This window comes from Oryza glaberrima, chromosome 6, assembly GCF_000147395.1.
Source record: "Oryza glaberrima chromosome 6, OglaRS2, whole genome shotgun sequence".
Classification (NCBI taxonomy): domain Eukaryota; kingdom Viridiplantae; phylum Streptophyta; class Magnoliopsida; order Poales; family Poaceae; genus Oryza; species Oryza glaberrima.
In genome coordinates, this window is record NC_068331.1 from 12862649 (window position 1) to 12934737 (window position 72089).

Sequence of the window (72089 nt, forward strand, 5' to 3'; positions counted from 1 at the left end):
CGGGAAAACACAAAAAAAAACTAGGGAGGAACACTTATAAATGGTGGACTAGATTAGGAAAAGGAGGAGTCCTAGAGGGAGTAGGACTAGGAGGGAGGGAGTCCGACTCAAAAGGGGGAGAACGGAGGCGCGCGTGGCAAGGGGAAGGGGCGCAGCCGGCTAGGGAGAGGGGGAGGGAAAAAAAGGAAAAGTAGGGGACTAGGACTTTCCCAAAAAGGAAAAACAATGCGGTGCCATTTTAGGAAAGGAAAGAAAACGGCCCCGCGAACTGACACGGATACGGTTCGTCATGCAAAACGAAACTGCGAACTGAGAGGGGAGTGAATTGGGCACAATTCACGACCAAAGGCAAAGGAAGAAGTTTAACTTGACACTTTTAACTTTGCAACATTGCCTTCGGTGATCTGGTATTTACTCTTTACGTCCTATTAGTGATTTTCAGAGCAAAGAGAATTCGAAAAAAAATCTCCCTGACAATTCTGATTGTTAAATGCATTGTTAACTGGGGTTTTCTCCAGGTTAACCAAATTAAATTCTTGAAGCCATTTATTAGTAATTTGAAACCTAATGGAGGGGAAAACTCTGGGTGTGACAACAACTTCCATTTAGAAACTAATTTTTGAAAAACTTCACATCAATTTATACTTGCCCAAATTTCTCTTGATTTGGAATGGATTTATCTTTTAGATACCTAGAGGTTTTATCTGCAAATTTTCACACAATCTATAATTTGATTAACTTTCACTAAATTTGAACTCATTTGGATGGGACGAACGATGTTGTTGCTCCCCTGCTGCTTGCCAAAGTCTTGTCGTGCATGTACGAGCGTCAAGACCATCATGCAGTGGAGAATAGACAAGCATTGCCCTCGTCATGGTGTGGGATAACCATGAAAAGATAGGGGGACGTTCCAGACAACTAAGGAACACGTTCCAACTAACGTTCCATGTTTTAGGAAGAGGTATACCCATATCAGTCCATGTATTTAGAAAATGGCGTCCCACATTCCTCGTTCCTGTTCCTCGATCCATCGATCCGGGAACTTTTGTGACTTAGCTATTAACTGTCAACCTCTATTATTATTTAAACCTACTTTCACCCATTCCACCCCATCGCTAATTCATCGACATTAGTTCCAATGCCTTTGTGCATTTCACCTATCTTCAGAACCTAGCTACATAATCTCTTCTAATATATTATAGTTCTTATTTTACCACTGATCTATATAATGTATCTTTACCTTTAGATACAATCTATAAAGAATAACACAACCACTTTTACAGGTGCAGCCACTTAGCATGCTCATTTTCTATAATATGGGTCACTGATTTCTTTGATAGACATTGAAAATATTTATAGAATACTTTTCTGCAGAGAACAACAAACACAAATTTGCAGATCTTTGCTTTTGCGCCAAGAATGTCGACTTATCAACTCACATAAAGAAGCACATCAAAAACCTTGCACATTTTTTTAAAGGAATACTACCAAGGGTCACCCATTAGTTTTTGTTATATTAATATGTACAAAATAATACAAAATGTCAAATATTACAAAGTTTGTAACCAATTAAAAACTGAAGATAAAAGAGGTTCCTTCATCCTACACCCATGCAGGCCCGGCTCTGGTGCAGGGTAAAGAGGGTGACGGCCTAGGGCCCGTCCTGGCTAGGGGCCCATGTCTAAATATGTATGAATACTGTATGAGCCAAAGTGGTATTTAAGATTAGTGAATAATTCCATACTAGTATCTACTACTCTTGGTTATCAACATAATACTGATTAGTGAATTAATAAAGATTCTAGATTCAACAATCAAAATTGTATGTATAGATAGATTCTTGTTGATAACCTTTATAATTTTAGGTGCTGAAAAGTTGTAATTTTAGTCGAGAAGCATTTTTATGGTGCTAAGTAAATGGGAAAAATAAACAAGATCAGTTTAAGTGTTGATATTTTTCTATTTCTAAGAACATATATATGAATTGTTATCAATGGTCATTTCTCTCTATGATTAGATTTGAAAACACACTTTGAAAATGAAGGGGTTGTTTAGATTGTAGCCAAAATAAATCTTACTAAATTTTGGCAATGCCAAAATTTTGACAATTTAGCAATATTGTCAAGTTTTGGTAGGATTTGGTAAAAAAACTAAATAAATGTATATTTTTGACAACTTTACCAAAAATTGATATGGTTTAAAATGATATCAATCTGAACAACCCAAAAAATTGTGAATATACATATAACACGTCTCACTGTAGGGGAGAGAGGGTTAAGGGTCATCTTGTCAAGTTTGCGCTAGGGCCCTCAAAACTTAAAGCCGGCCCTGCACCCATGCAGGAGAACTAATCCGAAGGATGGGGATTCACATTTTGAAAGATTAAAGCATTTCTCTGCTTCCAAATATGCCAACATTCAATAGAAAAAATTTCCAAGAAGATTTTTCCTCTAAAGCGCAACCTTGCCAAAACCACCATCTGAAAAAAAAAATTCCATGTTAAGATTCCAACTAAAACCAATCTTCCTCCAACAAGTATCACTGAATGGGCAAGAAAAGAATAGATGTTCTCTAGTTTCCCTCACACCCAGAGAACAGAGAGCACAAGTTAGATCTGCATCCTCATGAGCACAATTTCTCCTGTCCAACATGTCCCTAGTGTTAAGACGGTCACAAAAGAGAAGCCACATAAAGACTTTGATCTTGTTCACACAGTTCGTTTTCCGATTCCAAACAAATGGTCTAGGTGGAGAGCGACCAATGAAATTCAGGCCATAAAACCTTTGCGAAGAATATGTACTGTTATCCCAAATGAAAGACATGCATCTCCTGAAGCATTAGACAGAAGCAGCCTTTGCAATAATTCCTGTAAAACCGAAAACTCTTCATATGACTGTGATGAGAGGGGCAGTTGGAAACAATCTTCAAACTCCCTTTGAGCAAAGCTTTTCACAGAGTCAGTTTTATAAAGGCACTTATTGTAAAGGCTCTCAAAATGCTGACATCTGACTATTCCATTCCACATGTCCTCCCAAAGAGTGACTGAATTATCATTAACAACTGTGCATTGTGCCCCTGCTCTGTAAATATCAATCAAGCTTATGATATCTTTCCACCATAAAGAACCCCTATTAACTGCCACATTGCCTGCACCATCCAAGTAAATTCTATGTTGTCACTATGAATGAGACCTTCATGAAGCAAGACAGAGTGGTTAGCTCTTTTATCTACTTCTCATCCTTTTATACCTTAAATTAACAACTAACACTCAATTTCCATTACAGTACTTTTCAAAAGTGTTCTCTGTGAATCACTTAGAACCACTCATGGACGACGCAACAGTGCAGATTCAGGTCCAGGCATTGGAAGGCCCTTCAACCAACATGATTCTTCACAGATCAACAGACCATTGTTGCAACTTAAAGAAAGGATGGGCAGATTTCGCAGTGAACAATAACATCAAGTTGCAAACAGTATGCATTTTGCACTTCTACAAAACAAGCCATCTGGGAGCAACCATAGATATCTTCTGAAGTCCATATCAATGTTGTATGATATGGTCCTTTCAGTGCCAGCAAACTTCCCTGTATTCATTGAACGTGCCGTTTATGTCCTATAGTACCAGTATTATAGTACTTAGCCTTGCGCCTTATGGGTGTGTGTTTGGTTGCTCGTATGGATCTAGCCCGGCTTATCTCCCTTATCCAGGCTAAGCTTAGCTAGGCTAGAGACATAAAGATGCAGTTGTTTGGTTGCCTGTATTGAATGAGCCAGGATGTGGTTAGATGTGCATCCATGATCCATCCAAACAAAGAAATCAAAGAAAGAGTGGACAAGAAATTGAAGGTGGGAAAGGGAAGAGGAATACCATCCTTGCACTTACCTTAGATCTTGACGGAGAGAGCCGAAGATGAGAGGGTGTGAGGAAGACGAGCAGCCACGACAGAGGGAGACGAGCAGCCGCCGGCAAAGGGAGATGAGCAGCCGCGGCGGAGGGAGACGGGCTGGTGGCGACGGAGGGAGACGAGCTGGTGGCGACGGACGGAGACGAGCTGCCGGCGACGGAGGGAGACGAGCAGCCGCGGCAGAGGGAGATGAGCTGGTGGCGGCTGAGGGAGCCGGCGCTCACGCCCGGCGACGGAGGGAGCCGGCCCTCACGCCTGGCGACGGAGAGAGCGCTCGAGGCGGGAGATGCGCTCCAAACCCTAGCTTGTCTTTCGGTTGGAAGAAATGAGGAGGGGAGAAGTGCTTGAGGCAAGCTGCGGTGACCCCATCTCCTGTTGGTTGCACGCGCGGATGCAGCGCGTGCACGCGTGGGTGCAGCCTCGCTGCACGCCACGAGCCAGGCCGCCCTGCAAAGCTCGAATCGGCCGTATCCCCTCAGCCTGGCTCGACGGGCTTTTTTGCATCTCCTAGGTCTAGCTGAGACCCCCATCCAACCAACCAAACATGTGGTAGGCTGCACGCCAGATGCGGGCCAAGTGCAGTCCATGCAACCAAACACGCCTTATAAGGTCGCTGTGAACACTGCACTTATGAATCTATTAGGTCACTTACATATGTATGCACTGTTAGAGAGACCAAACAACCACCATGCTCATCTATGAGCAGTTCAGGTGCTTACCTATAAACACCTGCTATTCTATATTTAATTCCTTTTCTTCTGTTGGATGATTAAGCACGGTTGTATAGCTGCACGTTACTACTGTTCCCATCACTTTTGGGCAGGCGGCGCGCCAATGGCGCGCCCCACCCTCTAGTATAGTTTTACTCTAAACATTATGTCCAATCTATCACCTCGGCCAGTGTGGTTCAATCCACAACACGAATAGACAGTTATTATGCTTCTATCTGAATTAATATTGTACCTCCGTGGTTCTTAAGAAGGAAGAACGGTCCAAGAACTGATAGCAGTGATGCTGCAAATTCATTGACAGGAAATGTGTTGCGATGTTGTTCGTTAATTACGTAGATAGGTGGCGTTGATGTGAGCCCACCAAAGTTCAAATCCAACCTATATGAAATGATCAGTATACTACAGCCCCCATGTTAACTAACAAGTTTTAATTCAACCCACCAAAAGAAAGGACAAAACCTAAAGTTATGATTCTCTAGAATGAATTGTTCAAATTGCCCTCGATCCGCACTCTTTCATACATGTGTTCTCTAAGAAAACATTTAAAACTCTTACTAAACCAATTACTTTTTGATGATCAATTGCCAACAGGGACAATACCACTCAATGTAGATACATACTATCATGTAGGAGTAGTGTGGTAGGCTGGTACCCCTGCAACTGTAATTTAGCCACTTTCTGAGCCATTGAAGCAGAACAGACCACAGTCAAGCAAAAGATGACAATTGTCAACTCGGGCATTGTTAGTCATGCGTTCAAGCTCAAACTCCATCAGTAGTGTAGCTTTCAGTCCAGATGCCTTCCATCTCTATCTGAATACATGACGGAATGCCTCTCAACATGCACATAGCCATCACTCTCCTAGTTTTTTTGCCTTTGTGTCCCCAATTTATATGTGCTACTATGCGCAAAGAAGAATATAATAGTACTAATTAAAAACTTAGCTTTTATTTGACAAGTGATTTCTCCGCCATTGTACATCACGGTTTCAGCAGTGCCCAGTTGCCTATTATATATTGCACACCAATGATACTATGCATTCAATGGCATTAGCGTGCAATACACTGTGGGGCACTACGTTTATTGCCAATGTAAAAAATATAAATGTTACTACGATAACTATTACTTACTATGACAATGTGAAAAAGGTCTAATTAAACTAATTTTTATTATATGACATTGCAGTTGAAATTCTTTTATTATTTGAATATATAAAATTGTATTAGTACCGGTATTTTAACTTAGATTTAAAATATTGTCATATTTGCTTGTATATAGATTTTTCATGAAGAAATTGTGCACATTATAATTCGAATTTACAAAGATGTAGCATGCACCCATTTATAAACTATCTAAATGTTGCTATGAATAGCACTTGTCACTACTAGAAAAACGATTTTTCATAGCGGCAACGAGAAAAAACCGCCATCGTAGAAAATCGGGCGGGGGTGGAGGGTCACGGACCACCAGCGAAAACTGATTTTCACTAGCGGCCACATTAAGAGGTCCGCCATAAAAAATACTATATTTTTCAAGGCGGAGCTCTTAAATGTTCGCCAGCGAAAATTAGCGTTTTCACTAGCAGCTACTAAAGAGATTCGCTTCGCCAGCAAAAAAAAAAAAACAGATCCGGCAGCGAAAAGCAAAGCCTCGCTAAAACATTTTGGCGGCATTTTAAACCATGCGCGCAAGATTCCTTCACCCACCCACGCATTTAAAACCGATTTTCACCTACCCACCCACTGCCAGAGGCCACCACCCACCCACCCATGCATTCATCTCTCCTCTATCTCTTTCTCCTCTCCACCCACCGCATCCCTCTCCTCCTCCCCCACCTCTCTCCCCTCCTCCTCCTCCTCCTGTCAGCGACGTCGACAATGGTGTCCACGGCGGGTGCGGGCGGCGAGGCCCTCACCTCTCTCCCCTCCCTCTCCCTCTCCCAGATCTAGCCAGAGGGAGGGGGTGGCCGCCACCGTGGCAGCGACGGCAGGCGGGTTGTGGCGGAGCTGACGCTGACGACGAAGTGCCGGACCTGTCAGGCATGGGCCGCCAGCGAAAAAAAATTCGCTGGCAGCCGTCTTAAGCCAACCACCAGTGAAAATGGATCTTTGCTGGCAGCTAGCTTAAGACGACAGCCAGCGAAGATGAATTATCGCTGGCGGTTGATAACCGCTAGCGAAGATCTTGATCTTCACTGGCCTTTACTTTATGGCTGCTCTAAATTCCACTAGCGAAAACCCAAAATGGCCGCCATGAAAAATGGTTTTCGTAGTAGTGTGTATTTATTTGAGGGCACTACACTACTAGAAAAATAATTTTTACCCTTGTGGACAAAAATACCCTCTTATAACCATTTGCAAAAAATTTTATGGGTGGAAGCTTAAAGAGGCCCGCCTGTGAAAATAAAGCGAATTTCCCAGGCGGACATCTTAAGGCTCCGCCTAGAAAAATAAGATTTTCGCAGGTGAGACGTTAAGTGGTCCGCCTACAAAAATATGGAGGCCCTATTAAAGTTGGTTCAGTCCCCCATCTCCTCCTCCATATCCTCTTGTCCCCCACCTCCATCCCTATTCCCCCACCAACTCCTCTAGCCTACCCCCCCTCCTCTCCCTCAGGCCACAATGACGGCGCCTAGATCCGCTTTGGCCGCAACGACGCCAGCGTGCCGCCTGCGAGATGATGATGAGGACGACAATGATGGCCGTGACTGGATCTGCCACCGGTTGCGACGACGCCTTGATCCGCCATCGGGTGGCCTCAGGCATGCGGATCCATTGCCGTGCGGCATCGAGCGCATGGATCCGCCGCCGATCGTCCTCGGGTGCTTGGATCTGCCGTGGGTTTGCTCACAAGCGGCGACGGCTTTGATCGATAGGTGCGTTGGTAGGTCATGGTGGGGGCTCTCAGGTTGTGGCGGTGGCTTCGACTGACGATGAATTTTTCGCTTTGTGTTGATATGTGATGCATTTCTTGAATGGATTTCATGATTCGATAAATTTATTAAATGGATTGGGGGCTTTTGAATGTGCTCCTATGCGGGGAATCTTGAGTTCTCTAGGGTTTTTTTGTGCTATGTAAAAATTTTCGAAGGCGGACCTCTTTAGGAGTCCGCCCTGTTAAAATCGGTTTTCGCAGGTGGCCGTCTACACGTCTATGAAATACACTATTTTAATAGGTCTTTGCCTGCAGGCAGTTGGACTGGTTGCCAGAAAAAAAAACTGATTTGTCTAACTGTAAAAATGATTTTTTAGTAGTGATACACAGATTAAAAAAAAACTTTTACAAATAAGGAAATACATATCCATCTAAACAGATGTCACATGGCATATAAATAGGGGGTTTTCTAATCCGTGCGTACGCGCCGGCGAGGGAACTTGCGTGCGCGCGCACGGTTTCCGATTTGACCTAGACACACATGGCTCCTTTTTTTTTCTGGTAGCTTCGCTGGAATACCTAATAGAATTTGTTTTGGATAATTACCGTAATTAACAGAATTTGTTTTGAATAATTATCATGTTTAAGGTCAGCTTTTCTCTTTTTCGGAAGGTTGTTTTGTTTTTTACTAAAAATTTGAAAATATCTATACATAAAAATGAAACTTTCCAATTAAATTTAAAACTTTCTATAAAAAATTTGAAAGCCTTATCCCATATTTTCAAACTTTCTACTTGAAAGTTTCAAACTTTGTACTAAAAAAATTTAAACTCTAATCTCAAATTTTGAACTCTAAATTTTAACTTTTCAGTTAAATTTCAAAAACTTTCAACTCGAAATTTGAAATCTTTCAACTCAATTTTAAAAAAGTTTCAACTCAAAATTTAAACTTTTAGGTCAAAATTTGAAAACTTTCAATTCAATATTTGAAAACTTTGAACTTAGATTTGAAAACATGTGTAGTGAAGATTAATGAAAATATGAAAAAAAAACGCATAAAAAGAAAAAGGAAAATGTGAAAGGGAAGGGGCGCCAAATCGGAAAGAAAATCAGAAAAAAAAAAGAAAGCGCGCTAGGAGGCGAGCGCCAGCTGACGCGCACGCGCAAAATAGCAATGTTGTATAAATAGTGACGCTTTTACAAGTATAATCTTTATTCCATTGACCTCAAATGAATAAGGTAACAACAACACCAAATATTAGGTGAAAAAACAACGGCCATGAAAATTCCGTGGAATTCTTAATTTATTTGGTGCGGCACTGCTTTGGTTAAGAAGCTATAAAATACATACTCCATCCATTTCAGATTGTATGACTTTTCTAGCATTGCTCATATTCATTTAGAAGTTAATGAATTTAAACACATATATATACCTAAATTCATTAACATCTATATGAATGTGGGCAATGCTAGAAAGTACAACGTTTAAATTAATCCAATCACCGGAATTAATACTAGAACTGAGACGGCAATCTCTAGTCCCGCTCCAGCATTTTCATGTTAACCTAATCATTGAATTAACATTTTTAGTTAGTAAAATGTCACCATCACAGGGGTAAGTGATCCAGGTTGTTGAACATCAAGCAGTAGACGATGTATTTAACAGCAGTAGGATCCCTCCAAATTTCACCACGAGAGCAACGAATCAACCCGGGAGAGGATCCCGATATGCAGGAACAAGAAAGTGTTGACGCCTTCCATGCCTAAGTTCATAGATACAAATCGCATTAGCACTACTACTAACTGCTGGATTGCGGAACGAGATCCTCTGACCTATAGCAATCTACGTCAGAGGGACGTCCGATGCTGCTACGCCGCTCGATCGGCATCAAACGGATCAGAGGTGAACAAGCACGGCAGATAAACTGGCTTCTTTTATGCCCACGCTGACAAAATCAACCCATGAGTTCTACGCCGATAGTGCCGCAGCGCAGCATCCCGCGGCGGCGCCATCCGTGTTGGGTGCCGCTTTGAGTGCCTTCGCCGACCCCTTGCCGCCGGGGCCAGCACTTCTGGCCGGGATTTATTTCGCATCCCCGAGGCATCCACGCAGTACTCCAGATGGCGCAGGCGGTGGCGGTGCGCTCCAGGGCGGCGTACAGTCGTACACACTGATGTTCCCGGCCACACGCACCTGCGTGCGACGACGACCTGCACGTCGCTGTGACGCCATCGTTCTCCGCGTCGGCCGACGTCTCTGTGAGCGAGTAAACTGTTCGATTTTGTCAGCGTGAGCAGTAAAAGAAGCCAGTAAGTCTATCGTGCTTGTTCCCCTCCGTCTGATGCCGATCGAGCGGGTGTAGCAGCATTGGACGTCTGTCTGACGTAGAGAGGATCCCGTTCCATTTATGAGTAATTTCACCATTTAATATTTTGTACCTCGAGGTACCATAAAATTTTAATACCTCAGATACTTTCTATTGTAAAATTTGGTACCTCAAGATATCTAATATCTCGAGGTACCAAAATTTAATATGCAAAATATGGTACCTTGACATACCAAATATTGGATGGTAAAATTACACAAATATTTTTTAATATATTTTTAAAGAATTGTTACTAAATAATTTTTATCAACTTGTATGATCATTTAATATCTGAAACTAAAACGTAACATGACACATATATTGATCTATTCAGTTGTAGTTTGAAGTGAACTGCATACATCTTTTGCTTTTATCGTTTGAATTAAAATATTCTATCAGCTGGATTCTAACGTAGATTTGAAATATTTTTCAAAATTTCTGATGAAAATATATTAAATGAACGAATTCCACATGTTATATTCCAATTTCGTAAAGATATAATCCAATTTTTCTGGTTGCGAAAAGCATCACTACTAATTATGGTGCTTGTGTCACCTTTCTCATCAAGAGCCTGGTATTCATTTCACTTGACAATTACTTCTAGCTTCGCAATTCCTTCTCCTATAACATGCGATAGGAGAAAGAATAGAGAAACAATCTGCAGAGTTACTCCATGAATGCCAATTGGGGAATAGAGGAACATGACATCACCGGGGCATTGCCCAGTCACGAGCTTGTGTCGTCCAGACCTCATCAGCGCTACTGCAGCATGCAGTCTTGATGCCTTCCATGTCTACTGGATATATGATGAAATGCCTCTCAATATGCTCCATCATATAGTAGCCATGCAAGTGTTAGTGTGTTGGTCTATTCGACCACTGTCTTTCTTTCTTTTTAGTTTTCCTTTGGCTGCCCAGCTAGCTATATTTGTAGGTGGAAGATTGCATTATACGAGTTAAAACTTCACGTCATATAGTTTCAGCAGTTCCTAGTTGCCTACTGCCTCCGTTTAACATGTTTTGACTTTAGTCAAAATCAAACTGTTTTAAATTTGACTAAGTTTATAGACAAATATAATAATATTTATATTACCAAATTAGTTTTATTAAATTAATAATTAAATATATTTTTATAATAAATTTATCTTGGGTCAAAAATATTATTATTTTTCCTATAAACTTAGTTTTGACCAACAATCAGTCTATTGGTAATGTTAGTACAATAATTATAATATTTTTTGCGGCCCTATAATTTGCTATTATCATTTGAATAAAATTACATTACTCGGATTTAAACTTATCTTTTTTAAAATAAATATATATGCTTGTATGTAGATTATACTTCAAATTTGCAATGATATAGCAGGTGGGGTCTGTTAAAAGCATAATTTTTCTTTTGCTATTAGAATATTACCTCGAATGAATAGGGTGAGAGGAGAAACAACAGTTATTGAGTCTAAAACCACAATTATTAGAAAAAAAAGTGTAACTTTTATTAGTTGCACTTCCCAAGAAGACACTGATTAAATCCAATCACCAGAATGATTTCTATAATTAACTCAACCATATCTATTCTCCTTCTCCCTCATTGTCATGCTAATTAACTGAATTGGTTAACATTTTCTGTTTGTCTTTTTAAGAAAAAGAGAACGAGTCCTCCCCCATTTCCATTAAAGAAATGAGCACTGAGTTTCTACAAGGTTTCCAGAAAGATAAGAGCTAAAACAGAGAGAATTCAGGAGTACGCATGCTCAAAGAACTACTAACATGCATCCTCTTCCAGTTGCAAACTGGGACAAGAAGACGCCATCCCATCCTTTCTTCCATCTGCACCTGCTTCCAGACGATCGACCACAAAGCTCGAAAAGGACAACAAATAAACGAACCATCGTTAACATTCTCAAAAATCACCATCGCAGGGGTAAGCGATGCATGTTAATAGACAGCACTCTGCCAACTATATATTTGACAGGTGTTGGAACCCTGCAATTTTCACCACAGAACTAAAGGATCAACCCGGGAGAGGATGCCAGTGCACAGGCACAAGAATAGTCTCGATGTCTTCCATGCCCAAGTTCATGGATACAGATGTGACTGTGCCATGCAATTTCGCTTAAGCTAGCTTTACTACTAGCTACCTGCTGAGTATTATTGCTAGCTTTCTATCTCACATATATTTGACCATCCAATTTATAGATCAGGAAGATCGAGATCCCCCAATGGTTTCGCTGGCCCTTCTGTATGTCACCCGGTGACCTCCTAGCCAAGGTAATAAATAGTGTTCATAACGCCCGTAATAGCGGCCGCTATAGCAGTAGTGGACCTCTACCGCTACCGTTACAAGGTAGCGGACTGAAGATAGCATGTTGTAACTTAGCATCCGCTATAGCGTTTCGCTACTACTATAGTAGCCTGTTATATACCGCTTCGCGACCGCTATAACAACCCGCTATTGACTTTGTTGGACCGTTATAACGCTTAAATGCTGTTCTTCATATATGAATTGTAGAACTTTACATTGTTTATCTTATTTATCTTATCCATCTATATGTTATTTCATATTTTTTATGTTATGAAATATAGGAATGTATTATTAATTCTAATTTTTACGTGAAATTGATGTTAATATTGATATATTTATGGTTATTTTTATATATTTGCTATTGGAACTTAGCGTCCGCAATAGCGCCCGCTATCCGTAATTCGCTACATAGACACTAATTCGCTAACAACCCGCTATACGCTATTTATTAGCTTGCTCCTAGCGTTGGTTAATACACCCTCCACCGGACCACTTTCTGTCTAGAGGTTACAACCAATCTAACCAAGACATACGTATTTAATTGGAGCCTACGAAATACAACCAAGAGCATTAAGACTTTTATAGTTATATCTTCACCACTAATCATTTATCTAAGAATTGAAAGAAATAAAGTGTCAGTGGGACTAAGGGAGTACTATAGCTAGTATATAAAATATTACCACTACTATAAAACATTACGTAAGGACTGATCTTATATGTGCTGATTTACCTAAAAATGATATCTATGAGGCATTTATTGTGTAAACGAGTCTTTTAACAAGATAGAAATAAAGAACCGGCACCTATAACCACTCATTGGTGCTGGTTTATAATAAAAAGGGTTAAGTCCGATTTAGCCCCCTCAACTATCACAAAAGTTCAATTTAGCTCTCCCAACTCTAATACTAGATGTTTTACACCTATTAACTTTTTACACCAGACCCAATACCCTGACCGAACCAATAGTAGTTTAGTCATATGTATTATGTAACATATGGATGTTCATATGGGACGCACTGTCAGCCCCCTATTCATTGTCTTCTTCTCCCTAATTAACACCCCCCCCCCCCCCTCCAACACACACACGCGAGCCGCAGATCTCCCAAACATCCGCTTCTCAAAATGTTTCCTACTCGGCGAGCTGCGCTTGATTATGTGATGCATGCATCGTTTGGTTCATCCAGGTTGCACTGATCTTCAATTTGTAATAAAAATCATAGATCGAACAGACCAACAAATTAAATAACGAGGAAACAATTTCAAATGGGCAATTAAGTGACAAGAAACTAAAGAATTAAAGATTTTGTTGTATCTAGGAACCAACAAATATGTAGATTATCATATACCCGCATGGATGGTTCATCCGATTGAAGATAGGAGGTTGGGCCAATTCTGCATATTATGTAAATAGACTATACTTTAGAATATTCCATAAGTCTTAGTTGTATACGATTATGTCAATAAATGAGGAAACCAAGTCGTGTCTGAGAGGGTCCTCTCCCTGGTAACCCTGCCCCCTAACCTACATAAGGTGGGCATGGTCAGATCGTCAGATCAATACAACACCCCCGGTAGATTAAATCCCCAAAACATAACTAAGGTATTACTTTTCATCGAGAAAATCTAAATCTGTATAAACCTTTCTCCCCTTACTCATCCACTTTAGATCTCCTATACAACCCCGTTTTTTTATTGCCGATTTTTAGAATCAACCCTTAGCGCACTTAGTGCATTACTCAGATACGAGGCAAAACCTACTCTTTTTTTTTTTTTTTTTTGCGTCGAGTTTTCAACTGACAAGTGCTACTGGATCAACTTTGGGAGCCAGCGACTTTGCTTTTCCTCCGAGCCAGCATACGCGGATCTACAGGTGGTCCCGTCAGGGAAGGACCCCACGTCCTCGGTTCCATTCGGACTCCCGAACACCGCCCAAACCTACTCAATGATATTCTCTGAGTGTGCTACATGTATGAGTTTTATTGATTAATTGAGTTTTTCAGATGAGAGTTTTTTTTTGGGGGGGTTTGAGACTAGTTCCAGCTGGCATGTATGGAGAAACATGTACATCTGCATTGAAATTTTGTAACATACTCAAAAATCTTGAATTTTTGGAGAAAATTTTTCGCGACAAGTTTTCCTTTTGGTTCTTATTGCATTTGTCTAAATTGGAGCATTTCCTATTTTTATCCTTTTTAAATTTATATTTCTAATTAATTAGGTTGTGTTTCTATTTCAAAAACATTCAAATCCGTTTGTAATCTAAAAGTTTATTTTAAAATTTCTTTGTCAAGTTCAAAAAGTCCTCAAATTTATCTCCTCAAGTTTCATCTCCTTTAAATCCTATTTCAAATCTATTTATAAATTGCAAAAGGCTCCTATTTAGTTTGGGCCGAAGTCCCTTCATTCGGCCCAATTGGCAAAAGTCTATATGGCCTCCCTCCTCCTTCCTGTGAGCCGCCGCCGCCACCACTGCAACCAGCCGCCGCCGCCGCCACCTCACCCAACCAATCTGCCGCAGCCACCTCACCGCGTCAATCCGCCGCCGCCACGCGTCGCCGAAAGCCGTCGCCGACCAACGAAACCGCCATCGTCGGCCAATCCGACGAGGCCACCCGGCGCCGCTTCTCTGCATTTAAATCGAAGCACGATGTGCCGTCGCCGGTTTCTCTTCTATCCACCGCCTCTCGCCGCCTATAAAAGGACGACGAGGTTCCCTCTTCCTCCCCACACAAACCGAGCTCCTCAAGCTCTCTCTCTTTCTCTCCCATGTCCGGCCATTAGTGCCACCGGCAGATCTCCCTCACCGAAGTTTCGCAAGCCAAGCCCTTGCGCCACCAACTCTGCCTGGCCGAGGTGATTCTATTTTTCCCCTTTCCCTCCACCTTGAGATAAGCCGCCACCACCACCTTCTCTTATCGCCGGAGCTGAGCTCTTGTCGCCGCTGTTCCGGCCACCCCTCTCTCTCCCTCCGCCTTCCACCACCCTCCCCGGGTGCGCGTTGCTCGGGAACACCATCTCCAACCGGCGTTCTCACCTCCAGGCCACCGGAGAGCCGGCGCCTTGCTTGCCCTCCTCTCTGTTACCTCTCAGCTGCCAAACAGAAGAAAAAAAAAAAGAAGAACGAGAGGAAGAAGAGGAAGGAGAAGGCATTGACAAGTAGGCCCCACTGAATAATAACTCCCTTTTTCTTTTATTTGTTTTTCAATCTTTAAGAGCTCATATCTCTTCAACCACAAATCCAATTCCAAGAATTCTTTGATCTAAATTCATCCAATTTCAAATCCTTTATTTTGATACCAAATTTCCTATTTTTAAAATTTTATTTAAAATTCTTTATTTAAAAACCTTTTCCTTATTTATTTATTTACTTTCTAATTCTAAATTTATTTTAATTAACCTTTAAAAAAATATATATTTTAAATTTATTTGATTTATTTTATATCCCTTTAATTTTAAATTTCTTGTTTGAAAAACCTTTTTAAAATTTAATTTTCCTTTAATTTCTTTAAATGCCTTCTCCTTTCAAAATTCAAATATCTTTTGACCTTTTGTATTTGCCTCTCTTCATGCTCCAATTTTGTTATTTTCTTTTACCATTTATTTGTAGTACTTTTTTTTCTTATAGGCTTTATTTGCTATCTTTTACGTATACGTACGTTAGACAATACAGAAGATCTCATCGACATCACAGGAGCTGACGTGGATCCAGCCGACTACGCTGAAGCCTTCGAAAGTTTCAATGCACAAGGCAAGACACAATTAAAATTTTGACCACATTAAATAATCAACCCCCATATTTACTTTATGCATAAGTTAATCGTATGAATAACACTATGGTGGTTTCAAATGATATATAATGCTTTTAAACATTGTTATATGAGATTATGGAAAGATACACTGAACATCATTTTATGTGGTTTACTATTCAAACATCTTTTACAAACTTAGAATTCGGTTAAAATGGGCATTTATGAATGTTGATATATGATGAAGTTTGTTGGTGTGGGGAGTTTGGAAGTTTTGGGTGGTAATGACATACAAATGACATAGTTGCGTCCATCCACACGATCAAGTAATTGGACTTAGCCTAGTACATTGTCCCACTATATGAAAGACTGTTGGTTGGCTCACTAGAAGCAGGATTGGGGTGAACGCATGTGTAAGGAGGTTGGGGGCATGGTTAACAACGGTGGAACCCGTGAAAGCAACGACCAAGTAGCCTTGCTTAGGCCCAGCAAGTGCCCGACTGCTAGGACAGATCAATATCCCACTCGTGTAGTAACTAGTAGTAAGTGGGACCTAATGGCTCTGGTGTCCTCAGCCTTGCAAACTGTTGACATCGTGTGGGTAAAGCTGGACAGTCTCTGCAGAGGTGAATTAAATCATTTAAATGTCCGTACTCCCGATTCTGGAGTTGTGTCATAAGGGTGATTCCTACTCCTGACGTATAAGTAGTTTTAAACATAAAATAGTGGTAAAGATAATGAGAATTTGCTGTTATATTTATTTTCTCTTTATTTTAATATCTTATGCTTAGAAGGATCATATTTAAATTTCCATGATTATGTTCATAACATATTTATAAGTGTCTTGCAGAGTACATAAGTACTCATTCTTGCATTATTTAACATATAGAAGAACCGTGTTATGAAGAAGTCCCAGAAGGTAGCGAGGCCTACTAGAACGACGAGTTTTTCTAGGCTTAATCTATACTCAAGCTTATGCCTGTGAAGTTTAGTAGCTTTGGGTTTTTCTTTGTACTTTCAAATAAGGTTGTAATAGTTTGGATCTTTAAAACCATTAACAGTTGTATAATTAGTTTGCATGAACAAATTTGTATAATTAATCGAAAGCTGTTCTGTATATCAATCTGTGCGTGATCGAAATCCTAGATGATCACGAGTGGACTTTCGGGGCACCAAGCCTAAATTGGGTGTCCCCACAAATTTCTATGGTAAAAAAGTAAACAATGTGGACAAAATTACCAGTTCTACAAAATTAAAATTAAGGAGGACAAAATGGACAGCGTCCCGTCAAATTAAAATCAGTACACAATAAACAAAATTAGATAAATTATACTAAAACTAGTCTCTACTATTATAAAAAGTTGAAGATATTTTTACCGGTTCTTTAGTACGTCATCTGTGTATAAGTCGGTTTTTAAATTCGTACTGTTTTGAAAATACATATCCGTATTTGAGTGGACTTTTAAGTTTGTTCGCTTTTGAAAATAAAAAAGAGTCGTATAAGAAATCCTTTTTAAAAAAACTCGCATGCTAACTTGACATGATTTTCTAGAAAAATATATATCCAAGTGAATTCTCACGGTGAATTTCACGTTGAACAATAATAAGATTAAAAATAGCCTTCGCCCGTTGCAACGCATATGTATTTTTTCTAGTATTAAAAAAATTGAAAGTGCATTCCAACTTCTGGCAAACAAAGCAAACAATGGGAATATCATTACTGTTATGCAAAACTAAGAACATTTTTCTGTATGATTAAAATTGTTACTAGAAATAAACTGAAATCACCATCCTCCCAAATGAAACTGGTATTCAAAAATAAATGAAAAAAGAACGTTCTGCTAAATTAAAATTAGTATTAGAAAAAAATCAGATAGAGATTTTCTTTCAGCAGGAATATCCATACGGGACTTGTTATAATAAAACAAGCAGGGTGATAAGTGATTTCCAGGAACAATGCGGCTGCTTATTCCTTGAAATCGCGATCCAATAAAGTGCGGCGCGGTAGCTACACGCTGGGAGAAGGCGGGAGCCATGCGCTGGGATTGGGATTTGGGAGACGGGCGTGAACAATGTGGGACGATCGAGCAAAAGTGTTAGATAGCAACAGAGAACTCCCACGTTATAGTTTCACCGTAGTCAGCTGAGACGCCGGAGAAAATAGTCCTGATACCTTCCATTTCTAAGTAGATCGATGCATGGATCCAAATGTGCATGCGCCAGTGTGCTATAATTAAGTTTGACGGACTTAACCATGGAGTACATATATAGGTTTACTTAAAACCTGTGGGATCGGTTGGCGCCACGTCAGCAAATTTACAAAAAAAACCCTGTATTTTTGGTAATTACATACTGGTTTCCACCAACATCGTCCGTTCGATCTCGCGGTAGAGCCGATCTAACCGTCCACATGTCCACTATGGCGACCCTTTCTCAGCCGTGGGATCGTTGAATCGGCAATCAACGGCATAGATTTCGTCCGGCCGGACCAAACCCTAGCCCCCTCGCCCGTCTCGCCCGCAGCCTGGTGCACGCGCGGCGTCGCCTCTCCCTTCTACGCCGCCACGCCGTCGCCTCTCGCCGCCGCCTCGCCCTTCTTCCTCTGCGCGCGCCGTCGCCGCTGCATCCTCGCCCCCCTCCAGCCATCCTCGCCCTAGCCGCACTACTAGGCTCGCGCGCGCATGACCTCACCTGCCGCCGCCGCCGCTCGCCCGCCGCCGCTTGCCCGCCGCCGCTCGCCTGCCGCTCGCCTGCCGCCGCCGCCGCCGCCGCGGCTGCTCGCCTGCCGCCGTGCCGCTCCCCTCGCTCGGCACACCAGGCCACCTTCTCCCCTCTTCTCTCCTCTCATCTCCAGGCCACCCACCGCCTCCCTCTTCCTCTCCCTATCCTCGGTGAGCTACAGATCCGGTTCGGGGCTCATCGGAATCGATGGTCTCGGCCATTGGTCTCCTCGCCGGTGAATCGTTTTGATACCCTTCTGCATACATTTAGCACAAAATCCACATGGTAAGGCAATTGTTTTGACTTGCCATTAAGCATTTGCATTGCGTTTGCTGGTGTTTTTACATGATCCCCCATCTTGCCTTAGGTTCTGTGGAGAAATTGATGGGCTAGGATGAGGTGTAAGTCGCAGATTACAGAGAGGACGACTTTCATTCTGCGCATCTACCGTCATACTGAGCAAGTTATCGAGCTTTCTCCTCTCTTAATCAGGGCTGCGATATTTAGATTATGGTAAGTTTTTCTTGAGCAGATTATTTCATATGAATTTAGCTGTCAGAAGTTCGATGGTTATTGGTTTTGTTGCTGCATTGTATGGCACCCCTTGATAGAATAACATCAGGAAGAAAAAAGAAAACCATGATAGGTACTACAAGGCTATAAGTATAAGGTAATATGAGAGCATTCTGCAAACAGGATATGCAATGGAAGGATATTCTTTTTATTAACTTTGCTAAAATACCTGCCAATAGCCCATTATTGACATCAAAACCCCCTAGCTCTAATACTGGGAGCATAACACGCCGATAGACAGTGTGCAAAGCTTTTACTAGTGTCTAATTTGTTGCAACAAAATTATTACTACTTCACTGGATTTATGTGGTTTGTTGTGTTGGTCCAGTTCAGCAAAGAAAGTTGGTAGGATCATGGAGGAAATGAATCGTATGGTTATTTTTTCATTGCTTGGTGGTGTTTCACACAACTCAATCTGCTGCCATATATCCATAAAACAAAACATTCAGAAATGTAGTTATTTAGTACTATCCTAAAACTTACATTCTGCCAAAAAAAAATAACTTTTAGCGTGCCTGTTATTTTTATAATTTAATGTGTAAATGATGAAGAGTGCAAGCATCTAATTTTCTCCTCTGCCTTGACACAAGAGTTTAGGCCACTAGAATGTCCTAGCAGCACTGAAAATACTCTATGCATATAAGCATATAAATTTTCCATGTTGCAGGTCTCCAGTTATGCCAGTTTGCTTCTGGTTATGTCCACAACATATTCAATGTTGCAAAATAAATATAATGTAGCCATGCTTCAGGTTACAGCTTCCAATCCACATCTTTTAATATTATGTAGTGTGGCATATGCTTATGAAAGTAATCCATAATACTACTATCTTCTGTTAGGCTTTCACATTTAACTATTTTATTTTGTCGACATCGTTTAACTTGGTGTTTTTTCCCCTTTTCCTAAGTGGTTGGTTGATACTATTACAATAGTATAGATACACATAATGGAGCCATGTTTCAGGTTAGAACTTCCAATCTGCATCTTTTATTGTTATGTTCACCTTCAAATTTTCATGATGTTCAAATGTGCTTAGAAAATCAAGAACCAAAGATGGAAGACATTATTAAGCTAGAAACAAATTACAGCCTTGCAGAGTTAAAAGACTTGAAAGTGGTTGACCATGTCTCAAGACCCAACACTTTCATCTTAGAAATGTTAATTGAAAGCTTTCTCAATGACATTATTTTCCATATATCAATTACTCCAACTAATCTGCTACTAGCTACTGTATATGCATAGTGAATAGTTAGTATTGCTTAAACAATGTCTGGGACCGTTATATTCGTTGTAAGCATATATTTCAATTGTTTTCCTATATGGTCAGTCAAAACCAGATAATCAAAAAAGAGATAAAAAACTACTCTCTATTGGTTATTTGATTTTCAGGCTTTCAAGAGATTAGACTACTAGGCCTGCATAATTTGAAATGCTATTTAATAAACTATATATGTATTTAAATGTTCAGAAATTTAGTTCCAGTTTAAAATTTCAGGTGTATGCAATGTTGAAAACCACCAAATCTGGGCATTTCCTTCCAAACAACTTCTTTGAGATGAAATAGATTCTGGGCAGTTGTTTCTTCCACCGTCCTTCATTATCTTTGTACTCTCGCATCTAAATTATCCTATGTCAAATGTGCATATGATTTAGTTCACAGCTAAATGCATCTAAAGGGCCAACACCAGATCTTCTGCAGGTAACTGTGGCCTAACATCTAAAGCCATTAGTAGTACCCATGTTCTTTTTTAGTTCATAAGTCCTGGTACTGATGTGGTGATGCTAAGAAAGGTTTATGTGTGATACAATTAATAAGATGTTAACCACAAAAAGAATACAAAAGCTGTGCACTGTGCATTAATTGGTACTCCGTAATTTGTTGTTTGCAGACGCAGCAAAAATATATTAGAGTACAAAGGGTAATTTGTCTTTGCCAAAAGAATGGAGTTGATTTTCCTATCTTCTTAATAGGAAAGAATTCAAGTACATAGTCTCTTCTAGGTAATTTCTTCCAGAGTTTCAGTGCTGTCTGGGATTACAAGCAGTCAATGCCTCTTAAGTAATTTCCTTCAGTGTCGTCTGGGATTACAAGCAGTAGATGCCCGATGCCACAAGTGTTAGCTTATATGTAAGTGAGAAACCTACAAATACTTAAAATTAGATGCTACTGCCGAACCTACAAATCTGTTCTCAATTCTGATGGGTTTGATGCTTGCCTAAAAATGCAGAAAAAACAAGGTTGGTATGCCGCATGTCTTCACTTTCTACCACAGAGTTATTGCGCGTTTGTAAACATGGTGAAAGAGATGTATCTCTGAAGCATAATCAATTCATTAGCAATTTCAATGTTAGGTTGTTTTTCTTTAGCCAGCAGCGCAAGAGAAAATAGCATAACAATTTCAATGTTACGCATTTGTGTATTCGACAGAAGGTCCAGTTATGTGCTCCATTGGAGATATTCTTATTCTCTTCTCAAATTGTCGATTGGAGTATTTGGTCGTTCATGTGTATGGCTTAAAATATTCAACAATATTGTATCGAAGTGGTTATCTTCTCATGTTAGACATAAGAATTCCTTCTAGCATGTAACTGTTATTTAAAATTATCGATAGCTTTGAATTTTTGTCTATAAATGTTGCATCTTGCAGCCTCATTTGGTACAGTTACACGCTGCGTAGCGCATGCCTCTTGCTAGTTGTATACAAAGTTGCTGTTGGACTCCCGGCTTTCACCAAATCATCGACCTTTCAGTATCCAATTTATAGGTGAAGAGAGGCTTTATGCATGGTTCAGAATTGGAACAGAGAGCAGCAGCTTTGTAATTGTGAGGCACATGAATTTGTTTGTCCTGTGTGTGTATATACATACATACTAGGTGATACCCCGCGCGTTGCTGCGGATAGAGTTGAGAAATTTTAAGCAGGCAACAGTACCATAGGCATTTGAGCAGAAAGGATAAGATTGATTTCTAGTTAAAAAGAGCACATCCCAATTTGCATAGCTGACCAAGAATGTGCAGTGCCCATTCAGCTAACCTTTTCTTTTGATTTTTGTTTTTGTTTGAGGGTCATTCAGCTAGCCTTTTATTTTTCTTTTTTTTTTGTTTGAGGGTCATTCAGCTAACCTTTGCTCGAGCAAGATGGAACAACCCGACTGCTTGTATAGCGGCGTTGGAGGGGGTTCCGCATGTGACGCCTGTTAATTAGGGGATTGTTTTTTTTTTTGACAGGAATTAGGGGATTGTTAGTTGAGAAGGTCGAAGGGCACCGCTTCCTGGCTTTCATGAGATGAGGAGATTTTTAACAGGCCAGAGCAAGCAGTTATAAGTGTGAGGACAGATACCATTGATCTAGAGACATGCTCAAGAATCCAACAGCTGACAATAAACGATGATGTGGCGCAATGTGGTGCAAGGTTTATAGCAATAATTATTGCAGTGGATACCAACTATAAAAAAGAAGGGATATATATCATGTGACCAGGTGACCTTCCAGCTATAGCAAACAGGGGTTACTGATATAGTGTTATCTTAAGCATATTAGGCCATTCCCAACACAACACACTGACATAGTTTCCATAAACTCCACATCATCATGAAACTAGTACTAGATACTACTCTTCCAATGCAAACACTACTATTTATACTTAAATTTAGTGTTACTTATCTCACATGATGTCTTGGATGCTTTGTAGAAACTGTCTCATGCAAGACATTTTCATTCTCTTTCCTCATTTATTCACTTGCCACATTATTTTTCATCCTAGGTGGCAGCCTATTTAATACTATGGACACAATCCTAGTCATTGTGTTGGGAATGGCCTTATAAGAGCATGTACAATAAGCTGACTAGGCGGGCTCCAAAAATATGCCACATCATCATATTCCTATGTGGAGGGAAGAGAACCGATGAGAGAGAAGCAAGCGAGCGACAAATCTATCGCCCGACGATAGCTCTCTTTCCCACGCGCTATCGCTTGCTTGCAGCCCAACTCAGCGATAAAAAACGCGATTTGTGGACCCCACTCATTGCAGCCGATCCATTCCCCCACCGTAGCCGATTGAGATCCCCATCCCCTCCACCCCAGCGCCCGCCTGATCTCCGCCCTTCCCGCGCGATCCCGCGCGATGGCACTCGATCTCCCGCGCCGCGTGCGCCATCTCGACCCCCTCCCACGCAAGCCATCTCTTGCCCTCTCGCGCGTGAAGATCTCTTCCCCTCCCGACACAAATCCACCCAAAAAATCTCCATCTACTATTTTGCCAGCCCCAAAAATAAAAAATCTCCATCTACTATTTTGCCAGCCCCAAAAATCCAGTAAGATTGACGGTCTCCGCCCCCACTATCCGCCTTCCCTCTTCCCTCTCGCTAATCTCTCATGCCCGCATGCGACAGATTTGTACCGAAAACCCTAATTCCCCTCCACCAACAGCCATCTCTCGCCGGAGGAAGAGGGAGGTTGCGCCACCTCCACCAACACCCTTGTACATGCTATCTTTTTTATAGAATTCCCAGGGGGGTGTTAAAGAGAAAATATATTTTGTAAGAAGGAGATATTTATGGCAAGAAGATCAAGGGATCATAAAATATCACCATGTACAATGGCCAATAGTGTGCTCTCCAAAAGAGCAAACAGTGAACCATATTAATATTAATGTGTATGATTTTTTATATAAAAGATGAAACATGAAATTTATGTGCTAATTATACACTAAAATGATCTTGTGACAAGTTGTTGATGCAAGTTTATTTGTTGCATGGTTAATTACTGGTTTTTAAGTACCCAACTCTAGGGGATTTGGACCCATGTGCCCACATGCTATAAGTTTCAGTAGCTTGTTTTAGTTACAATTGCAGCAGTGGTGGATCCAATGTAAAAAATTTAGTTATGATGAAACTATAATCTTCTTGATTTCTATACAGGGGAGTGGAATCTCGTCCTCCTGGTGGGTTCGTTAATCTTATCAACGCCCCATCAAACCATATGCATCATGTCGCCGAAGGGAGTCCATCACAGCCTATCAATTTGAGAATGGAGATGTCGCTAGGACTGAGAAATGCTTGTCATGGACAAACGATGAAGACTTGAGATTGGTAAGTGGCCTATGTGAGTTATTTATTTGTCAATGTGATGTACATCACTTGCATTACTAACACCAGTAAACATCTTTTTCCTAAAAATTGCAGATCAACGCCTAGCTGAACAACTCAAATAATCCTACAGAATCAATTTTCAAGAAGAATGATAAATATTGGGGCGATGTTGCTGCAGCTTACAACAGCACTACCCCAAAAAGCCGGGTTAGGCAAGTTAAGCAAGTTAAGGATCATTTTGGTAAAATTAAGAAGAAGGTAGGGAATTTTTGTTGCTCTTGGAAGGAGGTTAATTCATTATATGCCACGTACCTAGAATGCCAGACCAAAATACACTAAAAAACCACTAACTCCAAAAATTATTAGAAATTTCAGCAGAGTCTCCCCTAAAAATACGGACATCCACGACAGACAGTTATAAGATAACTCAACAACAATATAATCCACACAATACAAACCATCCTAGCTCCACAAATTCCACGTGAAAGTAAGGACCAGAACTTTAAATGACCGTTACAAGTTCTACGCAAAACTTATGCTAAGCAAAAACATAGTCTAAAACTAAATTTCAATAGTGTACAATAATAGTGTAGTTCAAGGGTGCTACTCCCATCCCATGCCGATCAATATCATTAGATAACTAAAAACCAAATTAAACACAAGAATGAGTAAAGAATACTCAGCAAGTACAATATTGAACTAGTAAAACATACACATGTTTAATGCAATAAGAAACCAATATGAAACTTTTGTTTTCCTTTAATTTAAAACGAAGGAGACAAAAAGTAGTAGTTCCCTCCCAGGCAGGTGTGAATATTCTCTTAGCATTACCGGTAAGCCGAGCAAGCGTGATCAACGCTTCTCAAGGATCATGAATAAAGATCCAAATTGCACTCCCATGACTACGCATGGTACAAAAACTTCCGGAAGAATGAAACATGAATAACGTCGTGAATTTGAACATGAAGTGAAATATGAATACGTAGCATAATACCAAAACACACAATTGATAATAGGAATCTTTGAATAATAATTGGGTAAATGAAACCAAACTAAGTAAAGTGATGGGAAGAAACCTGCCTACTGTATTCCTCAATGCAGTTGAGGAGGCTCGAGGGATGGAGGTTGAGCTTCAAATTACTACTACATAGAAGAATCATTCTGGAAATGTTACTAGTAATGAACAGAAGAGAGCCCATCAGGAAGGGGGTGAGAACTCGCAGCGACCACCTTTCAAGAAGTACAAACAAAATCAGACCACTCAGCCATCATCCAAACCTACGCAGTGGGGTTCTCAGCCTAATTCAGCTCCACGTCCTGCAGAGCCTCAGTTGATTCACCCTGTACCAGGGCAAGGGCTAATTTGCTTTAAGTGTGGAAAGAATCACCATTCTGCAGATAGTGTGTTTACTTGGGCATGTCGTGGGTGTGGAAAGGCTGGACACATGGGGTTGGTATGCAAGCGTAAACCAAATTCTATCATCAAGTGGCAAAGGTCTAGCCCCTATTCAGCAACCTCTTCGAGAACTAGCTACCCTCGCGGTTCAGGTTCTTCCACTAGTACTCCCCGTGGTGCTGTTCAGATGATGACAGCTTATCCACTTCCTTACCAGCGGTTCACACATAATTACCCACCACCACCATTACCAAGACAGTATTGGTCCATACCTCAATCTCTTGCTCCACATGCTCCACTCTAGTTGCCTGCACCGCCTATGGCGCATCCTTCTGCTTCAGCTCCACCTCACCATCAGGCCTCAGGCTCTACTACCTCAGCTATGGCTGGAGTCTACAACATGCCTGCAGGGTCGTCCCTTGGTCGCCCGGATGTCATTACAGGTACACTTTGAGTTGATTCGCATGATGCTCTAATTCTGTTTGATTCTAGTGCTACATTTTCCTTTGTTTCAATCGAGTTTGCGAAAAGAGCTGATCTATTTAGTCAAGAGGTCTCTCGATCTGTCCAAGTCAGCTCTCTAGGGGGTATAATCTCTAGTTCAGTAGTATGTCCAGGTTGTGCAATCTCTATTGATGGGGAAGAATTCGTGGCAAATCTAATTGTGATTCCCTTACTGCTCTTTGATGTGATCTTGGGCATGGATTGGTTGAACCAATATCGTGCTTTAATTTCTTGTTTCTAGAAGACAATTACCTTGGAAGCTCCATCAGGCGAGGAGATGGTTTTCCAAGGGAGTGCGCCTCCGCATTCTCTTTTCGTGATGGCAAGGTTATTTCCTGGGCAGCGTGCTGTAAAGATAGTGTTATTTATGAGCCTTAGCCGAGAAGGCATCCAAGCCTTTATTGATTGAAGATGTTCCTATAGTGCGAGATTATCCTTATGTTTTTCCCGCAGAATTGCTAGGGATGCCACCTGAGTGTGATGTAGAGTTCCGTATTGATCTTGTTCCTGGTACACGACCTATCTCCAGAGCCCCGTACCGGTTAGCTCGTCCTTTCCAAGAAGAGTTGAAGAAACAGTTAGATGATCTATTATCCAAGAAATTAATCCAATGGAGTGTGCGCCATGCAGTGCACCTATTATTTTTACTAAGAAGAAGGATGGAAGTTGGCGTATGTGTGTGGACTATCGGGCCTTAAATGCCGCGACAATCAAGAACAAGTACCCATTGCATCATATTGAGGATTTGTTTGATCAGTTAAAGGGAGCAAAGGTGTTTTCTAAAATTGACTTGCAATCTGGTTATAACCAAATACGAGTGCGAGAAGAGGATATTGAGAAGACCGCATTTTCCATGACGTATGGGCATTATGTGTATAGAGTTATGTCTTTTGGGCTGACCAATGCTTCGGCCTATTCTATGGAGACGATGAATAGCATGTTGCATAGCTTTCTAGATAAGTTTGTGGTGGTGTAGATGAGCATAAGCATCATTTAAGGATGGTGCTAGGGACTTTATGGGAAAACAAGTTCTATGCTAAATTAAAGAAGTGTGAATTTTGGCTTCCTGAGGTGGCTTTCCTAGGGCATGTAATCAATCAGCGGGGTATCTCAGTTGATCCTAGCAAAGTTTCAAGTGTTGTCGGATGAGAAAGGCCGACTAATATTAAGGATGTGAGGAGCTTTTTGGGTATGGCAGGGTGCTACCGACACTTCGTGAAGGATTCTCGATTATCGCTAAACCAATGACGATGCTCACACAAGGATGTGAAGTTTCAATGGACGGACCAATGTGAGAATAGTTTCCAACAATTGAAGCATAGGTTGGTAACTGCTCCAGTGCTTACTTTGCCCCAACCTGGTAAGCGTTTCATTTTCTATTCCGATGCTTCACGAGTAGGCCTTGGTTGTGTTCTTATGCAAGAGGGCAATGTTATAGCTTATGCGTCTAGGCAGTTAAGGAAGCATGAGCAGAATTAGCCCACTCATGATCTTGAGCTTGCAGCAGTGGTCTTTGCTCTCGAAATTTGGAGGCACTACCCGTATGGAGAATCTTGTGATATTTTCACTGATCATAAGAGTCTAAAATACATCTGCACTCAGTAGGATTTGAACTTAAGGTAGAGGAGGTGGGTGGAGTTGATTAAAGATTACGATCTCAACATTCAATATACACCGGGTAAGACGAATGTGGTTGCAGATGCTCTAAGCCATAAGGTCGTTCCTCCAACTGTGAGTTTTTTGATAACTGATTTTGAACGGATGGATATCTCCTATTGTTATGCCGGAGTGGCGAGTACTGAGTCACGAGTCATTCTTGAGTCCACAATACCCAACGAGTGCTAGAGGCCCAACAACATGATCGATTGCTGCAATAAGTTAAGAAACTTGTAAAGGAAGGAAAAACTAGAGATTTCACTTTGGATTCTTCGGGAGCTATGCGATTCCATGGGCGTTTATGTGTCCCACAAAAAGCAGAAATCAAGTAAGAGATTTTGCGAGAAGCACACCGAACACCATATACTATGCATCCTAGTGAGAACAAGATGTATCATGATTTGAAGAAGATCTATTGATGGAAGAGGATGAAAGTGGATGTGGCCAAGTACGTGGCATCATGTGGGTTATGTCAGCGAGTAAAGGCTGAACATAAGAGTCCTGCTGGAAAGTTACAATCATTGGAAGTTCATGTATGGTCTTGGGATGATATTGCTATGGACCTCGTGGTTGGGCTACCTCTAACTCCACAAGGAAAGGACGCCATCTGGGTGGTTGTAGATCTTCTGAGTAAGGTGGCACATTTCATTCCTATCCGCACCACTTATTCTGTGAGTGACTTGGCACCAATCTATACACGTGAGGTAGTGAGGTTACATGGTGTGCCTCGCTTGATTGTTTCTGATAGGGATGCTAAATTTTCTTCTAAGTTCTGGGAATCGGTGCAAGAGGCATTTGATACTCAATTGAAATTCAGTACGGCTTTTCACCCTCAGACTGATGGTTAACCTGATCGGACTATTCAAACTCTAGAGGATCATGTATCCTTTCATGGAAAGGCAGTTGGGAGGATCATTTGCCGCTTGTAGAATTTGCATACAACAATAGTTACCATGCTAGCATTCGAATGGCACCATATGAGGCACTTTATGGAAGAAAGTGTCGATCCCCATTGTGTTGGGATTCCATAGGGGAGAGAGCTATGTTAGGACCCGATTGGGTTCAACAGTCCACAAAACAGATAGCAAAAATACGACAACACATGCTTGCAGCTCAAAGTAGGCAGAAGAGCTACACCGATGTTAGAAGACGGGAATTGGAGTTTAAAGTGGGTGATCAAGTACTTCTAAAGGTATCCCCTACCAAAGGTGTTGTGAGATTTGGAACAAAAGGTAAGCTCAGCCCTAGGTATATTGGTCCATTCTCGGTAGTGGAAAGAGTTGGAATCCTAGCCTATCACCTCGAGTAACCAGAGTCCATGAAAGGTGTACATTGTATTCCATATTTCCATGTTAAGAAAATATTTGAGAGACCCTGAACATCATATTACCGTAGAGCCGGTGACCATTGAGCCAAGATTTAACATTTGAGTCTCATCTTGTAAGAATATTGGAGGAATCTGAGAGGGTGCTGAGGCATAGAACTATCAAGTACGTCAAGATTCTCTAGACGCACCAGACCGAGCGAGAAGCAACCTGGGAACTTGAGTCACAGATGCGGAAGAAGTATCCAGTGTTGTTCACACATGGTGAGTTATATAAGTCCTACCTATGAGTTCCTTTCTGTACTTGTTCAAGGTATAACTGGACGAATTCGAGGGCGAATTCGATTGAAGGAGGGAGGAATGTAATACCCTATGTCCTAGAGTATAGTTGGGCGAATTCGAGGGCGAATTCGATTGAGGGGGGAAGAATGTAATGCCCCGGGTTTTGAATTAATATATTTCGGGGAATATTAGAGCGAACATGCAAAGTTCAACTTTTGAACCATTGTTCGAATAGGCGATCAGGAACCGTGGATGCGTAGAGCTCGTCGAGTAGGGCGAAATAGACTATAAGTTTGTGGTAATCTGAGTCCTGAGTTATTTCCGGTGATTGATTTAATGTGGGCTGTTCGATCTTCATTAGCCTCTCCCTATTTTAACCAATAGAAAGGAAAAAAAGGAAAAAAAAAAAAAAGGAGGCATCGCTAGCAGCTAGCCCTAGCCGCCGACGTCCGCGTCTTCACCTCTGCGCTGCCGCTGCTGTGCGTCTGACGCCGGTTGCCACAGCCATCGTCTCCTTGGTGAGTTGCTGCTGCCGATCTGATTTTTGTCTTGTGTTGCTGCTGCTGCCGCTAGGACTGCTGCTTGTGCTGCTGCGGCTGCTGCCGATCTGCTTGTGCTGCTGCCGATCTGCCGTTGCTGCTGCTACTGCTGCTATTGGCTGCTGCTGCTTGTTGCTGCAGAAGAACAGGAAGGAGGAAGAGAAGGGGAAAAAAATTAGAAGAAGGGAAATTCGGGGAGTTTGGTGGATATTTCCAAATTCTTTGTTTTTCTTACAAAATTAGTACTGCTGGGTAATCCGTTTTAGTCCCTAGTTGTTTCTAATTTATATATAAAATGATCCGTTTCTGGTAGCTCGAATTTATTTTTATCGAACGCTAGGCTAAAATCGTATTTTTAATTCTGGTATTAAACCATCGGGATTCAGGTTAGTTGTCCTAAATAAAGTTTGTAGTCATCGTCGATATCTTTCTAACACCACTGGTTTCATTCGATTCTGATAAATGGTTTTGGGAGAAACAACAAAAACAGTACTGCTGACTGAATCCAGAAATCAGGACAGCAATTCGTTTTCCTTAATTTGGGATTTTCAGAGGCATAACTGATTTTGTGCTCAACATGAAAGTGGTAGAGAAGTTTGTCTAGATGTCCGAGGTTGTATTATTTTGCTAGGTTTCGTTAGACGGTTTGTGAGTTACGCATAAAACAGTAATGAAACAGCTATAGGTTATTTAATACAAGTCAGTAAAAATTTATATGAATTGGGTTTCACTTTTTAGTAAATATCCTTGTAACTATGATTAGTTGGATATAGTGGTTTATGTGTAGTTTTGCTCCACAGGTGTGGAGGGCTCCAACGTTGGAGGAGTTGAGTCGAATTATCGAAGGAGTTAAGGCAAGTACAAGACGGACTTGTGTGATGGATAAACTGTGTTACTTAGTTCGGTTTCATTTACCCAATTATTATTCAAAGATTCCTATTATTAATTGTGTGGTTTTGGTATTATGCTACGTATTCATATTTCACTTCATGTTCAAATTCACGACGTTATTCATGTTTCATTCTTCCGGAAGTTTTTGTTTACATTATTCAAGTACCATGCGTAGTCATGGGAGTGCAATTTGGATCTTTATTCATGATCCTTGAGAAGCGTTGATCACGCTTGCTCGGCTTACCAGTAATGCTAAGAGGATATTCACACCTGCCCGGGAGGGAACTACTACTTTTTGTCTCCTTCGTTTTAAATTAAAGGAAAACAAAAGTATCATATTGGTTTCTTATTGCATTAAACCTGTGTATGTTTTACTAGTTCAATATTGTACTTGCTGAGTATTCTTTACTCATTCTTGTGTTTAATTTGGTTTTTAGGTACCTAATGATATTGATCGGCATGGGATGGGAGTAGCACCCTTGAACTACACTATTATTGCACACTATTGAAATTTAGTTTTAAATTATGTTTTTGCTTAGCATAAGTTTTGCGTAGAACTTGTAATGGTCATTTAAAGTTCTAGTCCTTACTTTCACGTGGAATTTGTGGAGCTAGGATGGTTTGGATTGCGTGGATTATATTGTTGTTGAGTTATCTTATAACTGCCTGTCGTGGATGTCTGTATTTTTAGGGGAGACTCTGCTAAAATTTCTAATAATTTTTGGAGTTGGTGGTTTTTGAGTGTATTTTGGTGTGGCATTCTAGGTACGTGGCTACCTGGGGTGTTACAGTCTCATGATGATCTGATGGCTAGGGCAATAAAAATATATGAGAATGATTTCAAGGATGGTCCATTCTTGTTTTTGCATTGTTGGAATGAACTTAAAAACCAACCGAAGTGGCATGCATATTTGGAGCAGCTTGACAAGTCAAACAAAAGGAAGGTAGATTACAATGATGCCATTCCCCTTGATGATGACGAAGATAGCTTTATTGTAGTCAGTTCAAAATTCATATGCAGTCCCTATTTCATGCTTATTAATTGCAGCCAGTCCAAAAAAACATGTGGTCAATCCAAATTTCCATGCTGATTGCTTATTAGTTGCAGTTAGTCCAAACAAACATGAAGTCAGTCCAAATTTACGTATTGTTTGCACTTGGTCCAAACTATAATGCAGTCAACACAAATATTCTTTGCTAGCAGCCAAGGCAGTGAAATTGGCAAGCAGTACAATAGTACAATTAAGCATGCAAACTACTAGAACCTCCATCTATATATATTTATTGACCCTTCCATTGTGAAACTCTCAAACCAATCCATCGTTTCATTCTGAAAGTACCATGTTAGACTCATCCTCAAACTCATCATCCTCCTTAGATGATCTAGACCCATCTAAATTTCTTGACAAATACATCTTTGACCAGAATGTCCTAGACTCCTTTGCTACTCGAATTGTAGAGAAGATCAAGGCCAAGTTTGCAGCTGGGCTAGTCCAGTGCCAAGGTGGAACAAGAAAGACCTTTGCAAGGGATCATGGAGAAGGTCACCGACGTCTAGTGGCTGATTATTTTGTAGATCGGCCACTCTACTATGAGAGAATGTTTCGCACAAGATTTCGTATGCGAAAGCATCTCTTTTTACGTATTGTGCAAGCCCTAGATCAGTGGTCTCCGTACTTTACTCAAAGAGAAGATTGTTCTGGTCGCACAGGCCTTTCTCCACTTCAAAAGTGCACAGCAGCGATTCATATGTTAGCATATGGAACCCCTGCTGATACCTTAGATGAATACTTGCTAACTGGCAAGAGCACTTCCTTAGAGTGTTTGGACACTTTTGCTAGAGGGATAGTTGAGGTCTTTGGTGGGCAATATTTGCGACAACCCACAAGTGAGGATATAGAGCATATACTACAGGTTAACGAGTCTCGTGGCTTTCCGGGTATGCTAGGGAGTATAGATTGCATGCACTGGTGGTGGGGGAGTTGTCCTAGAGCTTGGAGGGGCCAATTCACCTGTGGTGACTACAAAGTCCCAACAATTATCCTTGAAGCGGTTGCTTCACATGACCTTTGGATTTGGCATGCTTTTTTTGGTGTCGCTGGTTCTAACAACGACATCAACGTGCTGAATCAGTCCCCCTCTATTCCTTGAATAAGTTAGAGGGGAGGCTCCTCGGGTTCATTTTTCTGTTAACGGGAATGAGTATAACAATGGGTATAACCTTGCTGATGGTATATACCCAGATTGGGTCAGCTTCATGAAGTCTATATCACTTCCACAAACAGGGAAGCATAAATTGTTTGCTAAACGTCAAGAAGGGGCAAGGAAAGATGTGGAGCGGGCTTTTGGAGTGTTGCAAGCCCGTTCCAATATTGTGCGCCGTCCAGCGAAGAAGTGGAAACGGAAGAGTATTGGGAAAATCATGCTAGCTTTTGTGATTCTCGACAATATGATTGTTGAAGATGAGAGAGAGGATGCGATATGTGACATTGACCTCAATAGAATTCCTAGGACATCAATAGTCCTGCCTCCTGATGTAACTTCTGGTGATAATCCATGTTTTACTGATGTGCTACGTTGAAAATCTGCTATTCGTGCTCGTTCTGTGCATACCGAACTGAAAGCTGATTTAATTGAGCATATTTGGCGTCGGTTTGGACATAGGCAGTAGACATAAACATGGTAGGGTAATAAGCATGTGGTTTCTTTGCCTTTTCTTTGCCGTGTGTAGATTATATCAATTAACCCTTGTGTCTAATTTATTTCAGGAACATGCTCTGCTCAGTATGTCCAAATCATGGTGCTGCACTTCTCAAAGGTAGCTTATATGAACTAAATTTAGTACTAGGCCAGATTACTTACAGACACATTCTAATGATTCTCTTTTCTTCCTTGTGATGATTTACTTGAACTAAATGTACTCCTAGTCCAGACTACTAATAGCCACAGTTCAGTATTTCTCTTTTCTTTCTTACGATGCAGTAGCATGGTGTTTTGTTATTGCTTTTACCCGCTGAACTCACTTTGAATTTACTTGTTATGCATCTGGGCATACTGCAAACTGTTACGAAATGGTGATGAAATTCTCAATTTTTATGCCAGTGCAACTATTTCTTTGTAAGATATACCAACCGCAGAAAAATGCATGTACTGATTACTCCTTTTAGTGAGGTTTCACTGAAAAGAGATTTCATTGTTTCATTTATTCATCAAATGACAAACTACTCAAGATGTTATGTGTTTTACTTCTCCCATTAGGTTGATGATAGCTCAGGCAATGGTAATATGATGCAATGATCCTGCTATCAAGGGTCTATCTTCGATGAAGAAATCATTCTCTCACTTGTTGGACAGCATATTTATATGTACTTTTGCTTAATGCCCTATTGTTGATGTGACTAATATCCACCGTTGAGGCAGAGGGAGTCGAAATCGTGGGGCGCAACGGAGTTGGGGTCGTCGCGGAAGCCACGATCCTTGGTCTTACGGGGACATTTACCGGCTCACCGCCCCCTGCGATGGTGAACAAAGGAGTGAGGTGAGCGCTGGGCTGGGAGAGTAGGGGCATGATGCGGTGGCATGCGGCAGGGAGTCTCGAGGAAGCGCAACAGCGAGTGAGGTGGTCTGGTGGTGGAGGCGCGGTAGCGGAGGCACTGGTCCAGCGGTGGACTACGGCGGCAGAGGGGATTCGGGCGGAGTGAGGAGGAAGGAGGATTCGAGCGGAGAGAGGAGGAGTGAGGAGGCGGCAGGGATTGGCGCTGGTCCGGTGGTGGACTGCAGCGGCAACGGGGATTCGGGAGGAGCGAGGAGGCGGCAGGGATTCGCGTGGCGGAGTCATCGCGCAGGCGGAAAGAGCGGTGGAGAGGAATCGGTGGGATTGGTTATGATTTCCTACAGCGAGGAGGATAAATGGATGAAATTAGATGAGATAGCGGATGAACGGTAGGGATTGATCTGAGTGATTTGGCATGTAGGATTGGAGGGGTACAACTCCTCCTGTTTATATTAGTATAGATATAGATATGTTGAGCAGAGCCCAGCTGCCCATACTACACGTCAATACTGAGAATTCAATTGCAAAAAGATGCGCTACAGTATGCTATCAAACTATTCAGTAAAGACCTACTCACATTATTTCCTTTGGCTCTGCTTTGTAAATCACTTGTTGAACTAGTTTTACTATTCATCAATGTATATATACTCATTTGTTCCATTATCTTAAATAAATACGCATATATGCTATATGATGAGTGAGAAAGAAAACAAACAGGAGCATAGATTGGATGAAACAACGCAGCCTCTAAATGCACCGGTTCTTTGGTTTATATGGGTTATACCTGTCATGCAACAGTCATGATACTGGACAACTGAAGTTGTTACATTTTACAACCAGAGAAGAATATGATAAGAGATAAAACAAGAATTAGCAGACAAACTTTATACATCTCTAGTAATTTTTATATGAGTGAACTAAATATATCTTAAGCGGGGAAGACAGGATTGACCGACAAAAAGGTGCACACCTAAATTATCAGAACAAAGTAGGAGGTCTAATTGTGACTACCTAGTTGTGTACCCGCACTGATACGCAAATATTACTGCCTATTGATGCATTGAATTGGCAATGATAATCATTCTAGGCCCAAAAGAATTTACAATATGGTTGCACGTACGACAAACTTTCCACGATTACAAATCAAAACCCAATTCCATCAGACTTGAGAAATGCTAAAGGTCAGCTTGTATAACATGTGAGAACCACGCATGGTACAGAGTCCCGATCGATCCAACAAATCCATAGTCGATCTGCAAACATGGCTGAACTACATGCTACACAGCAGCACTATGTTGTGTTGTAGGATCCGCTTTATTAGGTTGGTAGGGCCATTGATTTTTTCTCTCTTAACAGCATGGGAGAGTGACATGAAGACGCACGCAGTCAGGACTAAAAGCATGGCTATTAGTCACGATTTGGGTGATACATGAGCAAAGGATGTCGGAGGGGCGAGCTGATCATGCTTCTAGCGGCTAGCAAGCAGGGTGCTAGGCAAGAGTGTCCGTGTAGAAACTTAGCAGAATCGGCTTATTTGATATTTGTCTTGAGAGTTTGTTGGATTAATTTACTAGTTTTGAATCTGTCTTTTTTATTTAATCTCCCCTTCATTTTGTCAAATTATTTTCTAAATGTTTGACTCAGACTCTCACATGCGTAATTAATAATGATGATACCTACATGTACATGCCAGCGATAATACATGTCAATACCAGTGATGCTATGGTATCTGGAACCTATGTTAATAACTGGCAGTGGTAATTAATATCTGTAGGTACCACTAATGCTACCTACTACAAATAACCATGATACCTCGAGTTAATACCTATAATAATACTACTTCTCAGTATCAAAACAATATCATTGAGGTTTCATTATGAAGTAACCTAGTTGACGCGTGTACATACATATATGCTTACATGGGCCAAAATGGCATGCATGACCTATGTTATTGTCAAATACCTAGTGTACACCGCTACTGGCTAACACGACTTTTTGGATCCCCATCACACTCCAAACCATGGTTGTTGTAGAAGAGCTATGTGCCTCTCTCTATAGCTTACGGACAGACAGAAGGGATGAGTTGTGAACCGCCGAGCAGGCATCCTGCTAGGCAATTAGGACGTGCATATTGCACCACACAGTCTAATCGATCGGCTCAGCATAACATCACCTCGTGATGCCCATTTTCTGGACCCACATGGCATGCTAGCCTGCTCTGTTGTGGTTGCCTATAGTTGGTCCCCTGTAAACCGAGCCGAAACCCCATTCACTAAAGCCTTGTGCACGGCGGGTTGAACATTATACCATGAAAGATCACACAGTTTAATTCGTTCCTAACATGCGGTCATGAGATCATTGAACAAAAAGGTTTAAGAGTGACCAATATCATGAGAGATCATCCACCGCCGCCAGGCCCCTCCCAACCGCCACTGCCCTCCCCACCACCTGATCTGCTGTCGCCGCTGAACTCTCCACTGTCCGAGCTCGCCATGGCCCTTGTGCACGCCATCACCGCTGCCACCGCCCTCCCCACTGATGGAATCGCCGCCCCATGACCGTCGACCACCGGTCGTCAGGAGAGAAGTCGAGGGAGAGAGGGAGGAGATGCAACAGGATAGACGGTCTGAGCCGAGCCCTCGTTGACGCCGCCGCTGCTCTTGCAGTCGCCCAAGAGGTTAGGGAGAGAGAGTAGGTTGAGGAGATAGGTTGGATAGAGATGCAGATTTTTTTTTTTGTATATCTAAGCACATGCAAGCTTTTAATTATGAGTATGAGCAACCTACGTTTGGAATTTTATTTGTAGACAAAATGTCCATGTGACCATGTTAATCTTTCGACCTCATACCTAACCAAAAAATGGCCTTTTTCTCCATTGTTTCAAGCAATAACGTGGAAAACTTAACATGCTAGTAGAGTAAACTCTCTTATTTATCAGCCAATAGCAATTGTTTAGATATCTTAGCTTGCATATTCAGATTACACTAAGAAATACGCATGGGATAGATATAAGCAAAATAACACAGTTTATATCATATATAAACATGTAAGCTATGAACAAACCACCTAATTAAGTATATCAAACAATATTTCAAAGTAATAAAACTCAATTCAATGGCCCATCATATTAAGTGTTGGATATCCGGTTCGATAGAATTACATTGCACTTGAGAATCCTATCTATATACTTAGATCTGGATTTGGCTTGCTCGCATTTGAATTTACAGTGTTGCATATGCTTACATGCAAAAAAGTGGGGGGGGGGGGGGGGGGTGAGTGTAGAGAGAGGGGGGAAAATGAGAGGTGAGAGAGAAGGTGAGGAGATAGGGATGAAGCCTTAGAAAAATTTGAAGATGCTGAGAGAGAAGAGAGGAGAAATGTTAGACTTTTAGGCGGATCTCTACGTGACCCGTCTGCAAAAATGTATTTCCGCATACGGCCTCTTAAGAATCCATGTAGGAAAATAAATATATTTTTGCAAGTGAGCCTCTTAAGCGGCCGCATGCTTTTCGCATGCAGCACTTAAACCGTTTTTGGGGAATGATTTTTGCAGGTGATAGCAGTTATGGCTCGCCTGCAATTTAAAGGAGATATTGTCCAGAAAAATCAATTATGTAGTAGTGAAAGTTTAAGAAATGTTAGAGGACATCATCTACTACTCCTATCGGATGGACTATTAGAAATGAGAGATTAACTCCAACTCCTTGTATAGTAACGAACCGTAGCCGACGTTTTGTATTTGTTTAATTTGTATCTACCCATTAGAGAGATGAGCTCGCCTCTAACTGTTTGTTCCTTTAATGTCAGCCATATCTCAAACGGAATCTCTTCCTAGCGTATTAGAGATTAAATAATATTCCTCGAAAAAAAAGAGAGATTAGATAATATACTCAAACGGTTCAAATTGAATCTTTAGAGATGATCAATTGGGGATGATATGGTTTATATAGAAGTGTTTGATATTGCTCTATCAGTATCAGGAATGCGATGATCAGGCAAGAGGAAAAGGTTTTTGTGATGTGTTTGCTGATCACTCTGCCAGTCAGCGCCCGCGCATGTTAAGCTTTGTATTGAGCTTTATTTGCTATTGTGGGCCATCCATATTTTGATCTAATTGTTCAAATCAGCTTATTCAACACAAATGATCCTGAAATTTTCTCTGATGATATTCTAGGACATTTTTCTACATGGTTCTCGAGAATCACAGGCTTTCATTTTACATCTAGCAGTGCTAGTACTACAGTTAACTTGCAGTTCAGTTAACTCTGCGCAGCGTTTCTGAATCAACTTGAGCTCTGCAACATTCTGCTTCGAGTCTACCACTAATGGTGAGCAACACCCCTGATCCCGATGCCTCTCAGACACACATACAAGCTCTGCCTGGGGCTGTCATGACACAGCTGAATGCGCGAGCACCTAGCCGGAACTGAAGAATGTGTAGCGCAATTTCAGTTCTGGGCATCATGAGGTGCCGTTTTATAGCTCCGAAAATTCTTGCACAGCCATATGTTACCTACTGATTACTAGCCTCTATCTTGAAGCTGATGGTTTAGTCGCATGAGATATAATTAATCGTTCAACCGGCCCTCTTAATTGCTCATATCAGAGACGTGACAATAGTACTGTTGGTCTGTTGCTCGTACAGGCATGCAGCAATTGCAATAGCACTCGTAATTAAATCCACTACATAAATTATTTGTCAGTAATGTACTGAAAATTTTCAATAGAAGGTGTGCTACATAGCTACCTTTCAGGTAAGCTATTTGCAATATGTTAGTAGCTAGATTTTTTTTTTTTAGTTTTGCAGTAACCAAAAATTGCATACATCACGCGGTTCATTTTCTTTGGAAAGTTCTTTTTCTGTACGATTTTTTTTTTGGATTTATACGTTGAAGTTCTTAATTTATCTTTGTTTGAATTTGAATGTGTCTAATTTAAATTGAGTAAATGTTTATCAGTTCTAAATTAGTTTTATACCTATATTAGAGAATCCTATATTCGAACTTTTATCTAGGAAAGACGAGAAAGTGTTTTAAATTAGGAATGACGGAAGTGATGAAAGTGTTAGGTTATATCTAAGTTATGAGAAAAGTGAAGTGAAAAATAGGCAATCACCTTAAATATATAAATTAACTCTTCAGATTAACCGTACTTATAGGGAAAAAAACATGTGGCAAGTAATCTACAACCTCATCAAGTACAATACAATATTTTCTTTCAGTGATTTTCCCCAAAATTAATAGTCTCCATAAGACACGTAATATCAACAAATACTAATAGGATAACTAGGTGAAACCCCACGAGTTGCTACGGGAGTTCAGTACTCACTCCGTCCCAAAATATAAGCATTTTTGATAAGTCAAACATTTTCAACTTTGACTATTAATTGTAAAAAAAATAAAAAAGATCAATCATGTAAAATTGATGTTACTAGATTTAGCATTAAACAAACTATCATAATATGTAACTCATTTTATTTAAAACACCTTGTTTTATAGATATTGTTGATCAAAGTGGTATCTCTGAGACCGTGCCGGAGTCTAAAAATACTTATATTTTGGAACGGAGGGAATATGATTTAATGAGAGAAGAAAATGAGAGATAATTTGGACCATGTATTAATTATCTAAGGGCTAAACAATTAATATGATATGACTTAATAAGAGAGGAGAGAAATAATATTAAGTAAGTGAGGATAAACTATATAGGTATGTAAGATATTATAAAAAATAATGAAGAGATATATTAAAACAATATGTGAATTATGTAGAATAATAACTAAATGCTTGCATTTTAACGCTTTAAAATTCAATAAATCATAGATAATATAGCATGCTTGCATAATATTTAAGATGTAATAATTATTAGTGAATAATAATTTGGTATCTTTACATCTTAAGTTTTAAAATTTAGTGGGTTATAACTTTATAGTAAAATAGGATATATAGCACTATTTAAGTACCTTAAATAGTCAAGAAGGAATCTGCAGCAATTAAATAGCTCTCGCTAAAGAAAATTCAGGGGATTGCAAACAGGAGATAGCACGCGAAGCACAAATTGTGAAATCATTGTCATGATTAATATTTTGTGATGAATAATTGGCTTTACAAATGATTTATTCGATGAATTGATTTGAAAAGATATGTGGATGTTGGTGTAAGTGCATGTGACTAATGAGTCAGGTTATGATATATGTGCTCAGGAACGGTTGCTTTGTCTGATTGTGTGGAGGTGACTTCAGGTCAACCTTGGTCAATGATGAGGACCGAGACTATGCTCAGGCAGGATCAGAGGTCCAGTGCGGTCGGGATATCATGTGAGAAGGTGACTAGAGTCAGAATTCTTGAAGGAAAACTTCGGTCGATAGTGTTATCGGGTCTAGACTCAGAGAGGAATGAGGTGTGAGTGCAAGCGTCGGTGTTCGCGAAGGAGATTAGAGAATTGGATAAGTGTATGTTGCTACATTACTTCGGTTTACTGTAGCATATGCTGTATGCATGTGTGTTGATCAATGATGGCAGGGCTTGGATGTTACTCCCTCCATCCCATAAAAAACTAATCTAGAACCAGATGTGACCTATTCTAATTAACACTATAAATCTGGACAGTATTTGGACATATGTCCAGATTTGTTATATCAGGATGAGTTATATTTGATACCATGTTAGTTTTTTATGGGATGTTAGTTTTTTATGGGACGTAGGTAGTTACGTAGCAGGTTAGGATTCGGATCCTCTACCTTCGAGGGGTGAAGGCACGGTGGTGCAGTCAAACCATCCTCGCCATCCAGCAAAAATAAGTGGCTCACATTCATGCATGTATACACAGAGTATAATGGGCCAGCCCATTAGTCCGTGCAGTCAAGCCAGCAAATGAGGCCGAGCTAGCGTTGCCACATTATGGCGCGAAAATGTCCGCGGTAATGGAGCCGTGGAGGGAAAAATGGCATCTTTACTCTGTTTTGGCGCCAGAATTACATAATTCTCTTCGTCTACCCTTTTCACCTCCATTTCTCTTTTCAGTTCCAAAAAGATTTTGTGCCCTTTTTCTTGTCACCTCTTCACAGCCTAGCTTTGAGATGCAACAAGCTTGTGATCGGTCAGGTATGGCAGAAGAACCCACTTGAAGACCATGTGTTTGCCGTGGTGATTAGTCAGTTTCTACAAGAGAGATGGATGAAAAGGCGGATGGTGAGCACCATGAGTTCATCAGGTAAATAAATACCAACTCTATACTTGTCATTCTTCAAGCATGGCCGCATTTTCTCTATAGTAATAATCCACTTGTGATTTTTCAGAGAGGGGATGATACCTAGTACACTACCTCAACTTGGAACGAAGTTTTAGGATGAGATGGAGGCTTGGGAGTTTTGGAAATCTTATGGAGGTAACATCGGTTTGGAGGTTAGGAAGAGGTACGCGAATAAGAGGAAGTCTGATGGTAAAGTTAGATCATTTAGATATGTTTGCTCAAAAGAGGGTCATCGGAAACAAGATAAAAGATATCATTAAATAAAATGTCCTAGAGCTGAAACTAGAACCAGTTGTCAAGTAAGAATTGGCCTTATACTAGACCAAGAAGTAGGAAATTATGAGGTGACTGATCTTGTTCTAGACCACAATCACATCCTTTATCCACCGGAAACATTCCACCTAATGTCATCAGAAATGAATATTTCAGATTTGCAAGCTTTTGAAATTAAGACAATTAACCGATGACTCCGGAATTGGACCAAAAGCTGCACATGAGCTAGCTAGCCGTCAAGTTGGTGGATCATTTAATCTTAGCTACACCCTTCGTGATCAAAAAAAATTATTCGTGTACCAAGCAACAGAGGGAGGTGGCATATGGTCTAAGTCGGAAGTATGTTGAAGTATTTTCAAGACAAAATTGCTGAGAATTCTTCCTTCGAATATGCTTTGCAAATGGATTGTGATGAGCAAATAGCAAGCATATTTTGGACTGATGCTAAAATTATCATAGACTATGCACATTTTGATGATGTTGTCATTTTTTAAACTACTTTTGGAACAAATAAAGAGAGTAGATCTTTCGGTGTCTTTGTTGGTGTCATTTTCGAGAAACATTTGAGTCTTTCAAGTGGTTGTTTGAGACCTTTGTAAAAGCACATAATGGCTAGCAACTGCAAACAATTTACACAAACCAAGATAGTGCAATGGGCAAAGTTGTTGAAGAAGTGTTCACAGAAGAATGGCATGGATTATGTACGTTCCACATAATGCAGAATGCTATCAAGCATTTATCTCAACCGGAGAATGAAGGCCAACACCTACTTCTAAATAACTTGACAAAGTGCTAGTACAAGCCACTGGAGACAATTAACAGGCTCAAAACCTCAAACTCAACCATGTTGCACAGAAAATAGCTATAATCAGCTAAATGTTCATGGCGGCATGAGATGAGCAAGCGGGAATAAGCATCTACATTGTCTTGATTCTATTGTATTCTTCTTTCTTACTTGCATATAGAGACTGAACAATGAACAATGAACAATTATATTTCACATACTCATTTGTTCAATCAATGGAAAAACGTAAAACCAGCCCATATAAAATTCATCGTCTTCGAAGAGATCACAAGGGAGGGCGCTTTTCCTTTTTTTTTTAATGGAAAGGAGAGTTTTGTTTACACATCAACTTAGGATTTTTCTATCGAACACTAGACGAGGAATTCCCCAATCCAACTGTGTTACAGAATCAAGCATAGCTCGCAAGATCGTTACCAACTCCACTGCACTCTCTGCTAGCCAATTCAGTTTTCACTTTTCACTTCTGGCAATAGCCACATTGTCGCCTTAATTTCAACCAATAGCTAAGCTTTATAAATACTGCTTGTCCCGCGCCTTCTTCAGTCTTGGTACCAACAAGCTACAGTGAATGAGATTGTTGGAATTTGAAGCTATTTCAGGAGTAATTGCAAAAACTATGAGTTTTGTTTCTTCTAAAATCGATCAAAACATATCGTAAAATTCACCATGACGACAAAAGGTACCTGACATGGTTATCACGAACCAAAACAACAATGCTTCCATTCACCATGACGATGTCATACAGGCATAACCATAACAATGATTCCAATGTCTCAAAGCCTAACACATATTATCTCTAGTATGGTATGATGAATGTGGAAAACCTATATATCATAACTGAAGAATTAATATGAATTCTTTACAATTGTTTCACTGAAATCAAATTGTGTTTTGATTATTATTTTATGATGAACAATTGGTATGTGAAATAATTGATTTTTTATATTTGGTGGATAATTGACGAAGTGGGATTGGTTTGGACCAGCACAGTGGTGGTCGATCAGATTGGCATATGTTGTGCAGTCAAATCGACCAGTCCGACAATCTGACCGGCTGACTCTAACTCGGTGTTGGTTTTACGTTGTTTATTTGGATACTCGTAATTATCTCGTGATTATGATTTCTAGATGATTTCTATGCGTATATAATACTGTTGTGTGCCAATGTTGAGTAGCGTGATGAGGGTCATGCCGTGGAGCGAGATGCAGAGTTGCATCGTCTCACGCCTGATAGGGCATAGAGGGAGATGCCGGGGTCGTCGTTCGCCTCCGGCGTCGCATTGTGGTCGTCATCCGCGAAAGGCGCGCCAAGCCAAAACAGGCGCTTGCACTTATGCCCTGGAATAAATTTTTCATCACAATTAAAACAAAGACCAGCCTCACGATGCGAGTGCATCTCTTCAGGTGTTAGTGTACAACGTGGAGCACGTCCCTGTTGAACTGGTTTAGGTGTTGCTGTCGTGGTGTTGATGCGAAAAACACACACTGGCCTGAGAGATTTGATTTACTCTGGTGCAGGTCTTAAATCTTACTTTTGGGTTCAGGGCGTGCCAGTTGGTTTGATCCTGCAACCAACAAGAAACAACGAAACCAAAGTTAAATCTATAAACTCTAGTCGATCGGCTGGATTGCCGATGACGTATCATTCATATCAGGTCGATGTGATATGGATCAGATCGGATATGGCAAAGAAAAGGTTAAATCTACATTATCGGCCGTAGACATCAATAATATATAATCTTGGCTTCGAAATACGCTTAAACCAAGTGATTGGGATAGATCGGACAGCATGCCGAGATAGAATAAACCACTTATGTCTAAAGGTATTTTAAAGCAAAGACTATATATATTCATAGCATGGCCGATTGGCAAATCCAACGTGTATCGGCTAGTGCTCCGATACTACTTTATACTAAGATATCAATATAGATTAAATATACTAAACAAGAATCAATTCAATGTTAGGGTAGCCTAACAGACTGATATCGGCTTGATATATTTTATCCAAGTGAGGTCTTGATATAAAGGGCAGATTCAGTATATCAAGTAAACAAATAAGAAACAAGATAACTAAACCAGGTAAGACCGGCTGAAACTCCGATACTATCCCAATTAACAGTCATGAAGCAGGCTAGATATTGTGGTTCTAGATATCACTTAATAGATCAAACTTAACTGATACAGCATTAAGCATAAAGAAAAACATAAGGTCTAGACGAGCCAATGAGAGCCTTTTCGGGATGGTGGATATACTATATAATCTAATTCAATGATAGCATTGGACCCTATCGGCTATTTTCGATGATAGAGGCTTGCCGACGAGATCACATAGTAAGGTCGATCTATATTATATAGCATATATGATAACTCGACGACTTGCGTGGACATGATTAGAGTGTCATAAAGATGTAAGCACTAATCCCGATAACACAAGCCGCCATAACAAGCTTTACATCTTGTCAGAGATCGAAACTGATGCAGCTCAACTCGAAAGCAAGAACTCGTCGAAAATAATGAAAAGTAAAAGGGTGGCGATGCACCAAGAATGTATTGAAATGATGTTGTTTTGTACAAGGTATTGGGTCATATTTATATCCATAATACATAATATGTCCTTGCCGGACACAACTCCACTTCTTATTACAACTCAAAAAGACGAACTAGTCCCTTAAGCGGACTCTTACCGAAAATATCTATAAGGAAACTACCAAAATATCCTAACTAATAGATACAATTGTCATTTTTGGACTCAATCCATACTTAGCAATACTTGTATAGCACTTCAACCAATCCCGGCAATGATTATATGATTATCGTGCCGAAATCGGCTACGTCGGCTTTTCCCTATCCAACTCGGTGTCAGCCGATGCAGACAATAGTCGACGAAGTCCAGCCGACGCGCACTCTATTTCCGAGAATAACGATTTCCTTCCAAATCCGCTTTGGCTTTGACTCCAAATCCAATCTATGATTTACCACATTTGGTCGTTAACACGTGGTCCTAATGTTGTCGCTTGGTTGCCGCCGAGGTTGGGCGCGCCCGCCGGAGACAAAGCTGGCCGTGGCGCTACTGGGTGCATCTGCCCCTTCGGGTGCTCTGTTTGGGCACGGAGTTCGTACGCACGTGCCAAGCTCTGAAAGGGCATGTAGCCTGGTGGTTGCAGTGACCTGAGTAGCACCCCAAGAACCTGAGTTCAAATCTCCATAGGAGCGAATTTCAGATTGGGTTATTTGAGGGCTAAGTTCCCTATTTGATAGGCTAAGTTCCTGATTTAAAATGGCTGCATATATCCGGTTGGATATAGAGTCCGGGTAAAAAATACCCTTCTCTAAAAAAAAAAAAAAAAAAGCTCATGGCCATGTCCTGCGACGCCGGGGCCTCGACCTCAACGTCGATGAGTAGTTTGCCTTGCAATTCCATTATGAAGAGCTCGATCTTCTGTTCCTCTGTGAGCTCCCCAGCACGGCTCAGGAGATTCATGAAGCGGCCTTGGTACTCCGCAACTGTCCCCGTGCGGCGCAGCTCTGCCAATGTACCGAGTTTGTTGTGGCGCAGCGGCAGCCCAAAACGGAGCTCCACTATCTGAATGAACTGACGCAGTGGCAGACCAGGATTTGAACCCAGGGTAGGCCTTGCCAAAAAAAATCTAAATGCAATCTAGTATGATTCGATATAAAATCTGATAAACGATATAGTATAAACTTTTTTTGCTTCATGCTTATGAAAAAGTAACGCAATGCTTGACTTCTTCATGCCTCAATCTCCTGAGAACCATCAAATCATGCAAAAATGTCATATGAGGTTTATTGTTGCACACAATTTTGTGGTAATCTATACAAATTACTATATCCCTAATTGGCTAGTCATAGATATTATTCAAGAGATTAATTATTGAAGGGGGAGAGGGACTGAGGGAGAGCCAGAGAGGCAATCCTCACCGGAGTTCAGAGGGGGAGGCCGGGAGGCGGGAGGGCCGGATGCTGGGCAGCGGGTGCGCGACGGCGCGGCGCGGAGTGACAACTTGGCGGCGCCGGCGCCCAGAGCGAAGGCAGCGGCTGCACGGTGGCTGGCGGGGCGCGCACGGGTCTTGTGGGAGGCCGGACACGGCGCGGCGGCTCGACCGCGCGTCGCGCGAGTCGGGAAGGCGCCAAGGCGAGCAGGCCGGGGCGCGGCCGCTCGGGGCTTCTTCCGGCGTCGGTGGCTCGGTGCGTGGCTGCGTGGTGCGTGCGGGCGTGCACCGTGCGTCGTGACTGCGTGAGAGTGGGAGGCCGAGAGACGGGAGTAACAAGAGTTAGGGTTTTTTTTTTGCCTATTGGGCCAGGCTTTTTCTGATGGGCCAATAAAACTGAATATCTACTCTTCTCTGAAATTCTAGGGTAGTCCTGGGCCTATATGGACTACTCTCTGGGCCCGCTAATGAACCGACGCCACGGCGGAGTGCCATAGGCGCGTTCCACGTGAGTGTACCACTGCTGCGCTTCTCGGAGGAGATGAAACGCTACGGTCCAAACCTTCTCTTCCTCTATGGTTCGATGCTTGCAGAAAAATTGTTCACAGCGGCTGATCCACGTTGCCGGATCGCCATGCCGTCGTATTAGGGAAAATCCCACTTGTAGTAGCGGGGAACCCGAGCGTCACCGTGTGTTTCCGCGTGCGGTGTAGGCGACGGTAGTGGTCTCATGATCCCCTTGGAGGACTCAAGGCTTTTGATTGCCGTCGAGTGTTCTTGGAGCGTGATGTTGATCTTTTTAAGCTCATCAAGGATGGCTGCCATCTGCACATTGCTCTGACTCGCAGATTGCTCAGGAGGAGTCGACATGATCACAGGCGTATGACGTTGCTCTGATACCAAGTTGTCACAACTCGGCACATATTGCAAGCGGTAGTTGGGGAACACCGGCGGACGCTGTCCGGGACCGCGACACCGGCGAGGCGTGGTGGCGGAAGAAAGAAAGAATGCGCAGAGGAGAGACGCGGCGAGAGAGGAGAACAGAGATTGGAAATAGGAGGAGGAGATTTAACTGATTTCCTTCTTAACTTAATAATCCGGACTACAACTCCTTAAATAGCAAATACTAATCCTAACAACCGGCTAATGACTTTAGCTAATGACAAGCACAAGATAAATGACAGAAGATAAATCTATCTCCAGCTAATCCGAAGACACGCGCACGTTACTTTCGCCCGCCGCGCCATCCTTCTTCCTTCGTCTCCGGAACTGAATTTCCCACATGACATTCATTTTGAGGGTTCCTAATTTCGTACTTGTCGAAATTAATTTTTAGCCCAGTCAAATAAATGGAGAACACTGAAGAGAGATTTCGTGGAAATCAGTGGCATATATCCCAAATGCTTCCCATGTCTAGTAGAATGACGGATGACACGCATGTGTCTCACTATACTCTCTCCGTACTCATAAAGAAAGTTGTTTAGGACAATGTTTAAGTCAAACCTTGAAAATATAAATCATAAATAACTCTCTAGTTGTTGAATTTGAAAATGTAAAAATTATATGAATAGATTTTTCTTGAAAAATACTTTCATAAAAGTATACATATATCACTTTTTAATAAATATTTTTATAGAAACAAGAAATCAAAGTTATATTTTGGAGACCGTGTTGCTATTCTAAACAACTTCCTTTATAAGAATGGAGGGAGCATATGTGCTAGAATGTCCATTCTAGTGTTCCTGAAGCATTTGATTGTTGGCAGCCAATTCAAAGTTGTTATGTCTCCACGTCTAATATCTCTGTTTTAGATGAGAAACCGGCCGATGTGTGATCCGGCGAGTTTACAGAGCCGGCTTGCAGTGATTATAACCAGACGGTTCCTATTTGCCTCTTTGTGCTATTTGGGCACAAGAGGCTGGGTGTGGTTTATACTTTATAGGTGAATGTATGATTCAGAGTTAGAACTGGGTATAACTAAGCTTTTCTAGTGTCCGATTTGTAGGTGAATGTATGATTCAGAGTTAGAATTAGGAACAGGAAGCTCTAGTATGATCTTCATGTGTCCAAATTATAGGAGAATGTATGAATCAGAATTGGAACACGGAATAACTAAGCTTTGTGCTTGTTTTTGGCCCTTCTGTACATGTACGACAAGGTAACCTCCTATAGCTAGCAAATTAATGATATATAAAGCATTAACATTGATAATGGCTACGATTCTGAAACTAGAAATGAACTTGACTTTTTAAGAGGTAGGAGTATGTTGGTGCACTAGAAGATATGCATGTGTGTATGCAATGAATGCGTACAATACATTAGCATTATTATTGTGTGCTACAGCTGTAAAATTTCGGAGGATGTCAGTAATGTTACCTGTTCAAATTTCGGAGGTTGTCAGTAATGTTACATTTTCTTTTCTCAAAAGAAAAAGTTGGACAAATTTTTGGATACTTATGACACACGTTTTTCAAACGGCTAAACGGAACGTTTTGTGTGAAAACTTTCTATATGAAAGTTGTTCTAAAATATCAAATTAATCCATTTTTTAAGTTTATAATAATTAAAACCCAATTAATCACACGTTATTATCACCTTGTTTTCCGTGAAACACTTAATCTTTATCTCCATCTTTATTTTCAAGAAATTCAAACACCACTTAGTTTGCACCAAATGACATAACTGGGTCCATGATCATTACAATATCTTGTTCGGTTGTTCTTTGTGCAGTATGTGAGCATGTTATGTTGGGATATACAGAAATTAAACGAGCTAGGATGGCCACGTGGCTCCACACTAGCAGCTCTCCCATTAAATTTTACTGGCGCTAACACACACATATATATTTAACTAGAAGATACCCTGCGCGTTGCTACAGGATATGAGTGTAAAAAGTAGTACCGAACTATGTAATTTCGAAAAGGGTGATAATATGAACAAACACATTCTGAAAATATGGGAAATCTCTTATATGTTTTTGTAATCGAGGAGTACTGATATTATAGAATTGTAGTATAGATAATGCTATAGCTGCAAGATGAAGAACAGAATGGGACCCTAATAAAATATAGCAAGTCTTATGCATATGACATAATGAAGTCTTCATATGGAAGGAAAATATAATAAGTCTTCCGCATAGTGAAATCACCGTAGGTCAGACAGCATATGTTCACTTGTATTTTGTGTTGGAGAATATATTAGTAGTACAACAGGGATGTGCTTGTAAGATAATGGAGTAAATCTTTAGGAATGTGAAGAATAAGTACCATTTTTATTATGTAGATTGGTCAGGCATATTGGTATGCAATGCAGTTTGTAGCTCTATGCTGTTTGGAGTGGTTCATAAGACATTGCAGTTAGTATTAAAGGCAAAAGTATTGCAAGTCATGAGTGGATTTATCTATCACAAAAATCAATATAAAAATAATGAAATGTGTGGTGTTATAAAATAATGTATACCCTTTGGTTCCCTCAATGGAGTCTTCAGGAAAATCAGCCTTTCCCTCTGTATGCTGTAGTTTTTTGCTGCATGAAATAGTTTCAAAAATATTGTAGTCAGTATTATAGTTGAGTTATGTTATTCTATGTTTTTTCCAAAGTAGTACATGCCCTTCTTTGTAATGTTTGAGAACAGGGAGATCTAGTTTTTTGGTAGTGTAAAAGGAAAAATGTTCCAAGGTTGGTTGTGAGTTGATATTTGTTAATCAGAAAAGGCAATATAAATGGGGTTATAAAATATACCTTCTGGTTTCCTCAATGGAGTCTTTAGTGAAATCAATGGCTCTCTTTGTAGTTGAGCTGCAGTAATGGATAATAATCATATGAATGATTTTATTAAGCATAATTTTTTTGTATATTTACCTGGTTTTTTCAGTTGGAGTTTTATCAGCCAAAGATATTTCAGGAGGTGTACTTTTGCTTGATGCTCCTGTATTATGAATAGTTGTGCTGAAATTTATTTGGCATCAGCAGTTAGTACTATATATCCAATGTGATGTAGAGGCTGGGTTTTAATGAAAATCCTTTATCTAAAAAATTATGGTGTTGTACAAATGTAATGAATAGAACATTTGATAGAACAACAAACCTTGGGTTATCTGTAAGTGGTGCAGGTGGTGGAAGCTGTAGTACCTCTTTGTTCTTCAAAGGCTTGATTAGTTTTATATTTTAATTTAATTAGTTTGAAATATTTGAAGTAATGTGGAACAGGATATCTGAAGTAATATGGAACAGTAGTATTTACTAACCTCTCCATCTGTGAGCATAGGGACTGACATAGTAGGCTCAATTGTGAAACTCTTCTTAAGCACATAGCTGATAGGGAACTTAGAAGATGTATCAGTATTTATCCCTATAGCAAAAATTTTTGTTTTACCAATGGCATTATTGAGTGCTGTTGGATGATCGGCCGGGTCTATCTTCATGTTTTGGGAAGCTTGGGCTGCATCAAGCTCTAACAAATCTTCAGCAACAAAAGAAAATGCTACTGCATCTAAACTCCCTGATTCATCTATAATCGTGACAGGGAGTTTGTACCTGAAGCATTGTACATTAGTTAGATACATCTAGAGTGGTTCTTCGAATGAATGTATAAGAGTAGGAGATTGTACATTGGTTTGCGGAATGAAACTTCGCAAGCACATCTTGGTGAATCAGAATTGTTGCTGTACCCTTTATCACAACGATGGCATCCTATGTAATACCATTTAATTGATGACAGTATGGCAGTTATTTTTGCAGTAGCACTGTATGTAGCTCCACCCTTATGTAATAAAAAGTATTAAATCTTGGCGAAAGGAATCCATGGCATGGTAATAACAATATATTTTTTTTCTTTTGTATTGAGTTGTACCTGAAAGGCTGAAATAGGCATAGCTGATATCTCACTTAAGGTGTACATTTTTCCTGCTGCTTGGATCGGGGTTAAACGTATAACCTTAGGGAGTTGTTGCTCAAGAGTTGGACGTTCCCATTGGTAGCTTCAAATTGCAAAGAGATAGGTTGGCATCTTTTGACGTGAAATATAATACATATTGAACAGGAATATTCAAGTGCAAATGGTTTGAAGGGGTTAAAGAGAATTACCTAGTGCGAAACTCTCTAACTTGAGGTGTGTCCAGGTCAATATATATTTCAGTAGCAGAGCTTGAAGATGCTTCTGTTATAGCTGCAGGTGAAAGTGAAGTTGAAATGTTCTGCATTCTTTGTATGGGAGGGCATTTGTTTGGGTCAAAGAATGAACCTGAAAATTTTCCTGCAGTAAGGCCAACAAAGATGGCTACTACAATTTCATCCTTTGATTTATGGAGTGTTGCATCTTCGTTGAATGATTCTCCATATTGTCCCCAGAGTAGGACATCTTGAGTCTGTTCCCTGCAAAAATGTTGCATATAAACAATTGCTGAGATTACACAAAAGTAATTAATGAGAGCATTGATTTTAACGATCAGGTTTGGAAAAGGTACGTACTCTAGGTTTTGAATTTTAATTCTCCTCAGTTTTTTTTGTCTGATGTTGGGCTCACAAAATCATATGGACCAATATGACTGATTACTCCAATCAAATCTGGAGGAATATTCATTTAACAAAAAAATCTGGAGGAATAAGCCAAAAGAATGTGAAGTGTAATAAGTATGATTCAATGTGGAATTAAAGATAGCATTACCTATGAGAGGTTTGGAACTGATATTTTTCCCTAGAACTTCATCAAATGGGCAGAAGTCAAAAAAGAACTTTGGTATGGTTAATCCTCTAGATTCCAGGGGTTGAATTCGTGTGTCATGTTTAAACTGGAGAATGTAGTTCTGGCACTGGTAGATATTGGTCTTTCTTTTTGCATCAATGGCAACAGTATTACTAATTAGGTAGACAGATCCTTTATTTTGCAAGGGGCGGAATTGCTTTGCAAACCTTTTTGGCATAGTGATCTGTGCTATTGAGCCCTGAAAAATTATTGTGCAACAATTGATATGGCTAGTATTAAGTATAGCAAAGAAGTAGAATCTAGTATAAATATTTGGTGGAACACATAAGAGAATGACATACATGTTCATCCAATAGGATGCCGTCAATGCTGATGAGGGGATCTGCAGATTTTGATCTCATGTTTATAGCATCCCATAATCTTATTAGACGTCCAAAAACCTTGCAGTTTTGCTGGCCAACAGATATATCTTTCAATGATGTAGCTGGGTTAGCCATTGAGGTAAATCTGAAAAAACATAATAAAGAAAAAATGAAACTTAAGTGAATATATGTACTGAGCAAAATATGGAAATTGAAGTACAGTAAAACATTATATTTACAAAACTAATAACGAAACCAACCTATGCATCACAATATACCTTATCAGTTCCTGTTTCTATTTATTAGGTTGAATACCTCGGAATATACTACATTGTGTGTGCAATTTTCGTAAGAAGCAGGGCTGTTCTCTATTAGAACTTTCAAACCATTAGGTGAAGTCACTCTCGAGAATGCAACATATAATTGACCATGGGAGAACACAGGTGAAGGTAGATAGACTCCAACTCTGCTCAAGGTCTATCCTTGGCTCTTATTTATTGTCATAGCATATGAAAGATGTATTGGAAATTGTCGACGCCACAATTTGAAGGGCCACTTGGATTGAGTTGATGTTGTAACAATGCGAGGAATATATGCTTTTGTACCTTTTGCTTTTCCTGTGATTATTTCTCCCTCTATCACACGGCTTGTTAGTTGTGTGACAATGAGCCTAGTCCCATTGCAGAGTCCTCTTGATGGATCTAGATTACGCAAAAGCATTATAGGAACACCAATTTTCAAGTGCAGCACATGTTCTGGAAGTCCATTTATAGAAATTGTGTTTAGAAACTCTGTTGGATATAGTGCCTCTATAGCAGTACAGTTAGTAGAACTGTCATCAATTGTATCTGAGCTATAATATGACATCTCACTTGCTTCTAACTGAGCAATCATTCTATTGTTTATTTCTGAAACCACCTCATTTGTAGGTGCTAAAATTGCACGCTCACACAGATATGATGTAAGATTTGATGGTTGACATCCTAAGTTGTAGACAAAAGAAATCAATCCATCTAGATTCCTACAGTCTGGTGATAGAAGAAGGGACTGAGGCATCTCTATGAACATGTTCGTTAGTTGCTCTGGGACATCAACAAAAGGTTCTGTGCCATTTCCTATTTTCAAAAGCCAATTAGAAAAATTTCTTAACTCTTCTCTATCTTGTGCGGAAATAGATGCAGAGGTAAGCCTCATATTTTCAGTTAACTCAAGAAGTATGCACTGATTCCACAAATAAGAGTTAACAATGCATGATCTCAAAATCTGTTGCTTTGTAGCATTTTGGATGACTGGCAGTGTCTACCTGAAATCTCCACCAAGAACTACTGTTATACCACCAAATTGTTTGTCTAATGAATTTGGGTTTGTTTCAGACAATATATCTCGTAGAGTTCGATCCAATGACTCAAAGAAATATTTATGATTAACAGGAGCTTCATCACACACAATGAGAGATGTTTTTTGGATCAGTTTAGCTAAATTTGTATTTTTCTTTATACTGCACATTGAATTTTTAGAGATTTCCAATGGGATTTTGAAACGGGAATGAGGTGTTCTCCCACCTGGAAGCAGCAAGGATGCAATACCCGATGATGCAACAGCTAATGCTATCTTTCCCTGGCTTCTTATAGAATTAAGCAAAGTTGTCCATAAGAATGTTTTTCCGGTTCCTCCATATCCATAAACAAAGAAAGTCCGTCCTTCATTATTGATGGCAGAATTATAAATAGCATTAAAAACTTCCTTCTGGCTGTTATTCAAACTTGAAATAGCTTCATCTATAGTGGATGGCATGTTATAAACATCGTAGCTGAGCTCATCTAGTATAAGTCTATTATGTGCTGAAACACTTCCAATATCATCTGGTAGTGGCAAACTAAAATGGGATAAGTCATAGCCAGCATCTCTTAGCAGTTTATCTAACTCAATGAGAAGAACAGATCTAACATAAGGATTGGTGGAGCTGCTGGCCTGAGAAGTGTTGTGGGGCATTCGATATGATATATCTTCGCTCATATATGATTCATGTTCACTGAAAAGTCTTGTAGGATTTGTTACCTCACAAAAGAGTAACATTGTAACAAAAAGTTGTCGCAGTTGGGATGGTAAGGCCCATTGAGCTGCATCTTTCAAAGCATTTGACCACTCTTGGTCATCACCAAGGAGACCTAATGCTTCACATGCTGCCCGAAATGTAGGATATTCATGACCTGATATAGTTCTGATTTCAGCAAAGGATCTAGGGCCCTTAACGATGTGCAGTAGCATTCGCAGATAGTAAACTTCTCCTTGTGAAGGGTTTACATAAGCAATGCGGCCAATTCTACGTTGAGAACCATGACGACCATCCCAATATTTGCCTTGATTGTGCCATGTCCAATGTTCAGGTTATTCTATATATGTAAGTTGCCTAGCAGAAGGGTTCTCCCTATTAGCTTCTAACCATGCAGTTAGTTTGGTTGTAGAGCTGTTTGGATCTTCAATGACCTCTTCAAGATCATCATCTTCTGTGAAAATAACATTATTCTCAAATGGGAGATGGACAGGAAGGCGTTCTACGGAGGGATCTGTGTGGTGGATGTCAAATTGTTGCAATCGCCAAGCAGCATCATTTGGAGTGACACAACGACATTCTAGATAATTATCTATTTCATTGATAGTTTCACTTGATGATTGTGATCCTGAATTAGAGTGAATTCCAACCCTTGAACAATCAAATCCCTTTGTTACATACTTAAAAAGATATTTGTGCATGCCATCATAATTAACTTTCTCTAGATTTATATGTGCCTAAAACTTCACAACCAAATCAACATTATGAGGAACCACAAATCTGTTATCAATGTCAACTCCATTTTTTGTAACAGTTCTTCCATTGTTTGGACATGCATACTGTGTAAAACCATTTTTTAATATAGTTATTTCTTCACAGAATTCCTTAGGGTAGAATTTTGTGCATTTTCCTTCAGACATGCAGATTGAAGAAGTGTTGTGAGGACCGCAAGGTCCATGCACCATAAAAGAAGATACAGCCTCAAATCCTATTTGGTCAATTACAGGATCTGGTAATTGAGCTGAAATATAATGATCAATCTTCTTGGAATCTAAGGGTTCTGTTTTGGCCAACCATATGATTATGTGAACATGAGGTAAACCACGTTTCTGAAATTCGATTGTATAGATAACTGCATGAAAAATGATATGTTTTAAGGGTTGCATGGTGGTAACATGCATGTTTAAACCTACAAAAGGAAGAGAAAGGAAAATTTATCTTTTGGAAACCAATGTAAAATTTGATACCTGCATTTATAGGGCCAAAAAATTTGTGCTTCTTTATATCATCCATTAAAATATTGAGCTTCATTTTGAAAACCCTATTGACAATATCTGGACGATCGGAAGGTTGTTGGCCAGGAATTGATGCTAAAGCTTCTCTAATTTCAGGCCAAGCAGAATTCAATGTGAATGTCAAAAAAAGATCAGGGCAACCATATTTTCTACAAATAGCAATAGAATCTTGATAATTTTGATACAAATACCGAGGTCCTCCGGTAAATGAAGCTGGCAATATTATCCTTTGCCCAAGCCCAACAGAAGATCCAGATGTAATACCTCTTGAGACAGAATTAATCAATGAGTTGAATGGTGATGATCTATATTTACTTTGGAAGGCTGGTGTGAGATAATGTGCTATCCGGCTCCCCTCGACACAACAATAAAAATCTACTTCATAAGATTGTGTTAGCCTTTTACACCGTAACGGTGTATTGAAGTCTCCTGGCCTATCATGCAACCTATATGCATAGCACTCTAGCATTGTAACTTTATTCCGTTGCATGGATTGAGTGCATGCTGTTGTACGATATGTGATGTTTTCATGATAACCATCCTCTCCATATGGGAACAAAAGTGGATATTGCATAGCCATAAACTTGCGGTGATTTTCATTGATTAGCTACAAACGTGATGCACGATCTTGGATTATAATATCTCGCCCTACATCAGCTGATCCAACATCACCAACAATCAGGCCAACAACTTCAGAAGCGACTGGAGCACTATAAATATCTCCATGTGCACCCGGCTTACCAAATAACCTTATGCAAAACTGATCAGATGCGTCTAGGGGTATTCTTTCATGTGCTGTTCTGAATAGTTGAACAATGGGATTATTTGTATTCAACATTTCTATCAAGGATGCAACAATTTGTTCATTAGCATGGAAAGTGACACGGGAAGATGAAACAATATTGATCCGGTTTGAGATCTCATGTTCTGTATCAAAAATATATAATTGCACATATTCTGGACGTTGACCTTGTGGTGGGAGCAGAGAACCAATTCGATGACAGACTTGACCACTAATTTTGAAAACATATGGTGCTCTTCCATCATTTATGGACTCATTAATTTTAGCTCCCATTGAAGTAATTGCAAACATGCTATTGTATTGCCGAATATGATCAAAGAAGTGGTTAGAAAGAGTGCTGTTTTGTGAGGTCAATAAATCCAACAATGGCTGTGGAGGAGGTTGGTAGGGTGGCAGCCATATTCTCCCTCCTTTGCAACACAAATTATATGATGGATTTGAAGTATGTCTCTCTCTACGTGTTCGCTCCTCATACCAAAAAAAAGCACCACAGTGGCTACAAGAATGATGTGGACCACCAAGATTCAATGGTTCAAATATAGTGCCTGAAAGGTGTGTCATGGGTATATGTGAAGGAATCTTTATAGCAAATGGATACCTTAAAGTGGTTAGATCCTAGGAGTAGAAAAGACAACTTACGTCTGTGATTGAATGATTGATTGGATGTAGATGAACCAATATGAATATGGGGTTCATTTTGTGCTATATGATTAGAACTAGAAGATTCACCAATTAACCGTGGGCGTAATATTCGTTGATCTGCAGAGGTTGATGCTAGGGAAAAATGATGAAATTGATAATGTGAGTCATTTTTTTTCGTCTGCATAAAATGCTGACAACTTGTAGGAATGTTAATCTTCTAACAAACCTTTGTTCCTATTTGCATCGATAACTTGCCTACGCCTACGTCGAGATTCAGCAGCAACAGTTTGATTAGGACGTGGGATCGGGATATTAGAAGGCTGCCGGCGTGGTCGACCACGACGACGTATAATTGGTTGAGAAGAACCTGCCGTATTATCCATTCTACCCGAGAGCATAAACCAAGGAATCCTATAAATCGAAATAAATAGGTGTACTATAACTGAATAAAATCAAACTGAACTTATCTTGTAAACAATTGTTGAACTTACAAAAAGATAATAGGTCAAATTGAGCATTCATCATCAAGAGTAGAAACAAAAGCCGGGGGAAAGCATAAGGGAGAAGAGGCATATACCAGATTTATCTTTCCTGAATGAAAATCCACAGGAGCCACAGAACAAATTCAAAAGGAAGGCCGTCGGTACCACATAAACAAATACCCTTCTGTAGACATGAGATATTCAAACTGATGAAAAAACCTATCAGAAGATCATTGTACTCCGAATAAATCCAATAATATGTACCTATGCAATGGAGATTCAGATGAAACGAAGCAGTTGGTGGAGGTGGATTGCAGAATTTCATTGGCAATATAAGCGAAGGGCCGCAATGATATCGCCATGGCGTTATGAGCAAACAAAATTAATGTCTTGATGATGGTGATGAAGTCTGGTTTTAGTGGGTGGCGGTCGTTAAGCTTCTCTCAGATATGGAATCGGAACGGCACGGGAAAAAGAGAGGCAACCGTCGTTGGGGGCGGTGTGGGTCACAGAAGCGAGGGCTGGGTGGCGCTAAGGGGGGAAGGGGGGAGGCGAAGAGTGGCGCAAGAGGAGGAGGCGAAGCGGGATGCGGCGTGGATGCGGTGCGACGTGGATGCGGTGGGGGGGTTGGGGGGGCGGCGGCGCGAGATGCGGGAGAGGGGAGGAGCAATGCAGGAGAGGGGAGTCGATGCGCGTGGGCCGGCGGAGCAGCGCGATGCGGGAGAGGAGAGGAGGGGAGCGATGCGGGAGAGGAGGTGGGGCTGGCGAGTAGCGATGCGGGAGAGGAGAAGAGAGGAGCGATGCGGGAGAGGAGGTGGGGCCGGCGTGTAGCGATGCGGGAGAGGAGGTGGGGCCGGCGTGTAGCGATGCGGGAGAGGAGAGGAGAGGAGCGATGCAGAAGGAAGGAAGCGCTCGATGCTTATCCAACGGTGGGGATAAAAAGGGTGACGTGGAAGCACCAGGAAGCAGAGAATTGTAGTAGTGGGGATGATTTGTATAGGTATATAGGATTATCTTTGTTCAAACAAACATGTTGATGGAATTAAATTTTAAAATACACTGTTCATTTTTATTTTTCTCAGAAATATTGCAACTCTATTGGCTGAAATTAGGGATATTAGGCATATATATAGAATAACAGAGTCTAGCTGGTCGATCGTGACATAATCCTTTATGCTGTCGGTTAAGACATTAGTTCTACTGTCCTTCAATCTCGTACCATGTATGTAAGTAAAGCCCTCGTTTGATCCTATCTTTGCTCCATGATTTAATAATATAGTGCTACAGTAAACATTTACTAATGACGGATTAATTAACCTTAATAAATTCGTCATGCGGTTTACTGATTGATTCTATAATTAGTTTTTTTATTGGTGCCTGAATACTCTATGCGACACCCTATATAATACCCGATGTAACACGCCAAAACTTTACACCCCTAGATCTAAACACCACCTAACTTCTACTTATTAGCAAAATAAATTGTTTTCTGTACCAAAAGATTGTACTGAAAAATATGGGGTACATATATACCTCTGAGCAGAGCAACTTCTCAGAGACTATAAAGCTACTCACATAAACCACTGGTCAACTAATCCATCACACATCATCATACAAATACAATATATAGTACATACCATCTAATCTAGCCTACAGAACAGTTCATAAAATTCTCTTCACTACAATATCATTCCATATCCTTTCAGAGTAAAAATATTCGCTGAAACTAATAATAATCAACGTGCCATATAATTGTCTGAACAGGCGAATGAGCTACAGTTAAACACGTATCTATTAGAGAACAAAGATGAACAGTGAAAACCAGTGAATCCTCCAAGTCTTATTGATCTCAAAATGTCCCCTTTTATAGTGGGGATTTACATTTGCACAAGCCTAGGATACTCCTAGGAATTAAGGAGCCTAGGATACTCCTAGGAATTAAGGGTGATTTAAGCTACTAAATATGGATGATTATGTGTCACAAATTCACCATAGTATGGCGGTTACAAGTCACTTGATTCCTGCCATTGTTGCTTTTTGATGAGCCTTTGATGAGATAAAAAATGTCTCATGATGCTTCTGTAACACTCCCCTTTTTGATCGAGTCCATCTTGAGATCAACTTGTTGTTTAATTCCTTCGAAAAACCCTGTGGGGAAAAAATAGGAATAATGTGATTGGTGATTACTCTATCAGAAACCTGAAAGGTTTAAGGAGTAATCCATGCCATGTTTTATCTCTAGAAAAACCCCTGTGAGGAAAACATGAGATAAGGCATAAGCTTGTATCTAACATTGTCTCATTAAAAACTTTGTATGAGAAAAACCGGATGGTAAAAACTCACAAAAGGAAAAAGAGTACAATGTGATGTGTTTCAACAAGGTACATCATTCAGAGAGTCTCCCCCTGAAGCTTGCAAGTCTCTGAGTAGTCTCATACCAATTCCCTTAACACACCTCTCGAACGAGGAAGTAGGTAGGGATTTAGTGAAGAGATCCGCCAGATTATTGCAAGACTTTGTCTGTCAGATGTTTATTTCTCCACTTTGCTGAAGCTCATGCGGATAAAACAACTTAGGAGCAATATGTTTGGTGATATTGCTCTTGATGTAGCCTGTTTGCATCTGTGTAATACAAGCAGCATTGTCTTCATAGATAATAGTAGGTGATTCTGATGAACCGATGCCACAAGATTGCTCAATGTGGTTTATCATCCTGCGGAGCCACACGCATTCACGTGATGCTTCAAACAGTGCGATGATTTCTGAATGATTTGTGGAGGTAGCCACTAATGTTTGTTTAGATGACTTCCACGATATGGCCGTTACTCCATGGAGGAATACAAAGCCTATTTGTGATCTGGCGTTGTGGGGATCAGACATATAGCCAGCATCAGTGTACCCAACCAAACTAGGATCAGCAGTTTTCTGAAAGAATAAGCCAAGATCCTTAGTGCCATTTAGGTACCTGAGGATTTGTTTTCCGCCGGTCCAATGACGCTTAGTTGGAGCAGCACTATGTCTTGCTAATAGATTGACTGCAAACGCAATGTCTGGTCTAGTACTATTTGCAAGATACATAAGTGCTCCAATGAGACTGAGATAGGGATATTCTGGTCCCAATATCCCCTCTCCTTCCTCCCATGGCCGGAAAATGTCTTTTTCTTTATCGAGTGATCGAACAACCATGGGGGTTTTGTTTGGATGTGCTTTGTCCATATTGAATTTCTCCAATAATTTCTGGACATAGGCAGATTGGTGCACTAAAATGATTGAGTGAAGGTGCTCGATTTGCAAACCTAAGCAAAATCTGGTTTTACCCAAATCCTTCATCTCAAATTCCGCCTTAATGTGGTGGCGGGCTTCATCAATATCTTGTGTGTTGCCAATGATATTCAAATCATCTATATACACTGATATGATGCAAAATCCTGTGGAGGATCTTTTGATGAATATGCAGGGGCAATCATCTTTGTTGGAGTAACCTTTCTGCAGAAGGTACTCACTCAGTCGGTTATACCACATTCTGCCTGACTGTTTGAGACCATAGAGTGATCTTTTGAGCTTTACACAATACATCTTGCGATTTGCGCTTCCATTCGGTATAGAGATCCCATCGGGGACCTTCATATATATGTCTGAATCTAGTGACCCATATAAATATGTTGTCACGACATCCATCAACTTCATAGATAGACGATTTTTAATTGCCAGTGAAATCAAATATCGGAACGAAATTCCACTAGTGACTGGAGAATATGTTTCATTGAAATCAATGATAGGTCTCTGCGTGAACCCTTGTGCTACAAGCCTCGCCTTATATCTCACCACCTCATTGTTCTCATTCTGTTTCCGGATGAAAACCCATTTGAAACCCACGGGGAAGGTTTTGGAGGTGTAGGTATTACTTGTGAGAATACCTCTCTTTTATTGAGGGAGGCTAACTCTGCTTCAATTGCTTCCTTCCATTTGTTCCAGTCCGAGCGTTTCTACCTTGGATTTTGGATCTGGATCATTTTGGATGGTATCTGCAACTGATGATGCAAAGTATATGCCGACAATTGTAGTCTTACGGTTGAATGATTCTCCAGATTCAACATAGTTTACGGAAATTTCATGCACCCCAGTTGACGGCTCAGTATTTCCCAATATGACCGCATTGGGGCGTTCCAATGTCCCATCATCAGAAATTGAGTGCACAGTTGATGTGGGAAGTGGATCTGATGAATCCACTTGGTGTCTCTCAACTTGAGGTTGAGTTTCATTTACTGTATCAAAGGATTCTATCCTTTGTTTCCTCGTGCGCATTCGAGGATTTGCCGTACTTCTCCCACTCTTTTGAGGAAGGGAGTTGAATAGTTTTATTTGGCACCTCTATTCTTTTCGGCACATTCCTTGCAGGAATGTATGATTTTGTGACTCTTTTACTCACAGTAAATAAGTCTCACAGTAAATGAGTCTGGAAAATTGTTTGTAGCTACCTACAAATCAATGATCTGTGGTACGAAGATCCTCCTTTAGGGTGTTTAAGGCATCCATATTTATTTCCGGGCATTCAGTGTGATACTTGAATTCTCCCCCTAATGCCTGGAAAAATGATCTTCATTGAAGATAAAATCAGCGTACCGGGCCATGAGTAAATCCCCTGTAAGGGGCTCTAGGTATTTAATAATCGACGGGGATAAATATCCCACGTAGATCCCCATTTTCCTGTGAGGACCCATTGATGTACGTTTGGGTGGTGAGATCGGTACGTATACAACGCAACCGAATTTCCGCAGATGGGAAATATTAGGAGGATCACCACGAACCAATTGCAACGGGGAAGTTGTATGGTATACAGTTGGGCGCAATTGTATTAAGTGACCAGCGTGTAAGACTGCGTGACCCCAACATGAGGTTGGATAGGTTACAATTTTGCAATAATGGTCTGGTAATGAGTTTTATTCTCTTGATAAGAGATTCGGCTAAACCATTCTGTGTGTGAACATACGGTATAGAATGTTGGATTTCAATTCCTAAAGCCATACAATAATCATTGAAAGCTTTGGAAGAAAATTCTGCCGCATTGTCCAATCTGATTGATTTTTATCTGGTGTTCAGGTTGATTTGCTCTAAGTCTGATGACTAGTGCAATTAATTTTGCAAAGGCATGGTTCCGTGCCGATAAGAGACACACATGGGACTATCTTGTGGATGTGTCTATTAGAACCATGAAATACCTGAATGGCCCAGACAATGGTTGAATGGGGCCACAAAAGTCTTCTTGAATGCATTCAAGAAACTTTAATGGCTCAGCCTTTACTTTGAGATATGAGGGTCTCAAAATTAATTTCCCAGTTGCACATGAGGTGCACACAAAATCCGAGGATTCTGGGAATTTTCTATCACTCATACCATGTCCATCATTCCAATGCCAGGATGATTCCCATAATAATCTATATAATGCGAAATTTAAATTCATAAGAATAAAAGCAAAATATAGAAGAACACACATGAATATGTGTGATTGTTATATGTATAAATAGGGGTAGCAACATCATGTCTATTATTATAATGGTTACTCATGCAAAATTAAACATAGAAGTTATATGGCGCCTAATTAAGGTCTCCATAAATGTCGTTGGAAGAATATTCCACGAGCATGTCGTCGATGTCCAAAGAGCCTTCCTCTTCATTTGCTCGGTCCCCTTCCTTCAGGAATGGGGTCCATAGCTCCAGTCTCCAGCACTTGAGAGGCGAAGTGTGCTTCATGCTTTTGGTTAGTCTGTGTATGACCCATAGACTTCATGTATAGATCAACAAGATGTTTAGGGGTCCTGCATTTCTTAGCAATATGATTATAGCAACCACACCTGTAGCAGGCGGTTTTGTTGCCACTATCATTATTTGGCTTCGAATTGCCTTTTCCCTTTTGAGCGTTCCCACGTTGCTTTTTGCCCTTTCCTGAGGAATTTCCAGTCTGTGTATTCCCATTGGGAACTTGTTTCTTCTCATTCGCATTTACTTCAGGCAATGGTGCAGTGCCCAACGGGCGCTGGTTCGAGTTCCATACAGTGAGCTCATGGTTCTTTTCTGCCTGTTTCAATGTCTGAATAAGTGAAGAGTAGACAGTGAAATTCTTCTCACGGTATTGTTGAGTGATGATCCGTTTTGATGGGAGCATTGTAGACAGAGTCTTCTCAATTTTCTCCGCTTCAGAAGGTTCATTCTTACAAAACCGGAGTTTAGAGCATATCTTATGAACAACATGGTTGTATTCGTCTATAGTTTTAAAATCCTGTAGACGCAAGTGATTCCACTCGTGCGATGCCTCAGGGAAGATAATCGCCATATGCTGTTCATAACGATTTTTCAGAGATGTCCATAAAACTCGTGGGTCCTCCTCTAACATGTATTCCATTTTCAAATCTGGGTGGATATGATTCCTTATTATTCTTAAAGCAGAGAATTTTGACATGTTAGAGGGGGGGACGGTTCCATCTGCTGTATCGTCTATACATCTGTATAGTCCATTGGTTGACAGACTCACTTTGAGATCCATCGCCCAAATAGGGAAATTAGAACCATCGAGAGCGAGTATATCAAACTCTTTGGTTGCCATCTTACCTACATTGTGATAGCCAAAATTTTGAGAAATTATGGCATGGTTGGAAAAATAAAAATAAAATAGGGCGAGAATAAATTTGCAAAGTAATTGTATAATAAAAGACATGGAAATGCTTAAACACACCCATATATTAACAATATCAGAGAAGTACAAAGTGCTGATGGCAAATGTAAAACTCTAATTATTTGCTAAAATTTAAATGACCAAAAGGTCAAGTACTATAATGTAAATGCAGAAAATATAAATATTATTGGGTGATGGGCCAAAAATGATGAGTATTTTGGCCCTCCACCACTGTAGGTCCATGGAGGTGAGGAGGGATGGCGCAGGGGTTGGCGGCCCATCAGTGGATGGCAAATGGGCCGGCCTGGCCGCCGCCTCAAGCCGCCGCCGCCGCCTGGCTCGGGAGGGTCGCGGCGCCGTCGCCGCCCGCAACGGAGGCCGCCCCTGCCGCCGCTAATGCGGGGCACAGCCACCGCCGTCGGGGGCCGGCGCGGCTGGGCGCAGTCGCCGCCGCGGAGGCCGTCTCCATCGAGCACCGGCACAGCTAGAGCGCGACCGTCGCCGCCGACGGCTCGCCGCCGCCGTTGACGCTGTGCAGCTGTGGCTGCCATCTCCACCGAGGACTCCCCCCGATGCCGTGGATGTCGGTCCGCCGCCGCTGGGATGCAGCAAACGCCGCTGATGCCGCCACCGCCGCCACCCTGCACCCTCCCCCCTCCCGGACCCTTTACTCCCCTTGTTCAGGCCTCCCCTTCACCCAAGGGTGGGGGATGGCTAGGCTTGCCGCCACCGCTTGTCTTGGCCGGGGCATGCCCGGTCTTGATGGTGCGATGGGGGTTGGGGAGCGATGGGGCCGGTGGCGGGGCGGAGCTCTCGCCGGAGCCCCCTGCTGCCATGTAGAACGGTGGGGCTCTGCGGCATGCAGCAAGGGTTCCTCTGAGGAGGAACTCCGGCGGGTTGGCCGGTGTCAGTGTGTGCAGCGGTGTCTCCGGCATGCAGTCCGGTGATGATGGTGGAGAGATGACGCGGCGGAGATGATGGGTCCAGCCATGATGAGGGCAGAAGGCCGTCACCACGTCCGGCATGTCCAGCTGCGGTCGCACCCATGCGGTCCACCCATGGGACGCACAGTGGTGCGGTGCCTCTACCAGAATTCTTTCTGGCGCTGAGCACATGTCTGGCGTTGCTGGAGACCCTCGACGAGTGGCGAGGGTACTGGAGTCGGTGCTGCCGGCTCCGGAGTTCCTTTGGGCAGCCGCGGCGTCTTCCTCCATGTCCGGCAAAGCCAGGAGGAGGAGACGGGGGGTCACGGCCGGCATTGCCAGCACGACGGCCCCTGCCGCGTCGTGTACGATGCACGGGAGCCCGAAGGATCGTCTCGAGCTGTTGCAAGAGACGACGAAGGTGGCGTGCACGGAGGTTGCAGGGAAGGGAGGAGTCGGCAGTGAGGGGAACAGGACGAGCCATTCTTACCACGCACGTGCCGGTGAGTCTTTTCACTCTTCTCTCTTGGTAGAGCTGCTAATAACGTATTAGAGAACAAAGATGAACAGTGAAAAACAGTGAATCCTCCAAGTCTTATTGATCTCAAAATGTCCCCTTTTATAGTGGGGATTTACATATGCACAAGCCTAGGATACTCCTAGGAATTAAGGAGCCTAGGATACTCCTAGGAATTAAGGGTGATTTAAGCCACTAAATATGACTGATTATGTGTCAAAAATTCATCATAGTATGGCGGTTACAAGTCACTTGATTCCTACCATTGTTGCTCTTTGATGAGCCTTTGATGAGATCAAAAATGTCTCATGATGCTTTTGTAACAGAATCATCAGTTATCTCGCAGTTTGACGTTTGTACTCCAATTAACTGATCGATCAAAACTTGTGATTGGTTTCAAACATAATGGCTGCTCTATTTCGGCAGACCGCCAGGCCCATATGACTGAGGGTTGTGCCTACCTTGGTTATAGTGAGCCTGTCGTCAGTGACGAACCGGGAATGACAGGACAAGTACTGAAGGTCAACACTCCTGTATGAGACACACACAGCATATTTCACTGAAATAGAGATGGCACACGGCTATAATAACCATGGTCCTGATGTCTCCAAAGCCTCACACATATGATCTCCACAATATTATCCATGTATATATATATATGAAACTATACAACATCGACACTTAGCAAGTTATGGTGCCTAAACGGTTTGATGAAGATGCGATCCGAGAGCAGTGAAACGAAATCATAAGTAAAGGTTCACCAACAATAAGTTGAGGAACATAGTGTTTTTCAGGACACTAGGTTGGACAACGGTGAGCTATATATATACCGTAGGATCTTTTCCTACAGTTTTTGTTAAAAAAAAAATCAGCTCTCAGTCGCATTAATTCAGCTCTCATCAATTCAGCTCAGCAGGGACTGAAATTTTTGTGGGAAGAAACGGAACCACTGACGATATATTAGGGCCTTGTTTAGTTTCCTAACTTTTTCTTCAAACTTCTAACTTTTCCATCACATCGAAACTTTTCTACTCACACCAACTTCCAACTTTGTTCTTCAAACTTCCAATTTCAATTAAACTTCCAATTTTGGTGCGGAACTAAATACGGCCTAGGTCGCATGCATGCATGTGGAGAAGATCTCTTCTTTGTCCTTAAGAAATAGTACTACCACCTTGGCCAACTTGACAATGTAAGAAGCCCGAGGCCAACACCTACTTCTAAATAACTTGACAAAGAACTAGTACAAGCCGCTGGAGATAATTAACAGGCTCAAACTCAACCATGTTGGACAGAAGATAGCTATAATCAGCTAAGCGTTCATGGCGGCATAAGATGAGCAAACGAGAATAAGCATCTACATTGTCTTGATTCTATTGTATTCTTCTTTCTTATTTGCATATAGAGACTGAACAATGAACAATTGTATTTCACATACTCATTTTTTCAATCAATGGAAAAACGTAAAACCAGCCCATATAAAATTCACTGTCTTCGAAGAGATCACATGGGAGGGTGCTTTTCCTTTTTTTTAATGGAAAAGAGAGTTTTATTAAATGAATAAATATTTACATATTAACTTAGGATTTTTTTCTATCGAACACTAGACAAGGAATTCCACCATCGAACTGTGTTACAGAATCAAGCACAGCTAGCAAGACCGTTACCAACTCCACTGCACTCTCTGCTAGCCAATTCAGTTTTTACTTTTCACTTAATTTCAATAACCACATTGTCGCCTTAATTTCAACCAATAGATAAGTTTCATAAATACTGCTTGTCCTGTGCCTTCTTTAATCTTTGGTACCAACAAGCTACAGTGAATGAGATTGTTGGAATTTGAAGCTATTTCAGGAGTAATTGCAAAAACTATGAATTTTGTTTCTTCTAAATCGATCAAAACATCTCGTAAAATTCACCAAGACGATAAAAGGTACCTGACATGATTATCACGAACCAAAACAACTATGCTTCCATTCACCATGACGATGTCATACAGGCATAACCATAACCATGATCCCGATGTCTCCAAAGCCTAACACATATTATCTCTAGCATAGTATGATGAATGTGGAAAACCTATATATCATAACTGAAGAATTAATATGAATTCTTTACAATTGTTTCACTAAAATCAAATTGTGTTTTGATTATTATTTTGTGATGAACAATTGGCATATGAAATAATTGATTTTGATATTTGGTGGATAATTGACGAAGTGGGATTGGTTTGGTCCAGTCATACTGCACAGTGGTGGTCGATCATATTGGTGTATGTTGTGCGGTCGGATTGGCCAGTCTGACAGTATGACCGGCTGATTCTGTCTCGGTGTTGGTTTTAGGTTGTTTAGATTGTTTCTTTGGATACACGTAATTATCTCGTGATTATGATTTCTAGATGATTTCTATGCGTATATAATACTGTTATGTGACAATGTTGAGTAAAGTTGGGAAAGAACTTGTGCTGGGATATGGTTTCTTGTTGATTAATGTGTAAGTGTGTCTTGATGACGCGGTAGCACTGCCGGTGATGGATCGGGAATCAACTTGGGAGAAAATAATGTCCGGACGATTAGAATATCATACGGGATGCTTAGGCTAAAGAACAATGCACGTGGTTGATAGAGATTCCATGTGACATACGATGGGAGATTGCGTGCATATAGAAAGTGCAGTCAAATTTGGAAGGAGTCCAAGTTTGGAAAGATTAGAGTTTAAATTGAAAAGATATAAGTTTGTTTCTTGTACGGGAAAGTTTCCTAGTGGACTAGGACTTCTTATAAAGATTGGATTCATGGCTTTAGGCAGCTTACCTCACATATAAATAGAGATGAGGTTAAGACCTATCGGTATTGTTTTTTCTAAGAGTTGAGTTTAGAGTAAAGTTAAGGTTTCGAGTTTAGTCGAATTTTGTGATAGGAGTGTTATTGTTGCACTTTATAAATATGACTAGAAGCAATAAAGTTTAATCTATTTTCAAGAGATTTTCAGTTTGTATTTGCTCGAGTTTGGCGGTCAGACCGGCGAATCATCGGCGGTCAGACCGACGGCATAGCTTCGGTCAGACCAGCGACTTCCAGGCAGTTGGACCGGTAGCGACTACAGGCGACGACAACTAGGCAGACGGTCAGACCGAAGTGACTACACCGGTCAAATTGGAGGCGTCTATGCGGTCAGACCGGTGCGACAACTCCAGTCAGAGAGATCTGCATCGGTTTCGAGGGTAGCTTTTAGTTCAGTTACATGTTTTTGGTTTTTGGTGTTTCTACCATTTACCCTAGTAGGCTTAGTTCTTGTTGTTTTGAACCGTGACAGCAACAATCTTTTCTGGGAGGCTGAATAAAGTACAACAAACACAGAACATGGACGACGAGGTGAAATTCAACTATCCTGAAGGTATCTGCAAGCACAGCGTGACCGCGGCGATGGCTGGGGAGGCCACAGACGGTGTCCCATGGAGGGCACATCGTGTAGCTGCCACCATCGTCAACAAAGAACTCGATTGATGTGAACCGATCCACTCCTGGTGCAATGAGTTTTGTGTCCTATCGAAGCTCCAGGTCTCTTAACAATACATAGGATGCGGCTTCCACACTGGTGCAGTTGATTTATTCGGAAGCATGGCGATCCTGTTGCCTCCCAACCCCAGTATGGTGCATGCAGTTCATGATCTCTTGCATGGATGATGGACCAAGTGATCAGGACGATACTGGTATTGGCAATTTATATTCGTAGGCCTTGCAAAAGAAAGAAGTGGCAGGTGCAAGGATTTTAACGACTTGATAAATTTCACAAAGCAACATTATAATTTGTGTCATAAACATTACAAATGAAGTTCTTATTTATTTATTTATTTATTTTAGAACAAAATAAAGTGCTTGTCACTTCTCAATCTCAACTCTCATGGCGTCCTGAGCACGAGTGCTACCTGCTTTTGTTTTTCCAACTAACAGATTATTAGTATATCATAGATGGGCTCTGCTTTATTGGCCTACCTATATATGTTGTCTTGTTATTTTTAAGGGCATAAACGGATGCACATAACTATATATCCTACAGGTCTCAGTGTGTAGCGAGTGAGACAATGCGGTGACTTATTTAGTGTGGCTGTGTGCCTGTGTAGCATATACACCTTCTCTTCAATCTCTCTCCATTGCACCATGAACGACACAAAAAGATTGTAGCCTTGTAAAGAACTCTTACAAAAAGGAGATTCATGTGTTGTAAACTTTTTCCATCCAAAGAGGTATAGAGTTAGAGCCTTATTAATCAATCTGCATCAGCTGTCTGCTATCAAGCAGAGAAAGTAATGTCCAGTTGAGAACATGCTCACAAACAAGACACAAGCCAATTGGAGTGGCAGTAATGATGTGGCTCCAGTTGCACACTATAGTATATGTGCGAATGACCAACTTTGTTGCTGCTTTGAAGTGCCATATTATGAACGAATGAATTGCTGCTTTGAAGTGCCCTATCAAATATCAACTATTTCAATAGGTATAGCCATCCCTGTTGACCCAAAATTGAAGTAGCCTGGGCTCCAATCGGTTTTATTATGCTTGGAAGCCTGGTCATCTTATGGACATGCTCAGAAAGCATCATCATGTAGTCCCATGTGCCATAGGTCGTCAGCGAAATGTTCATTGAACATTATTCTGTTAAGCCAGTCAGATCCTACAAATGAATCATATCACTGTCAGTTTATATTTGAAAGTCAAAACACGAAATACATTTTAGGGGCTAGTTAAAATTGTGTTACACTCAGTAATACTTGCTAACTACTCCGTATGTAAGATGATTTTGTATTTTCCACTACCATTGTTGGCCAAACTGACATGGCATGGTTATTGGTGCTGCACGTGAGGATGTATATGATTGAAATGCACAATTTTCACATGTATCATTTTTCACGGTATCTAAAGCGTGGAATAGAGATATTTGAACCATTTCCTCAGGCCTCCGTTACTTTAATAAATGGATTCTATATCAAGCTATAGCTATTGCATTAAACAATAAAAGAAACTAATAGAAATCAAAGGAATGGGACAGCAGTAAATTGAGAGGAAGATTCTTCTAGTTTTCTTGTTCTTGGAAACATTCATAATTCGAGAGCTACAAAAGGAGATCCATCGTTTGCAATGAAAACTACATAAAAAGAGCTCTAGAAAATTTAAAAATCAGTCTAGGTGTCTTTAACACTTGCAAAAAAGAATCATTTTTGGTTGACCATTGACTTAACATTTAACTAGTTGTATATATCACTATTGGTTTGATACAAAGGATGGCAATGTTTCAAGTACGTTAAGAATATAGATGTAGGACAATTTATATAGAATTACTTAAAAGCCTATTTCCTATATCATATTTATATCTCATGAAATTCTTGAGCCGAAAGACGGATGCGTATGCTATGTTTCATTTGCTAAACGATATCAATTGAAATTGAATGGTGTATTAACTCCATAAATCATATATAGCAATAAATATATAAGCAAAATCTTTTATTTTAGTTAGAAGAAAAGTTTCTTCCATGATTGATACCTCCTTCTTCCATGCATTCACCATCAGGTGGCATGTCTTGCAGATGTTTCTATAAGAGAAAGGCTTCCATTATTTTGAGAAATGGATACAATTCAAATATAGATATTGCATTTGCACTAAAGAAGAATATAAGTTTTCTTGTTCCTGAAAATATTCTATCTCCTAGTCGCTTTAGAGAATTGAAAATTGTCATGCCTTTTGATTCTTCTACTAGTAATTGGAAGAAAGTTATGGAATAAAAAAAAACTTAGACAATTTAAAAATCAAGCAAGTGTATTAATACATATGCGAAAAAACCATTGTTAACCCATGATTGTTTGGAAGATTTAACTTGTATAAATCATATCAGTTTGATACAAATAATG

At 40.7% G+C, this 72089-nt stretch overlaps 1 protein-coding gene and 2 long non-coding RNA genes across 9 annotated transcripts in view; 1 reads left to right on the forward strand and 2 right to left on the reverse strand.

The window, feature by feature from the left end:
• The first annotated feature begins 18417 nt into the window (after window positions 1-18417).
• LOC127777391 (uncharacterized) lies at window positions 18418-22393 on the forward strand. 4 transcript variants are annotated; one of them, XR_008018325.1, is made up of 4 exons: window positions 18418-18929; window positions 19012-20180; window positions 20713-21345; window positions 21446-22393. It is a non-coding gene; the product is annotated as an uncharacterized LOC127777391 (long non-coding RNA). The 4 variants fall into 4 exon arrangements; XR_008018324.1 differs by having other exon boundaries at window positions 19012-20916; window positions 21107-21345; window positions 21446-22391; XR_008018323.1 differs by having other exon boundaries at window positions 19012-19157; window positions 19885-21345; window positions 21446-22374.
• Window positions 22394-45858: 23465 nt separating this feature from the next.
• On the reverse strand, window positions 45859-47031 carry LOC127776039 (uncharacterized). Its single transcript, XR_008018099.1, has 2 exons — window positions 46723-47031; window positions 45859-45951 (listed from the first exon to the last, which is right to left on the reverse strand). It is a non-coding gene; the product is annotated as an uncharacterized LOC127776039 (long non-coding RNA).
• A 22896-nt stretch (window positions 47032-69927) lies between these two features.
• LOC127775434 (uncharacterized) overlaps window positions 69928-72089 on the reverse strand; it is a 6229-nt gene continuing 4067 nt past the window's right edge. For 2 of the 4 annotated variants that reach the window (XM_052301678.1, XM_052301679.1), the window contains exon 7: window positions 69928-70857. In XM_052301678.1, coding sequence (XP_052157638.1) covers window positions 70772-70857 — 86 coding nt within the window. In that variant the 3' untranslated portion in view covers window positions 69928-70771. Of the gene's footprint in view, window positions 70858-71724; window positions 71774-72089 lie in introns of all 4 variants that reach the window. The other 2 variants (XM_052301680.1, XM_052301677.1) reach the window with 2 other exon arrangements.